Source organism: Macrobrachium rosenbergii, chromosome 6, assembly GCF_040412425.1.
Source record: "Macrobrachium rosenbergii isolate ZJJX-2024 chromosome 6, ASM4041242v1, whole genome shotgun sequence".
Classification (NCBI taxonomy): Eukaryota; Metazoa; Arthropoda; class Malacostraca; order Decapoda; family Palaemonidae; genus Macrobrachium; species Macrobrachium rosenbergii.
The window spans coordinates 20442206-20514294 of NC_089746.1; the positions used below are offsets into that span (position 1 = coordinate 20442206).

The 72089-nt window shown below is 39.5% G+C and overlaps 3 protein-coding genes and 1 long non-coding RNA gene across 5 annotated transcripts; 3 read left to right on the plus strand and 1 right to left on the minus strand.

Annotated features, from left to right (window-relative positions):
• Window positions 1–13483: 13483 nt before the first annotated feature.
• Window positions 13484–43438, minus strand: LOC136839286 (moesin/ezrin/radixin homolog 1-like). 2 transcript variants are annotated; one of them, XM_067105098.1, is made up of 10 exons: window positions 42937–43438; window positions 27277–27328; window positions 23003–23182; window positions 22542–22649; window positions 21625–21878; window positions 20526–20672; window positions 19633–19893; window positions 16601–16958; window positions 15354–15770; window positions 13484–14902 (listed from the first exon to the last, which is right to left on the minus strand). In XM_067105098.1, the coding sequence occupies exons 2-10, from the start codon at window positions 27289–27291 to the stop codon at window positions 14738–14740; spliced, it is 1905 nt and encodes a 634-aa protein (XP_066961199.1). In that variant the 5' UTR covers window positions 27292–27328; window positions 42937–43438; the 3' UTR covers window positions 13484–14737. The 2 variants fall into 2 exon arrangements, with proteins under 2 accessions (XP_066961199.1, XP_066961200.1); XM_067105099.1 differs by lacking the exon at window positions 42937–43438 and adding an exon at window positions 28260–28400.
• Window positions 29282–46237, plus strand: LOC136839287 (uncharacterized). Its single transcript, XR_010853288.1, has 3 exons — window positions 29282–29419; window positions 45758–45828; window positions 46098–46237. It is a non-coding gene; the product is annotated as an uncharacterized lncRNA (long non-coding RNA).
• Window positions 46238–50058: 3821 nt separating this feature from the next.
• LOC136839809 (uncharacterized) lies at window positions 50059–52034 on the plus strand. The gene is made up of 3 exons (XM_067106139.1): window positions 50059–50316; window positions 50485–51409; window positions 51841–52034. Exons 1-3 carry the CDS (start codon window positions 50059–50061, stop codon window positions 52032–52034), a joined length of 1377 nt encoding a protein of 458 aa, XP_066962240.1.
• A 528-nt stretch (window positions 52035–52562) lies between these two features.
• Window positions 52563–57625, plus strand: LOC136839810 (uncharacterized). The gene is made up of 2 exons (XM_067106140.1): window positions 52563–53801; window positions 57482–57625. The coding sequence occupies exons 1-2, from the start codon at window positions 52563–52565 to the stop codon at window positions 57623–57625; spliced, it is 1383 nt and encodes a 460-aa protein (XP_066962241.1).
• The last annotated feature ends 14464 nt before the right edge of the window (window positions 57626–72089 follow it).

The following is a 72089-nucleotide window of genomic DNA, read 5'->3' on the forward strand; positions in this document are numbered from 1 at the left end:
GGAGAAGAGTAATATACATTTCTTGACTTATAGTGGGTTCTCAATCCGAGTTTTCTTTTCTCTTGTCCTGAATTTGTGTAGCAAGTCAGAATCTCTGCTAAAGATGCAATTACTTGCAAAGTTGGTAAAGGCCGGTACTTCAGATCCTGCTTGAAAAATATTGCCCGCATCAAGATGACATCAAGTTTTTAAAATAATGAAAATAATCAGTATACACTTTTCCTCATCTACGACGAGAGTTGGAAAATTAAAGAGGGTTAGAAAAACTAAAATGAAAAATCAATATTTCTTAAAAGAAATCTAAAAACATTAGGGGCTTGATATTTTTTTACGAACTGACAGAAAATTTCATTATAAAAGGAAAAGCAATTTTAGAAAAAGAAAAAGCAACCCTGGTAAGATATACTGATATGTGGCTGTTTCCCTGTGGAAATGAGATGGCAAGGAAGGAAGGAAGTGATTGAGGAAAAAAAAAAAGATTATGTGGGAATTATTCTCTTTTAGTCGAAAGAAACCTGAGGATTAATTAATTTCCCTTTTCTTTACTCACCAAAGTAGTAAGCCCCAACACTTATCTAAGCGAGGCTTAATATGTAATAAGTTGTTTGATGAAGTTAAGACTGGAGTTTAAGAGCGCTGGAAGTGAATCTTAAAGATTCCTGAGAGAGAGAGAGAGAGAGAGAGAGAGAGAGAGAGAGAGAGAGAGAGAGAGAGAAAGCTTTAAAGTACACTGATAAGAAGAAGAAGAAGAAGAAGAAGGGGAAGAAAAAGAAAAGAGAGAGAGAGAGAGAGAGAGAGAGAGAGAGAGAGAGAGAGAGGACAGTTTGGAAACGGGTTATGAAACAGTTAGCGATAGTAAGGCGTCTTAAAAAGAAAAAAAAAATGCTCAACTTTGAACTGCTTTAAAAAAAGTAACTTAAACGAAAAAGACAAAACTTGAACCTTTGCACTTTCACGGCTGTCTTCCACGTCAGACCACAAAAACTTGACACCCTAGCAAAAAAGAAGATATCTTTCCCGTATAAAAAAATAAATTATAAAAATAGAAATAAATGGAAAAGTGTAATTACGTTTAGGGTTCAGTGTAGTAACTCCACGTAAGTACAAGCCATAAAACAAATGAAGTACTATTAGCTACTTAATTTGGTCATAAAATAATAATGAGTCAGGAGAATGCCTATGGCGTAGTAAGTGCTCTACGTAGACATACTCCTTGACGGCTATATTCCATATTGGTAATAAGCACTGAACTTCTAAGATAAGAAATGAGTTACTGTAAATGAGAGAGTTCTTTACTTAAACGTACGTGCGGAACGACACTCACCTACTCACCTACTGAATATGCATAAGAAAATCAGAATGGAACTCTTCCGTATTGTAAAAATAAAAGGAAAAGTAGGTATTTTCATACCAAGATTTTGTATCTCCATTATCTGGTATGATTTCTTTTATATTTCTAATTCAGTATACCTAAATTTCCTATTACCTTCTCTTACTTATTTCGAAAGAGTACCATTATATTCTTTGGAAGCTTGAATTTCAAGTCAGTGGCCCCTGCGGGCTTGTTTCATATGAATAGGCTTCGTCTTCTTAATAATATTAATAATAATAATGATAAATTCTAAATGACAATTTGAAAAACGATCATCAGTTACAATTATTACATATATACCTCTGTGTTGCATGTGCGTACATAAAGGAAATCCGCAAGTCTGCGTATTGTTCATAGTACTGAATGTTCTTAAGAATGAAATAATTGAATACATTTAATGATACAAGACAGAGCCAGTCTCCCAGGAAACGAAAAAGAAAATAAAAAAATTGGCACGGTAGAGATGAAAATTGCTGGCCAGACATATTTGCTCTTTAGCGATCGCTTATTACCCATTTATTGATCAAATCTCTCTCTCTCTCTCTCTCTCTCTCTCTCTCTCTCTCTCTCTCTCTCTCTCTCTCTCTCTCTCTCTCTCCTTGGTTATCAAAAGCTCATGCCAACGTTACTCAGTAACCTGAATCTTAAAATATCATTTGACCTGTTACCATTTTAAACAGTTTTATGATGTCACGAAAGATCGTGCCCCGCAGTTTGATGACCTCATAACTTAAGGTTATATGCTTATGAGGTCAAGATTATTGTATTAGTTTTCTCGTTTCTTGGCCTCTTTCGTGCAAGCAAACTTGAAAGAAGTAACTGAACTTTGCTAAGCGTTCATTTAGTTACTAGCTCTCTCTCTCTCTCTCTCTCTCTCTCTCTCTCTCTCTCTCTCTCTCTCTCTCTCTCTCTCTCTCTCCGCTGCTTTACCTTTTCATTGGTTTTCAACACATTCTTGTTCAGACTCTCGTTTCCATAATTTTTTGTTTTATTTTACATTCTCTCTCCCTCCTCCCACTCTCTCTCTCTCTCTCTCTCTCTCTCTCTCTCTCTCTCTCTCTCTCTCTCTCTCTCTCTCTCTCTTTATCGTTGAACTCTATTTTCTGTTACATTCCTTAACCCCCACTTTCCCTCTTTATATATATCTTTATCTTCCCTTGTCTTTAGTATTTTATTCTATACTATATCATTACTATCTTATAAAGATTCACTCTCACTGCACTGCTTGTTATCAATTCTCTCTCTCACTCTCTCTTTATTCTATGCTATTACCTCCCAGCCCATTGTGACTCATTGCTGTTTGCATCAGACTTCTAAGGCTTGCTGCAATTTGCAGTAACACTTATTGCATTGCAATGCAAGGGTGTTACCTTACTAACAACCACGGGAGGCACCCCCCCCTCTTTCCCCTCTTCAAGTCTTTTACCTGGATTGGGACGGACTTGAGTGCATGAACCTCCGTGGCAAGATTTGGTGCAACTTTTTTTTCTTTTTGACTCGGAACTTTTTGTGCAAACTTTTAAAAAAAAAAATCAGGTGTTCGCTACTCTTTTAACAATTTCTTCATTGTTCTCTCCCTCTGTCTTTCTCTCATCCTTACGTTTATTGTTTATGCAATACTCTCTCCCTTACGCTTTCATTTTTATCACTTTTCTTTAAATCATAATTTATTTTTCATATTTCTTTGTCTCACAGTCTAATGAAATAATGTAGATTTCTACCTAAAACTTTCCTTTATTTAGAGGCAAAAGGACAATGTACTAAAACACACACACACACATACACACAAACACACAAACAAACACACACACACACACACACACACACACACACACACACATATATATATATATATATATATATATATATATATATATATATATATATATAGTATGTATGAATACATATCCATCTACATATATATGAGTATATATATCTATACATAATATATAATATATAATATATATATAATATATAATATATAATACACTTTGTTCAGATATAACTGAACAAAGTGTATATATATTTACATACACTTTGTTCAGTTATATCTGACTTTGGAATGTATCTGGCTCCTCTTATTTCCACATTTGCATAAGGTCCGAAGTTGCACATTCTGTTGCACATCTCTCTTGCAAAATATGATTCCTTTCTGACTTTTCTTAACCCTGGTGCAAGCACGAACGGAGGTTACCAGATAGCATCTAAACTACCACCCTAATGTTTTCGTAGTTTCTGAGGTAATGTTGAGATTCGTGATTGGTAAGTCTCCAGTACTTGAAATTTCTAAGTTCCTTTGCCACTTTTCGAAGCCAGTACCATAATTGGTGCATTCAGTATGTACGTTTGTTATTACTGAAGATACGTGGTATTCACACACATATATACATATATATACATATATATATATATATATATATATATATATATATATATATATATATATATATATATATATGTACTTATATTTATATACATGTAAATATATATATATATATATATATATATATATATATATATATATATATATATATATATATATATATATATAAATATATATATTTATATATGTACTTAAATTTATAATCATGTATATATATACATATATATGTACATATGTATATTTATATATATATATGTATATATAAATATATATATATATATATATATATATATATATATATTATATATATATTTATATATGTATATATATAAATTTGAAATGTACTCTTCTCCGTAAACATTGACGAACGAAGCACACGTCTTTTCTTTCCTAATCTGAAAACGTTTAACCCCAGGTGAAACGCCTACGCAATGAAGAAATCAATATTGTATGCAGTAATTAGAACACTTAGGCAACCCCTTCAATGCCACGTACACGAAGCAGTTACTGTCCGTTGTAATTATGTATATCTGGAAGATAGTATTCGGTGCATTTTTTATATGGAAGGCTCTCCTTCTAGGAATTCCCTTTTATTTTCTTTCTAGAACCTTCAGCCTATTAATCGCTCCGAAACAACTTTATCTCGTAGTGCTTGATCCACCCTCGCGTCCATTTTTTCACAATCGTCAGCTGTTTACCGCCTTTTCTCAACTATTATTATTATTATTATTTCAGTAGATGAAACCTATTCACATGGAACAAGCCCCTAGAGGCCATTGACTTGAAATTCAAGCTTCCAAAGAATGATGGTTTTAACCTCCCACTACAGACCCCACACTGAAGCAGTAACTGATCATGATACAGAGCCAGTGATTTCTCATCGCCCTGGGGAAGACGCGAACCTGCGACATCTGAGTGGCATTCCACGACACTAACCACTATACCAGCGGACTAGCAAGACAGGTAGGTTCACACAAAAGGGACTAATTTATAGAATAATAAAACGGCGATAGATGTCTGATATATTCTTTGATATAAGATTGACGGTTGCATCCTTGTACAAAAAACTATATCTAATTTCACAGCCGCTTCATAATCGCAGCATGCACTGCTTATTAGTTTATCTCAAGCTGCCAGGCACTCACTTTTTTCAAATATCAAATTTGTTTCTTTACACCCTCTCTCTCTCTCTCTCTCTCTCTCTCTCTCTCTCTCTCTCTCTCTCTCTCTCTCTTTATACACACACACATATACATATTTACATATACTGTATATACTGTACATATTAACATACATATACATATATGTGTGTGTATGTATGTGTGATACACCTCAACAAATAGTAGCCATTTCTTCACCTATGCTAACTCTTTTTACAGGAGCTTTTCAATCTGACACCCCAACCCCTAAATCTCCACCCCAGCAAAAAAAAAAAAATCCTCGCTGGCCATATGCCTCACATACAATTCCATTCAACCAGCCGTAGTTCTAATGAGGGGGAGGAAAATGCCTTGAAGTTTACAGAATGCAACAGAGTTCAAGGAACGAGGCAGATGAAATATCATCACCCATGATATTTGCAGCCATGAAGCAGATCAGGACAAGGGAAGCCGCCTTGCGGAATACCTTCGAGGTCAAGTACCCTTTTCCTTTTCCACATGAAAGTAAGAGACCTTGACAACTGCTTTCCCCTACAAGGGTGCACCGACATACCTTTCGAAATATCTAGTTTTTTTCCTACTTGTGTTGAAATTATTTTTTTTTTCATTGATCCGGACGAGAATTAATCTACCCGATTTATCAAAGAAAATCATAATTACTTTATGTCATAATTCTGTCATATTTCAACAGATAGAGTCAATCTTAACTAAAAAAATAAGCCCTAAAGAATGTAAGGTCAAAAGTGAGCCGAGGACTTCTTTTATTCACTTGTCTACTTAGTTAGTTGGTTGGTTATCTCTTACAAACAGGAATAATGACAGTTCCTGAGCCATTCAGTTGTTAATATAAGAAAGAGTATTAATGTCCTCTCGAAACGAGGATTTAAGTAGCATATGAAACTACCAAATTATTATTATTATTATTATTATTATTATTATTATTATTATTATTATTATTATTATTATTATTATTATTATTATGACAACCAGCAAATGAAGTTTGAAAAACTGTTCATTTTATTTTAATCTTCAGTCCAACCTCTCAGAGTTGATTACCGTCACAGCATCAGTGACTACCAGTTAGTGAAAGACAGACAGACAGACAGACGACAGACAAAAAAGACAGAGAACGGCATTCACCAGAACTTGACGAGACTCGAAAAGCGAAAGGTCAAGAGCTGGAAGCTAATCATGAGTCACGACTGATAGACGAGATACTCGTACCTTCATAGCTCCCACTGGTCGAATACCCTGGGATTAAGAGACAGCACTGGATTAGAAACTCAACTGGGCATCCTTTGGTGCAATTTGGGTCTTGATGCCCGGATAATTGGCTCCGTTGAACTCTTGACCCCCTTTTTTGGGAGTTTTATTTTTGTACCCCGCGCTGGGTGTGTCCATAATGCACTGGGTGAGTCCTTGACACTGTCTCTCAGCTTTCCTTTATTCTTTTTTATTGTGAGTCTTTCGTTTTCTCTTCCGAGATAAGCTGTGTCTTACGTTTCAGATCTACATTTGTAAGGATTATGGTCAAGGTGATAATAATAATAATAATAATAATAATAATAATAATAATAATAATAATAATAATAATAATATAATAATAATGTTATTCACTATTAGATGAATTATTATGATAATAATTAGATGAATTACTACTTAATTAAAGGAATAATAATAATAATAATAATAATAATAACAACAACAAGCCCCCAATTACGGTATAATTCTCTCATTACTGAAAGAAACTGACCTTATAACAATGCCAGCCAAGAAAGTAAATGCCACGAAAATTAACAAGATTCTAATTTCCAACCACACAATTAGGCACCTGGAATCTTACTAGACTTCTTGCGTGTTACAAACGAAACGAGCTTGCTTAATCACCTTGAGCCTTACTTAGGAAAGTATTTTCTCCGAGAATTTTTGGGGCGGAAGGATGAAAATCTTGTGTCCTGAAACTTTCATGTCCTGAGTTTTACTGATTATGTTTGCATGCTTGACTTCCTAGATTCTGGAGATAAAAGGAATGAGGCTTAAAAATAATGGATTTGGTAGCTCGAATATGCATATTATTATTATTATTATTATTATTATTATTATTATTATTATTATTATTATTATTATTATTATTATTATTATTATTATTATTATTTTATTATTATTATTATCATTATTTTCACTGAAGAAGACCCTCTCTCCAACAAAATTCTACATTGCAGTTTATCAATCTCTCAAATGAGAGACTGAGAAGCTGTAATAATAATAATAACAATAACAACAACAACAATAATAATAATAATAATAATAATAATAATAATAATAATAATAATAATAATAATAGAGCCAAGCTTTAACTTATCAAACTTAACAACTACTCTAGAATCAACAATATGCTCTTTGAATTTAAAGTCCTTATCAGATCGTCACAAATTTCATGACAGACCCTCAACTAAGATTATTGAATTTCAAAGATGACAAGTCTCCATATTTAATCATCCCGAATCTCATTACTGAATTATGTGAGGTCCAGCTTCCTGGTTCATGGGGAGATCTAGTGGCTCAAATGTCATGGGCTTTAATCCTGTTATGTATACAACTGGGCGTTCTGGGCAGCACAAATATTTTTATTTTTGAATACTTCTACTTCTTTATTAAAGTCCACATGTTCATATGATCCGGGACTCGTAGATGGAGTCCGTAAGAGTTTGGGGAATTATTCAAATGAGAGTCCGCTTTTCTGTGCAGAAAAGGATACGTTTTAGTTTTCTGAAAAGGAAACTATTTTGCCGGCGTTGTCTGTCCGTCCGCACTTTTTCTGTCCGCCCTCAGATCTTAAAAACTACTGACGCCAGAGGGCTGTAAATTAATATGTTGATCATCCACTCTCAAATCATCAAACATACCAAATTGCAACCCTCTAGCCTCAGTAGTTTTTATTTTATTTAAACCTAAAGTTAGCCATAATTGTGTGTCTGGCAACGATATAGACCAGGCCACCACCGGGCCGTGGTTAAAGTTTCATGGGCCGCGGCTCATACAGCATTATACAGAGACCACAGAAAGATAGATCTATTTTCGGTGGCCCTGATTATACGATGCACAGACAACTCGACAGCGCCGAAGAAAAAACTTCGGCGCAATTTTCACTTGTTTAAGTATTAGATCTAAAATTATATATTAGATTTCGTTTAATGTTTTAGGTCATATTGCTGAAGTAGTGAGCTCAAAAGCTTCCTTGGTCTGGCCTGTAAAAGTTCACGTATTGGGAGGGTTCGAATGCCATTGCCACTCTGGACCCAGTGCATGTTAAGTCTAGAGACTTTTTCCAAGTCCTTGACTATTTTATTGCTAAAGAAAAGGAAGAAGTTTCATATTCTTTTTTCGGGCAGGTGAAGATTTATTATTATTATTATTATTATTATTATTATTATTATTATTATTATTATTATTATTATTATTATTATTATTATTAATTTTCAAAATGAACAGACAACCCTAGGAATAAGCCTAAAAGACCACTTACCTACAACGCAAGGCACACAGAAAAGAGTACTCACATGTGAATAACAGAATAAGGTGGGGAGAAAATAACGCATGAACAAGTATACAAACGCACCTATGCATAGAAGAAATAGCGGATGGAACTTCAAAGTGCTATTTCATCCACTCATGTACTTGGGAGTCCCACCGTCCACACTGAAGGAAAATAACTAAATTATCATTGTACGACAGAAGGGCAGAAATTGGAGCTCAGAGTTCTCAGCAGCTCCTCTGGGATGAGCTTGCTAACCCCATACCCCTCCCCACACAATTGCTGCGACCCAACACAGTCGACTAATGACAAGGTCCCTAATTCTCTGTTTAAGGCAACAGAGGCACAATAGACTCTGCAGTAAGCTTGCCTAACGCAAATCTCCATCACCCGCCAGGGAATGATCTCATGAACGACGTTGATGCTGTAGAACGTTCCCTGTCAACTCTCCGAGATCTCATTAGAGGGCACTGAAGCAGGAGAAAGGTGCAGCATTCGGTCGGACCAAACTTCCCTGACACAGAAACTTTTGTCGCTCGCAAGAAATAAAACCGTAAAAATATGGAAAGCAAAAAATAAAAAGGCGCACACCCCGTAAGTCACTTTTTAAAAGGTCAAGACACCATTTCGACACCTGGCCGACCGGTTCTTTGTGACTTTATCTTTGCGCATTCTGGACTGCTCTTAAAGGCCTCCCCCGGAGAGCTTTTGTCTCCTTTATTGTCACGCTTCGGCTGACGATGCCGTGATCTTTATGCGGCCTCATTCCGGCCCGAGTTCGTTAGACTTTGCTTTTAAAGGTGGTTGACACACACGCACACATACGCTCGCGCGCTCACACACACATTTATATTTATATATAAATATATATACATATATATATACAGTATATATATATATACATACATATATATACATTATATATATATATATATATATATATATATATATATATATAGAGAGAGAGAGAGAGAGAGAGAGAGAGAGAGAGAGAGAGAGAGACAGACAGACAGACAGACAGACAGACAGACAGACATACACACACAGAGCGAGACAGAGAGAGAGAGAGAGTTATTACGTCAGACCATTTCAAGCTTCAAATAAAAGAAGAAATTAGATATCCATTATGCTTATTTAATTTCAGGTCATGAGTCAAGCAAAAGTGTTTGCCGATGAGAAAGCATTTAGCTTTTGTGGGACTCCTGTTCATGAGCAAAAATGTGTTAAATAAAGGTATCTAAAAGGTTACTATTCTCTTTATGTGAGGCCGTGTAATAAAAGCAAAAAGTTCTAAAAAAAAAAAAAAAGAGAGAGAGAGAGGATTACTGGCAACGTTAATATAAAATCTGTTGAACGATTAAATTGATTAAATTTGCCTTCACTGAATATTTGGAGCTGTCGAGTGAAGATACTGTGAGACAACGGAAAATTCAGATAAATATAATTCATTCAATAATTTCTTTACTGCGACACTGTTTAAATAAAAGAGAAACAGGACTCTATAGATTCAATTGAGCTACTATGCATTCCAGGAAGCTGAGTCATCGTTTTCTGCCAATAATGACGTCAAGGAAGAGTAGGGAGAAGTTCAATGGAGGAGTCGAAGAGGAAAGTTGGGAGAAGTGAGGAATTGACTAAAGGAAGACACTCAGGACAAGTTCAGTAGTACCCAATCTCGTATGCCCGAAAGCGTTAATCAGTTTGCTGGCTACCCCATTAAATTCAAGATAAAGCGCCTGAAAAAGCTGAATTTGGAACTTGAATTTATTACCAAAAATTAGGGGAGGTGTGAAACACTGTTGCAAAGTACCACACAGATCCTTCAATTAATTTGAAAGATATTGGCAAAAAAGATGACTCAAACTTACTGAAACACATAATATATCCATCACAGAACAATAAATTAGTCAGTTTCGTTTAAACGATTTATTTCAACTGTCGTACGTAAACAAATATTAAATCTCTCACTAAAACGAGGATTCAGTACGATTAAGACGGAACGAAATATATTATTTTTCACATCACATGTGCCCACCTGCTGTCTGTCACCTTGTTGCCTAGTTGAGACGTGCCTCGTCGGGTCACTGAGAAAATTGGTGATAATCTAAATCAGACCAACTGTTATCCGGTCCATTCTAGCCCCAACTGTGATCGTGTCAGTGAAAACTAGTTCTTTAGATTATATGGCTATTGTTAGCCGACCCCGGGACAGAAGTTGTTGGTCCACGTTATAGAACTAAAGTAATGGTAAGGGGAATATGAACAAGATAAACATTTGACTTTTGAACGTCTGCTTTACAGTTACACGGCGGAGCAAGTGGCTCATTTGTATTGAACCTTGATGTACTTATTTATCATAAACTGTAATTTTTTTCATATGCCAGACAATTCTGGCAAGCTAGTGTTTCTGGAGAAAGAGAGTCTCAGAGATGGTTGTGATATGGTGTAGAGAGATGCATCAGAGGCGTCTTAGATGCCATTAGCAGAAAAACTCGATGACACCATCTATGCAGAAAGGTAAATTCTACTTAACTTTATCAAAATTTTAACTGTTCAACAATTGCGTTGAATTCTGCCGTATTGCAATTTTGCGTTGTGTGGCCATAATCAGTTCTCTGTTAACAGGTGACCTATGGAAAGCGATAAAAACATCCCGTTGATAAAGGTCACTTGAATAATCTATGGAGATTAGAGCACGATAATACCTGTACATATAAATGTTATATAACAGACTCCGAGAGTACTCGGTTTTAAATGAAGTGATTATACGTCGTTACAATGTATCATGAAATGTTTTAGAAATTTGTGAAACTCTAGAAATTCTGATACAAAAATATGAAAATAAGAAAAAATTGCAAGCCTCTTAGAATTTTTCCATAAGTAAAAAGTGACAAAGAACAGAAGGATAACGTTTTCATAACATATATTCGACTATGTTATTACACAGTTTTCGCCACTCATCGACTGCAACCACTTTACTAAACACCCGTCTTCGCCTTCGCAGCTCCTGCGCGTTCAAGCAAGCACTCAACAATGTTAACCCAGATTAATTTGCTTTCGTGTGTCCGCGTGTGGACCCTTTATCAGTTTATTATATATTTTTTTCTGTCTTTACATCCTTGCTTAATCGTCGAGGACATCAGAAAAGAACCGCTTAATTGTCTTTCAATCAAAAGCTAAATGTCAATGAGTGTGAATTTACCTTCACTCTCTTTATAGAATAGTTCTATGATTTCAAGGAAATTGTTAGCTACAGTATTCGCCTCATTTTGCAAAGCAGAAACGTTTGATGATATTCACTTGAGAGAGAGAGAGAGAGAGAGAGAGAGAGAGAGAGGGCAGGGTGACCAGACGTCCCGTATTTGACGGGATTGTCCCATATTTATGACATTTGTCCCGTGTCCCGTATCGACCCTCCCCGGGACCCCTTTTGTCCCGTATTCTCAATATTTGAAAAGAAATACAATATACTAGTGAAATTTTGTAAAATACGGGGTAAAGGCGGCCGCTCAAAATTGGCAACAGTGCAGTGGGCCGGCAAGTCACTTTAGTTATAATATCCTTTAAAGCGGCAAAACATGCTTGATTGCAGCATTGTAATGCTTTGAAACATGTAATGAACAGCTGTTTGTAACAAAACTACAATTAACGCACTTTAAAACAAAAGAGAATTCAATGAAGTACTGTAGGTCCTGGACAATCTGGACCCAGCTGAGAATGACTTTAGCGCTGCGTCACTGCGTGCGTAACTTCCCGTATTGTTCAGCTACCTCTCCAATTTAGGTGTCCCTTATCTCAATTTTCAAAATCTGGTCACCCTGAGAGAGAGAGAGAGAGAGAGAGAGAAACACCTCCTTTAAAGCATGCAGTCAGATGTTCCCTTTCCTTACTTACCAATTTTTTATTTGTAAGTAGATTATGTTTTTAGAGAAATACTTTCAACGGAGGAACACTGTTGTAAATAAAACATATCAGCGCTGGAAAGCCTCAGAAAATAGAAAAAAACTATCAGATAGACAGTGCTGTGTAAAAAAAATAACTGAACTGAACGTCAGTTCAGTTTAGTAAAAAAAATAATTCTCAACGAGGCAGTTTCATTCAAAATTATAAAGGGAAAAAAATCAACACAGGACCAGCATTGTATAAAAAAAAAAAACAAGTTGTACACCGGATGAAAGGGAAAGTTTGCGCCGAAAAAAAACTGACAGAAGTTTCGAGATGGTGCCTTCTGATGGGGAAGACCCAGGGGAATTTATCCCGAGCTCCCAAAAGGGCAGGTGAGACAGGTATGCCCGTGATATTTCTAAAATGCAACCCGGCAAAAAGATGTTCGGACTTGTGACTCACGGAGCTGGACTGGATACGTTCGCTCGCTCTGGCGAAGCGGCATGATATGTTAATCTCTCGCTCTCTCTCTCTCTCTCTCTCTCTCTCTCTCTCTCTCTCTCTCTCTACCTACCTATCTATCTATCTATCTATCTATCTATCTATCTATCTATCTATCTATCTACCTGTTTGTCTACCTATCTAGCTATATGTCTATCTGTCATGCACATGAGAAAAATATATTTTAGTATGTATGCTTTTATAGATGCGTAGATGAGTGCATAAAACAGGGTTTTGCATGAAGGCATACAAGATTATATATAATAATAATTTTTACACGATTCATTGTGACCTTGTATGCATAGCCAATTGTCATTACTGTATTCCTGTTTTTACTGATGAATAATACTGGTTTAAAATCTCCTCCAGAACTTCTCTCAGCGTCTCTAAACTCGCAGTCGAGAAGAGCTCGCACCATGAAATTAAAATCTCACTTTGAGCAGCTCCAATTTCATAATTATGTAATCTCGTGCTTCCTTTCACTGCTTGGTTCTAGTAACAGGTTTTATTTCTTTGTATCCTAATTGGTTCGTTGGTTCATAAGGTCTTTGGTTCATTGGTGCTGTTTCAGCCCATTTGCTCAAGAGATGCATAAACTCTGCATACTTTTAAACGCTTAACCTGAAGGTAATAGAAAAGGGTTAGAAAATAGTATATCCTCATTTATTGTTAAATTACAATAATACTCGCCCCTTTCTACAACCGCGATACATGTCAATAGATAACGATGAAATCAACAAAGTACAACATATAAAAAGAAAATAAACATTACTTAAAATTACTTATTAACATCAAGCTTTGAATTAGCTGATAATAAGAAAAGATAGCGATGAATCATGAACTTTATTTATGATTGTTTAAAATCTTTATTTATGACTGTTTAAAATCTTCCACCTGGAATTGATAATGGTCTTAGTTCATTACATGTTAGTTTATATACATGATTTTCTTTTAAATTTGTGTCTTGGATTACCTTTAAATATCTAAATCTACGGAAGGTGTAATATAGAAATGATTGTAAAAACTATCATATGGAAAAAGCTGAAGAAATTAATATAAATCAAAAGAGAATATGCTTTTAATTTTATAGAAATTCTCAGACCACCTCAAGTGAAAGCATTTGAACATGATTTATTAAGATGAAGAGGGAAAGTTATGATGGAGGAACTGTTTTAAAGTGGTGCCAATTTTTAAAATACGGCCTGGAAAAATATTGACATAAACTCTGAGCAATGTAAACAAATGATTGCTTATCATTTCATAGATCAGGCTTTGTTTTCGGTTTAACTATAACCTAAAGAATTTGAATTGTTCACCGATTAAGTCTTTCAAAATCACTTAGGCAACCCTGGACCAAAAACATAGTATAATACTTGAAAAGCAGTATGAGGTCCATTATATCTATCATTTGACCCCCAATAGATTCTATCGCGTAGGACTATGCCATTGGAACGACGACATCGTCTGTTTGGAAATATTACATGATAATTACCAATAACCAACAGAAAAAGGATTAGATACAAAGATCTCGTAAAATTACATTTTTGAATTAAGATAAATTCCGATAGTCATGTCCCTATAGTAAACACATTAAAATGGCACGCCATGACATCTTGTGTTTTTATTCATCAAATCATAGTCAGTTTTTTCCTTGAAAACGGGACACTTTTCTTGGAAAGAACAAAAATCAGAGGTCTGTGTTAAAATGATGAACTTAAAGATGACAATATATACGAGTATATGATACTTCCTGCACAAGAGAATGATGCCATAAGCCTTTTGACGCACGCAGAAGTAGGCGAGATGTCTCCATGACAGGAGATTCACACCTAACTTTCAAACTGTTTAACATCGGCCTTCGTTTCCCTTCCGTCATTTTTCTCAGCATCTCTCAGGGTCTACTACATGTTTTCGAACTGGTCCACCCGTCGTTTCGTATTCCCTTTCCTCACTTCTCTCAGTGTCTTGTATTTAGTTTTTCCTTCTTTGATGTTCTGGCTGTGAATGACGTCCATTTGGGTCTCGGAACCTTGCTTGCGCTCGGCGGCCAAAGAAAGTTTCACTTCCTGTTGGGAAATCAGAGGAGTTAAGCCTACGTCATCTCCCTCGTGCCTAATCGAACGTTTCTTGCTCTACTGGCTTTTAGAGATTTCGTTTTCGTAATTTTGGTGCGCTAACGGTTAATTTGTATTCAACAGAATTACGCCGTTGTTAAAGTTTGGATAAGAGAAACGCTAATACAAACTGTAAACTATAATAAATAAAAAAGGCCCACCTGATGGACCAACTGGGGGGCCGATAGTGTGGCCTCCAAAAATAACCTAGGATAATGATAACCACAGTCTACGTGATGACAAACCGACTGTACACAGAAACGGACATGATAATGATCAGTGGCTGTTGTTGTGACAAGATTATGGAAACTGAAGAGTCAGAAAGACGTCAAGGACCATGGGTTGACTTTAATTTCCTGGTATGATGCAAAAGGATACAGATAAAGAATAGTAAGTTTCCTACCTCTAGCAATTTCATTCTTCTAGTAGAGGCCGAGTCTTGCTTGGGCTCGTGAATCTCCAGCATCTCCGGGGTGGGCGTAACCTCGGGCATCTGGTAACTGCCGCCAAACATGGAAGCCCGGTCGTTTGTTGCTGTCCTATCACTGGCACTACTACTGGTGCTCGATTTCCTACTGATGGAATGACGGTCTATCGTCTCGGCTGCCTCGAAGCCGCCGTACATGTCACCGTTGTAGGCACGTTGCTGTAGACCTACTTCCACTCTCTCGGAAGGGAAAAAGTCTGGCTTGATGACGTGCTTCATCTTCTCTTCTTCGCTGGAGGAAGAAGAAGACGTGGAGGCTTTGCGAACCAACGAGGCAGTAGCCAAGGCCTGAGTTGCCTCCTCTTCCCTTCGACGGGCCTCTGCAACCTCTTCCTAAAGGGTGACATGTATAAACCGTCATAAACCATATGCTATCACAGATACAACTATAGAGGTAAATCTACTGCACAATGTTTGCCTGTTGTCTACAGCAAATAGTGGTTTGTTAAATGAGTTTTCTATACCAGAGTGAAAATGATGATGATGAAGTAAGGTGCTAATTTTAGCTTACCTCGTCTTGAAGAACTGGTAGTAGAAAACATTCGTCTATTTTTATTAGCACAGTTTTTGATTATCCAGTATCGATCAGTCGCCCAGTATTTTGGACTTACTATGTAAAAACTACAAAAATTAACTAAAAACTATTACCAAAAAATAACTCCCCCTTGAAAAATAAATATTTTATTTGTGACCAAGGCCCAGTTGACTTGACCATTTGCATGACCAATATATCTGTGATGATAATAATAATCTCAAATATTTGTGTCGCCAAATTAAGTTCACGATGTGGTAGGTGAGGCTACATACTGTGAAAAATCATGGTTTTCAAGAAGCCCATAAAGTGTTAGTCTTTGAGGTTTACAAACTGTTTAATTTATCCTGTGATATCCCTGACAAATGAGGCTTTAGAAAGAAATAATGTAGAGCAATATAGACGAGGTTTTCCTTTTTCATACAGTTAGCATTTTGCTCGTGATATCTCTGATCTCGCATTTAATTTATTCTTCTACTCAGTAGCAGAGATAACTAACATCAACGATCATGTAAATTTGTACAAATCTGCTCATTTATTGTAAACTTAAGTTGGGGTAAATTCTCATTATTCTACAAACTCTGCAGAAGTGCCCGGAGATGACGGTATCTCAGAGATGATGGTATCTCACCTGCAGCCTTCTCGTCTCCTCGTCTTTGTACTGCACTTCGTCTCGAATCCGCTCGACCTCGTCCCTCTTGGATCGAATCTCCTCCTCTAACCTGGCCCTCTCTTCGGCCTCCATCTCTTTGGCCTCCTCGAGGCGCACCATCATGGTCCGCAGTTCATCCTGTTTGTTCTCAAGTTCCTCCTTGGCGCGCTGCAAATCCCTGAGTTGCTCCTCCAGTGCCCTGATGGTCTCCTGAGCGTGGTGGAGGTCACTCTGGCGCTGTTCCATCTCGCGGTTCATCAGCACTAGGCGTTCCTCGAATTCTCTCTGGCGCTTTTCCGCCTCCTCTCGCAAAGCAATTTCACGATCGAGTTTTTCCCTGTTGAAAGGTATTTGTCGTTAGTGATCCTCATTGTCTAGTCGTATACGATAAAGGGTATGGTTTTAAAATATGTATACCAGTATCACTATTCGCATGATCTTTTGAAGATAGCTTCCTAGATATTCACTAAATAAAATATACAACACCTGCGACTTTCATGTGAAAAAGATAAACTAAAGGGATAATGAGTTTCTTGGTAGTTTTTTTTTTAATTTAAGGAATCCAATTGAGCTGTAATCAAATTAAGAGAAAGCTTTGGTTATTTATTTACTTCCACAGTTGCAAGTCCCCATTCAAAAATTTACTCCTTCAGATTCTTTGTAATAGTTTGCTTTAAGAAATCACATCCTTTCGCAAATTTTTTGCCATAGATAAGTATCTGGCCTAACATATTTAAATAAACTGTGAATTTTAGCATGTATTATTTACACGTTTTTTATGGAAAGATATTGATATATACAATTACATTTAAGACCTTTATAATTTTGTTTTTATCAAAAATATCAAATTCACTCATCCTAATTTTATTTAAATGTCAATATACAGTCCATATTTCAAATGATAAATGCTTTACAGCTGGGTTTACTAAGAGTATTACAATGATATGTCTTATGATATGTATGTTTTCTGTGAAATTAATATGTTATTGTAATGTTGGTATATTTTCTCTTGTATTTGTCATATGTTGTGTTGTGTGTTGACAGATCAGGCCTCAGACTAAAAGGGTTGGTTGGCTGTGTGATAAAATAAGATACATCTTCCTGTAGGCTTTTGTGTACACAGCTGAATGTTTGTTCAGGTTGGTGACCACTAGAAATCCTTTATGCAAGAGAGGCTAAAAGCACTTAAGTTATCAGCCAAAAGGGAGAAGGGATGACAGACAAGGATATTGTTGGTTCGCCTCTGTGTTTGTACAAGTGTTCAAACTGGAAAACCCTTGTCAATCATACAGATAAGAGGCAGGCCTATATAGCTCTCTGAGCTAGAGAATAAATTATCTGTTTATCCCTGTTGGAAAGGGAGAAATTCTGTTTATTCCTGTTGGAGAAGAAGAAACTTTGTTTATTCCCGTTTCTTCCAGGGTGACCACTTTCTAAAAATGCCTAACTGGCAACACAGGTTTAACCTCATAAAGGATTTTGGTAAAACTATTCAGCTCAGACAGAGACCTGGTAAAGATAGGTTGCTCTCTCTCTCTCTCTCTCTCTCTCTCTCTCTCTCTCTCTCTCTCTCTTTCTCTCTCTCTCTCTGTCATCCCCCTTCATGTAGAAGAGTGTAAGATTTGTGGTCACTCTCCAAACATATAAGTTTTGGAAACTGTTAATAATATCTAATGCTCCCTTGGTAGGATCTGATATAAGATAAGAATGTTAACAGTAACAGTCCTTAAGTAAAAGTGTATATTGCTGCAGCAAGAAGAAAGAAAAAAGGAATTGTGTAAAAGTGTTCAGAAACTTGTATAAGGTAAAGTGGGTTTTTACTTATTTTTTACCATGGTAAAAGGTAGATATAATCTTTAAATAGATTTTGCCTTAATGAAATTATTGTTGTTAAACTTTTTGTGCATTTTTATATGTTCTTGTTTTTACATTTCTTTTGTATGTTCTTGTGTTTACAATTTCATAGTTTTACCCAAATTTTTGTGTTGTTGATTTAACATTCATTTGGGTAGCACTTTATATGTGTTGATACTTCAACATTGCATACTTGTTTTGATTTTCATTTGTTAAATTTCTTTTTCAAATTTGGAGTAAATCTTAATAGTTTGAATTTTGCTCAGTTAACATAATTTCTTGATAAATTAGTTTTGTGAATTAATTTTGTTTAAGAATTAATTAAATCTTATGTTTGTTTTCAAGTAATAGTAAATTTTTTCAGATTGTGAATTCTAATTATAACTTTTGAAGTTAGAAATAAATTTGTGTATTCAAAAGTTTAAAAGCACAGTGTTTCATTTTGACCATCAGTGAATAGGGTTATTTGTGTATGCACAAAGTAAGTGATAGACATGTTTTGTTCACCTCTCCTTTGTGGAAGTGAATGAAGACCAGGGAACAATTATAGTTGTTTGATGGAGTGATGCCCTTTCCCTCTAGTATATTTATTGCTTAACAGTTATTACCTCACTCATAACTTGAATTTTTTCAAGTGATAAGCAAGTTTTAAGGGATCACTGTTACCTTTAGAGTGTTCAGTCGTAATATTATTGTTATGAAGGTTCAAGTATCTGGCTGAAGTGAGGTAAATTTTTAAATTTAATAGTTGTGTAATAACCAGATACTTGGTCACTTCGTGACAGTTTGCTAATATTCAATTTTTAAAATTTGATATATTATCATCGACATTGATCCGCTTGCCTGATTTATCCCAGTGCCTGTTGTTTATGTATATATATATATATATATATATATATATATATATATATATATATATATATATATATATATATATATATATATATATATTTGTTAAGACTTTTTCATTTATTTGTTTTATTCATTTCTGTTTTACATCACATTTACCATTTCACATTTTCTGTGGAAGCTTCAGTGGCAGATTAATGGTCATTGTTAGTTTGCCCCATATACGTATCCATTTTGAATCGCAGCGGCCAAGTTATAGCACTGATTACATCCTATGGAACCCTAACATATCAAAGGATTTGACTTACCTGGCAACCTTCTTAGCCGTTCTTTCCTCACGTGCCTGAATTTTCATCTGCTGGACCTCGATGGTGTCAGCCATGCGCCTCTTGACGCTGAGGTCGTGATTTCCCATACAGAGCGTCAGGATGGTCTTGTTGACCCTGACGTGGGGTGCCGTGAAAATGAAGTCCTTGGCTGTCTTGTCCACGGGCTTGATGATGAACTTCCTTTTGTTGAAGGTGATGTTGCGGATCTCCACCCAAGGAAAGCCAATCTTTGGTGTGAGCCTGTGATCAAAAATGAATAACTCAGTTAGTCAGTAATTAATTAACAGATAAATAACTGAGGACTATGTATCATAAGGTAGACCTTAAGCTGATTTACATAGGCTGAAAAGTAATGGTTCTACTTTCCTTTTTTTATGGAAAGAGTCAGTATTTTTGGTGCCCTAGCAAAGTTCAGTAGGTAACAGAAAAACTCCTAACATACCACATCTCAAGAAGGGAAAACAGTGTATGTATCCAGTATTTAGCTCTGGTAAACACCTAACGATAAGAATCCCTGTAGAAGGGTAATGCCGTTAATGCACCTCATGCGGTGCACTGTAGGCATTACTTAAGGTTCTTTGCAGCGTCCCTTCTGCCTCTAGCAGTAACCCCTTTAATTCCTTTTACTGTACTTTCGCTCATATTCTCTTTCTTCCATCTTACTTTCCACCCTCTCCTAACGATTGTTTCTTAGCGCAACTGCGAGGTTTTCCTCCTATTACACCTTTAAACCCTTTCTACTCTCAGTTTCCCTTTCAGTGCTGGAAGACCTCATAGGCCCCAGCGCTTGGCCTTTGGCCAAAATACTATATTCTATATTTTAAAAATAAAAACTCACATTTTCTGTAACAAAGAAATGACATCAAGCTTACTTATCATTCTTTTCGTAGACATTGATGCCGAGAGCGTCAACGCCCAAGTACACCTCTGTGCCCCTCTTGTTCTCGATCTCAAAGTAGTTGACGCCGTACATCTCGAGATCCTGCGCCAGCTTCAGGTACTCCATCATGGCTTCCTCCCTGCAGTGAGTAACAGTGAAATGAGGTCTCTTAAACCACAGAGTTTCAGACATGCCTGCTTCTTCTGAAACGAATAGGAAGTAGAAGAACCCAAAAAATTCTCCTCTTCTTTCCACTGTAAAGAGTGATACAACTTATGGCATGCTCGTGGCACACTGTAGATGGTACTAAAGATTCTTTGCAGAGTTCCTTCTGCCTCTGCTGCATCAGTTCTGACTTTTACTTTCGTCTGAACCTTTTAATTTCTTACCACACCCCTCTTCAACTTCTTTTAACGATACTCTACTCACCGTTTCACATTTCATTCCAGAACAAATTCTGAGTGAGAACCCCATGCATCTAGATACGCTAATCACTGGCCTCGTCACACTAAGTGATACTACTGCTAATAATCTTTATTTCTCGTCTTCCTCCACACACACACATATATGCGAATTTGTACATAGTTACTTCAAAGAAGTATGAATTTTTATCTTCTTATGTAAACACACGAACGAATAATTTTGAGAATATGCCTGTATATATATATATATATATATATATATATATATATATATATATATATATATATATATATATATATATATATATATATATATATATCTGCATATGTATATACAGTATATACAACTATAAATATACATGTATGTGTATGTATATATATATATATATATATATATATATATATATATATATATATATATATATATATATATATACATACATACAGGCATACGCTCAAAATTATTTGCTCGTGTGTTTACATAAGAAGATAAAATTTCATACTTCTTTGAAGTAACTATGTACAAATTCACATTAGTGTAAAAGAAAAATTTGGGTTAGAATAAATTAACTTTGTGCTTGTACAAGCTCTTGCCACAAGTCTGTGTTGGTTTGTCAGAGTCTAGAGGGCCACATCAGGCCTCTGCATAAACCAACCAAGATCCCGTACCTGAGAAGTCCTCGGTGCTCCTTATGCCAAACAGTGATTTTGTCTTCCCACTGATCTCTCGTGAGTTTATGCTGGTCCATGACGCGCTGGGGGAGCAGACGATCGTTGGCCAGGAACCCTGGCTTGTGATATTCAGGGATGTAGTCTCCATACTTGGCCTGAACTGCGTAAGACGACAGGAGGGTCGCAGTTTCTGCCGGGCAATAGATCTCGTCGCTCAGAATGGAGCTCTTCACTTGCAGGTAGAACATGCGCTGTTGGGAGACAGACTCACAATTAAAAAGAAGAAAAATGACACTAAAATACGTCGATGAAGAATAGTACCACAAGTGGATTCAGGCATTTCATTGTTCATTGTTTATCACAAGGGATTATAGGAAAGATGGTTGGAGATGCCTGTGTTTTATAGTTCACTTTGCTCCTCTTGTTGACCTTCATTGCCCTGAACCTTTCCTTCACTTCGGCTCCTCCCCGCTCCGTTCCCGAACTCATCTCCCTTCATCTTTCCCCACTTTGATTCACTTTAGAACCACTTTCGTCATGATCTCCCCGCCCTTATTCTCCTACTTTCCCCTTATCCCCATCAACAACTATTCTTCCATCAACGTCTTTTCCAAGCCTTTTTTTTTTTCAGGCCTTTTCCATCTTCCAGTTTCCCATACTTATTCCTGATGGGTTTTCCTCTTCTTTCTCACTTCCTTTCTCTCTCCCGTGTCCGTAAAATTTCTTTTGCCTTTTCTTTCAGTTCCAATGTTTTGGAAGATTAATATAAATTACAATTACCTAAAACTATTTCTGCAGCAATTTCGGAGATCGACTAAAGCTCGACAAAACCTCTTGAATTAAGGACAATATTGTTATCTCAACTGAGATAATATCAACTGAGATTAGGATAATTCTGCAACTATTCTACTTACCAGCGTGATCTCTTGAATAATTTCCTCTCCTACGTCCTCCGGGTAGAATTTTGCGCGAAACCTGAACTGCAGAGGATTTTCGTGTTTTTTGTCCACTTGATCAAGTACCTGTAAAGGAAGTTTCAATTACTCTCTCTCTCTCTCTCTCTCTCTCTCTCTCTCTCTCTCTCTCTCTCTCTCTCTCTCTCTCTCTCTCTCTATGTCTTTATACGTTTCTTAGAATATTCCTTGACTGCCACCTATTCCATTTAAATTATCTTAAACTTATTAGCTCTCATCTTTTGAATGTGAAGATATCTATATCTAGCCAGATATCTTCTTAAACCTTATTCCGTAAGTATTTACGCATCTTCCAGTGCATTCACTAGAAGAAGGAATTACTCCGCAAACAAATTCATCTGTCATGAATGCACACAAGTTAGAACCTATTATATTTTACTTGACATTCTTCTTCTTCTCACCTTCTTAGTGAGGACGAGCCAAGTGGTATAACCTTTGTTATCGACGAACTGTAGGCCGAAGAACCAGACCTCTCGGAGGCCTATGGTTCGGACGACCTGATCGAAGAGCATCTTTCCCGTCGTCGAGGGCTTGATGGAGAACTCCAGTTCTGCGTCCATCGTCGTGATGCGCACGTTCACCTGAAAAAAAAATATATATATATATATATATCGTAACTAGATTTGGAAAATGATGTGATCGTGAAGGAAAATGGGAGAAGCAAGAATAAAAAAAAATGAAAAAAGCAGGATGATCATTAGATCGAGAGCGAGTAGGCTTGTTAAGACACAAGGAAGGCTACTGCCTACGTACGTAAAAAGTTTGATGTAATATTAATCCCTGGGACTTTCCTAAAGAGTGCAGCTGACATCAATAGATACCAGATACAATTCAACTTGTATTTTAATGTTTTACTTACATTTTTGTTTATCTATTAATTTAATTTATCTATTTTTCTAATAATTGATCTCTTTCTGTATTTCCCATTTTTACCTTCTGTTACCTCTTTCGAATGAATACCATATTCTTTGGAAGCTTGAATTTCAAGTCAATGGCCGCTGTGGACTTGTTCCATATGAACAGGGTTCATCTCCTGAATAATAATAATAATAATAATAATAATAATAATAATAATAATAATAATAATAATAATAATAATAATAATAATAATAATAATAATAATAATTTCTTTTAACAGGAATATTGGTAAAATAATTCTCACTGATAAAGAGGTGACCAAGCTGCAAGTCTGGCAGATTCCCTTCCTTTTTGGCAACTTTTTTAAAATGACCTTACTGAAAGGATTTAAGAGAAATTCTCCGCACGCACTGCGTCACTTAGACTGCAAAGGGGATACAGTACAGGGGTCACCATTTGTGCTTGAGCCATTGCCAACTTTAACACTTGTCTTCATCCAATTATTTGACAATAATCAGGGTAATGCATTCAAAATAAGGAGGGAGGGGTTTGGTATAAGGTGTAACCTTCAAAAGCCCACAATTTTCTTTTACAAAGACTAGAATAAGTTCTCACATAAACCTCAGGCTCAGAACTTACTGAAAAGAGAGGCTGTTCTTTAACGCTGACCCCTACCCTTCCAAGGCGCCTTCTCCCTGGACCTCAATATAGACTTTAGGCGAAACTAGGGATTCCATAGCTTTCATTCCACTGCCAGTTCCCTATCTGACCTGGTTTGACACTAATGTCCCTTGTCCAGGTAAAACAGCTCATTTCAGAGGCTCACTAGACAGCATATTTAGACTGAATGCAGTATGCAGGAAGGTCAAAGTCAACCCATTTCCTCAAAAGCGTAGGTTTTTTCGCTTTTGCAGTTAGAGTACCAAGTTCTAATTCCTTCGCCTTGTAAGAATAATGCCTTGGCCTTTTTCACTGAGGTTAACAAATTTATAACTGTTGTGATGACCCTAAAAATTATTATCATTCTTCTTATTTTATTTCGCACTTCTATAAATGCTGTTTTCTTGTACTGTCATGGTAACATAATCAATAGTATCACTGTCATCAAAACTTTTTATCATTTGTATTATTGTTAATACTATCAGTTCTATCTGTTATCATTTTTATCATTGCTGCCGTTAAAGTTACGTCACGCTGGAAGCATACTCCCACTGTTATGCCCATCCCATTACGGAATGATTAGTTATAATTATTACTCCCTCCTCATCTCGGGTTTCGTAACACTCGTCAGACCATCTCTTCCCTTAAATTTATACTGTGGAATCAGCAGATTCCCTTGACTGCTTTAGGTATCTCACCCTGCATTCGTTTATTTCTGGCTGTCATAACCCGCCATCGTTAAGATGATTTATAGCTTCCTTCAGATTTTATTCTTGTATCTTTTTCTCCTGTTTAAAAAATCTAACTGTAGCTTTGTTACCTGAAGGATGCCCCGTGTCTCTTTCTCGAAAAAAAACCTCCATCTTTGTTAGCTGTACCTCTTAAAAAAAAAACCATAGCACATAAACCAAGTGACCACATGGAACTTCCATAATCGTTTGCTGAGAGGACAAAGTGAAGGAAAATCGACGTGGAAAATGTTCTGTAATCTCAAATATTCGTCGGAGAAACTTATGACATCACAGCATTCTTCAAGATGACGTAATAATCTACACTTGAAGATAGCGCACAGCACAATCGCGCGTTGACGAAAGGTCTCGAAATGCGTTCTAGATACCAGTGTGAACGTATCTCAAGACATTTAAGATGAAAACTGAGGGCAGCCATGATCTTTACTGACAAGTCAAAGCAACTTCCATTCTTCAGACAGCTCCCCCCCCACCCCCCCGCCCAAGGCCCCACAACACTACAAGCAAATCTCTTGCTAGCAGATGGGGAAGATTTGAAGGCGGTTAGTTGACATTTAAGAGTACATCAATGTATATCAAAGATACTCGTTTAGTTTAACAGGAACTGCTTCACATTCATAGGTATTTGGGTGAATATGAAAGATAAGATATGGATTTGACATCAGGTGGATCAATTTAATCATTGCATTATTTGAGTACCAAAAGAGTCGCCGAAACTTGTTGAGGAATCTAGTTAGATTTTTAATATATCTAATCAATAAACAAAGGTATCAATCTGATTGTACCATCCAGTTCGGATATGTAAACATTTATTGTTTAACAATGTTATCAACTAAGTTATTAAATGTATCCAGCTGGATATCACATATGAGTAGCTAGATATTATGTATCTGGACGGATATCCACTTTAACATGAATTCGCATTTATTTATTACAACTTAATTGCTAATTATATATATATATATATATATATATATATATATATATATATATATATATATATATATATATATATATATACATATATACATATACATATATATATATGTATGTATATATATATACATACATATATATATATATATATATATATATATATATATATATATATATATATATATATATATATATATATATATATATAGTTAGTCCCATGCAAACAATTCATATTAAGAAATATGATAGGTGACTAATCCAAACATTATTTTTTCATAATACGGCCGATATCATGGGAAATTAATGGAGATTGCCACATGGTACCGATTATCAACAAATTTAAGGTACAGTGAATCATGCATGATTCAGAACCGGGAATTTGAGGGCAATATTCCAATCTAGCAAGGCAGTCGCTTTACGATTCACAATTTATATATATATATATATATATATATATATATATATATATATATATATATATATATATATATAAACTTGTCCCACTAAACTGACCTTACGTCTTTTGCTTTCGTGCAAATCCGCCTTAATCATCAGAAGTTTTATTATTGTAAAGTCGGTTTAAAAAACAGAACATAAAATCTTAAATAATGAGTGTGGTGATGATTGCATTGGTGGGAATGATGTTCTTTTTTTATTAATCATAATCATTATATGGAGAACAATTTCTTTAGCAGGGTTTGGATGTTAGAGAGAGAGAGAGAGAGAGAGAGAGAGAGAGAGAGAGAGAGAGAGAGAGAGAGAGAGAGAGAGAGCGTGTGTGTGTCCCCAAAGTAGTTGCTTACTGAAATTCAGTAATCATAAGCCCATCTTTAGCATCAATATTACCAGAACACAAGTGCACTAGTTAAATGTATGATATCCAATATGAATCCATAACTAAGACGAGGAAATGCATTGAGTCAGACCAACAACCAAGCTACCATTCGAATGTCAAAGAAAACAAACGTACTTTCAGCTGAAAAAACATACTTAAAGAATAAGTACTGTGTACTGTAGATTTGCAAACAAAGAGACACTAAAAGAATACATCTTCTGGTATCAATGTCCATTGATTGTCCTTTCAAATGGAGACACTTTTCATAGTAATTCCTACTTATTTCGAACAAAGCATCGCAGAAGGTAAAACCATATGACGTGGGTAATCAGGTTATTTTGTCAGAGGAAGGACCTCCCAGGGTTCAGGAACTTCCGGTATTGCCACTTACAGTCTTATCTTACTTAGTTTATCTCTGAAATATTTCTTAGAAGCATCATTTTAATACCTTTTGAGCAGACTGATAGTCCTCTGAAAGGGGGTTGGATTTAGACAAAAATCTAGACAGCTTTTATCGTCATTGTGTACTTTCATGTATATGATGGCGTACTATGCTATAATTTTTAAAATAATAAGGTGTTTTCTTTTATGGGAAAACAGAAACAGTACAAAAAGTACTCTGTTGTTTGTTACTTACCTGTTTCTTCGGCATGATTGCGTTCCGTTAGTGAGATAATTATACCAGCAACCTGTGGGGAGAAAAATATAGAAATCAAAAATTGTTCAAACAACACAGGAAAATTTTTTTTTTTCGAGAGGTGTCTTGTAGAGAGACAAAAACTGAAAATGTATCTCAGATTCTAACTTCATCGTTGCATGACAATTAAATAAGTAGGTATATGGAATCGCTTCGCACCTGGTTAAACCTGACAAAAATTTCTTCTGCTAGATTATATGCAATTTACATAACGACACTTGAACGGTTTTTGCGATCGACCGAGCAAACCCCTGGCATATTTGCAACAACACTTCATAACTTGCTGGGTCAGAATTCGTTAAGTTCCGTAATTCTTAACAAAACTTGTATGACTTTTCCTCACGATGCCTTGTTTTTTTTTTTTTTTTTTTTTTTTGCTTTTTATAGACATTTGAGTAAGCGTTATAATGAGACTGAATGTAAATACCTTTCAAACGTTTAAACTAAAAAAGAAAAAACTTGAAACTCTGATTGCATTTAAGCAATGGGAACTTGAGTAAAATCATGATGAAATTGAATATGAACTCCCATCATATAATCCTTTGTGCATAAAAAATGGTTTAGCATATTCATGTCAAGAGCCTAAATACCTTTTGTTCAAACAAATTGTCTATATTAGAGATGTACTGTACAAGGGATTCATACAAGTTTTTTTTTTCCCCTTTAGTTTCTTCTAGGACCGCGAGCCACCGGAGTGAGTGAGTGAGTTTCTTCTTCTTGCAAGTTTTTAATGCAAGATGTCGTTATTAGTTCTCTGCCAATCCTAGAACCAGTTTTGAGAGTCTGTTAACATGTACACTATAGGCATAATCTTAAACAATAATGTTCATTAGATTAAGCGTGTGTGTTTATATCATTTCCACCCAAATAATTCCAAGTGAATGTTAGTCAGTGATTAGAGAAGAGAGATTGATCACACTTACAGGATGACCCAAGTAGTAAATCCAACTCCTGAAGTCCAATTTGTCCGAGAACCGTGGATTCGCCCTGGATGATAAATGAATGTTATGTCCACTGCGACGTGAGTATAAACTACCAGACGGAGGGAACGCATATAAAAGACTGACTTGCATGCCAATGATATCGTTTTGAACTGACTCATTCGGTATATTGACTGATCAGTACAAGCTAGTTCATAAAATACAAATACACAAATAAGATTACGCATATATTCGTCATGTGTTACACTAATCTGTAGGAACTATCATGCGTATCCACAAAAACAAATTACATTATCGCGAAAGTTATTACATTATTGCAAATGTTATATTTTTATTTAGCAGTAAAGAATGAATCACTTACATTTTATGTTTGTCATTTCAAAATTTATTTATGTTTTCATAGCATTGTCACTTGACATAAGTGGGACATAAAACTTAATAACTGGGGTGAAGCTTGTTTTGCAATAATACAGCATTCATTAACTTATTTACTTGAAAATGTATGCTTCATCCATTTAACCGTTTCTGTTTGTGAAGATACGTCAGTTCAACTTCATAGTTCATCACGGCAAGAAGAATGTTGAGAAACAATGTGTACCCTGGGTAATACATCTTTCGGATTTTTAAAGCGGTGATGAAGTCATTAAAGTATTGATATTGTTGCAATTACAGTCCAATTTTGATAGAATAATTTATGATAGCTATTATAAAATAGCCAATTCTATTTTAAACAATAATATCAATATCCTGTAAATGAGAAGTGGAATTTTTTCGGATACTTCGGATAGTATTAACGAAAGTCGTTCCACCTATTACATCGTTACACCCAGTACTTTTGGTTAAATTTTTTTGGTTAACAAGGGGCTTTTTTTCATTCCTAACAGTGTAACGTGTAAATTCAGAAGGTAATCAAAGCTGTTTTCATCAATTTAACACTTTTCAAACCGAATTTGCATCAAAACTTAGTTAATTGCCATTAATATTTCCTAATTAGTAACTCATTCAGAATTTCAGATAGTCCGTGATCATCCGTGATGGCTAAAGATAGAGTCCGGGCAACTTGCATTAGAAGACCTCTTCTCTTATCAATAATTTGACGAGATTTTTGCATAGCAAACTGAAAATTCTGTTTCATAGCAAAGGTAAGGACTTAAATTAATCTCATAATATCCGCATATTTTCGTTCCCCATAAGGTTAAAAATCTGTGACTGCTTACCCTAGGCGACTGTTAGGCAAGTTGCAGCACTCGCTTTAGTATAGGCTAGAGTACCGAGAATAAAACAGGCCCTAAAGGAGTGCTTAAACTGACGCAAGTTTTGAACAAAAAAACTCTGTAAATGGTATTCGACGAATTTACCGGGCGATTTTGACGATTCGAATTTTCTGTTTCCCAAGAATGTGACACTGGACATTCAGATTTAGGCTAATGTATATTTAGGCCTAAGCCAGAATGCTAGGAAAAGTAGGTCTATTTTCCGATAAACTCTTGGAGGTTACTCCAGCCGCTTCCTACATTGTAATTTTTATTTTGCTTCGGTAAAACACATAAAAAAAAATTCGTCTCAATACATGACCTTCACAAATGCCAAATAACAGAGAAAAACAATTAATCAAATCACGACTTATAAGGTGTGACAGTACCAGCCCCCCACCCCCTCCATAGCCAATACGGCAAAATTGTAACCAGTAAACACCCCTAGGTTATCAGATTTGTATTTTTAGGTTCTTTTAGTGCCCTATAATTTCCTAGCTATTTTTGTATGTAAAACCCAAAATGGTTTTTCATGCAAAAATGGCTAGCTGGACCCTTTTGAAATGGCTGGCTGGAGTCTTCCGAAAAATTACCGTTTTGGAATTAAAATCTTTGCGAACCGTGACATATTTTTAGTTACGCTGGTGTTCTTCATCGTAATATATTAATAATTGGGCTTTTAGTGTTGATAGTCACAGATGTCTAGCCTAACTCTTATTTTGCTACATTTTAAGCCCATTAAATTCACAAGGCCTAATTAGCCTAAGCCAGACTCCATGAAACTAGCTTTTCCTGTAGTGAACTGATGGTAATTCATTCATATTAAACAACACAGGTGGCTACTAGGACATCTTAAATAGCCCTAATTTGGCTAGTACAACAAATTGGTCACTTTTTTGCAATATCGATTAAAGAAACATCGTTTCAAGCTGTGATAAACTACTTTTCGCTTACTAGTTATGTGCTGAATATGGTATTTAACTCTAATACGATAACTCAAAAGTGGAGTTTTTATGCCTTGCTTTTAAATTTTCCTAATATGCTTAATATGAAAATGTGTTAAAATCTATTGCAAATGTACTTTTACTGCAATATTTATTCCTGGATATTGTTACCTGCTGGGGCTTTTTCTTTGTTCTTTATGTATTCTAACATTCTCATGTACTTAGCCTATTAACCTCTGATAAAGTTCATTGCAGGTATGTCAGTTGACATCACACACAAGCTAAAGACCTGCTAACCTTAGGCATGTTAACGGTAGGCCAAGTGAAAACCTGGCACCTTAGGGTAGTTTAGGTTAGGTTAGGTAATAACCCTAATTATATATTTAATAATTTACAGTGCCTTAGGGTAGATATGGGGTCTCATATCTAGCCTAAGGCACTGTAAATTATTAGATACATAATGAGGCACTGTAAATTATTAAATATATAATTAGGGTGGTGAAGCCCCCTCCAGCTAGTTGAAGACATAGTACCCCACATTAGGTGAGGTGGGGCAGCCAGGAACCCCCTGGCCAGGTAAGGCTTGACCCCTAGGTTAGGTTAGTTATGTTTGGTTAAATCCATCCTTGTATTTCACTCATTTTGTTTTCCCCCACCCAAGAACCCCACTTTCCCATTGTGGTCCCTTGAATTGTAGTAGATAACTACTCATTTGCTAATGACATGAGCCTCGGAAATGTTTAAAGAATGCATTAAAACGTAGGAAAATCATATTTGTAACTTTGGAATGCAGTAGCCATTTAAAGTAAAAATTTACCAAGTCAGTGGACCAACTTTACTTGCAAGCTATATATTAAGTAATTTTTAAGGGAATTCTGCCTTTTTTTTTTACTTGGTTTTCAAATGGTAAAACATTTTAGTTTTCAAATGGTAAAACATTTTATGATCCTTGATACACCATTCGAAGTGTGAACTACATTTTTAATGCTGGGTGTAAAACAGTTAACTTGTCTCATTGATGCCATTTTTACTGAAGTACAGTATGCACACCTTAATTTCACTAAATTTTCATTTCAACACCAGGTTCACTTGTAATAACGCTTTGTTTTGTACCAGCCCCATGTGTATGGAAGTTGAAACATGAATATGGTAAATATTTGGGAATCAGGAAATTTGTGAAATTTTGTAGTATGCTTTTCATATTATATAATAAGGAGACCTGAGAACAAAGCAATAAACCTTCAATATCGAGAACTGCTGTTAGAGTAAAATAATAATTTCAGATGACAGTACTGTAATTGGATAAAGAAGGATACATTCGCTTGGGCAACTTTTACTGGCAGGTGACTGGTTTTGAACGAAATACATGTTAACTGGCACCATCTCGAAAGTGCCTACGTCATACAACCTGCAACCTGTGAACTCTCTTTAGGTTATTATTTGACAAGATGAATGTTTTGAGATGTACAAAACATAGGTAACCCACGTGCTTGATTAGTTAACATTCAAAAGTTTGCATGGGCATAGTGACCAGAAATACGGTATTTGGCAACCAGTTCACATAATGGTCAGGCTTCAGGAGTCAATCAAACTTGGACTAAAACTGGTGTTTGCGAGTGAAATCAGCACAACTTTCAAGGGTCTTAGCTACTCCACCAAACTACATGAAAGAGGTAGGCTTAATTACACTTTAATCACTCGTCTTGTTATCGCTTACTTGAATAACACTTAGTCTCGGCTACGTTGTAAAGAGATTGCGGTATACAGTACTTCCACCATATTGAATTATCTGAGGCCTATTATCCGACAATCTCGTGATAAGCCATAATCAGTGCGGTTGGGAGTTTGAGAGGCATTGTTTTTGTGCGACAAAAATCATTTTACATTTTAATTATTTTTCGATACATGTCTTTTTCCCAGAATTTGCTGTTGTGAAATAGATAATGATTTTTGTGTACAGTACTGTATATTGGGTAAAGTATTGCAGTTTGGCAATTAGTGTTATCAGTCTACTTCATCGTTGGATAACTCCCTCTACACGCTCTACCAATTTAGGAACACTAAAACCTCTGTCCGATTATCTGTTGAGCAGCTGTAAAATGTTTTATACACTTATATTACCAAGAAAGTAGTTTTTAGTTGTGTATTTATTTCAGTGTAATTGACATGAAATTTTGTAGGCTTATTTTTTATAGGAAAGTGTGGAATACAAGTTTTAGAATGAGTAGGGGTGTTTTTTTTTATTATTTTTATTGTTTCCGTTAACTTTTTTCTCTTTAAAGATATTTTATATTTCCCTTGAAAATATTCTATATATAATTTAACCTTCTTATTTATTTCTCATGCCTTTTAGATGTACTGTATATCTTGGTGTTTTTATATTTGTTAGAGATGTTCACAAAGTTATCGCGTCTTTTCATTGTTTCGTCCCATACCCGGAGGAAATATTAGATTGTGTTCATTGGTAATTAGGAAACGTGATAAAAGTTATCGCCGGGAATGTCTGCTCTGAAATTGATAGGAAGCATGAAAATTTTGTTTGAAAATAATCACAAGTTTGGCTGGGAAGAAAAGTTCAAGTACATTAGATATTATCGTTAAACGGTTACGAAAACTAGCTAATCGTCAATATCAGAAGGGATGGAATGAAGCCACGCTGCTTGACGTGTATTTTAGTCCTCGAAATAGAACTTTTGGCTTGTGAATGATCAAGAGAATCAGGTCAAAGGCAAGGAAGGAACGAAGATAGCAGAGTTCAGAAAGGTACAAACTAATGACAACTAAAAGAAATTTCCGATTATAAAGCATAATAGGGCAGGATTCATGATTCACAAGCCACACCATGAGTGCACAGATATTACAATTGAAGAAAGAACTCATGATTGGAGTATGAGCGAGAATACAGATTACAGTGGAAGGTTTGAAGGAACGGCAATCAAATTACCACCTTTGTAGATCCCAAGCCAAAGAGAGAAAAAAAAGAGCGAAAGGTAAAAGAATGAAATTTAACAAGAGGTGGTGACTGGCCCACTTCCTGAATGAGGAATAATGTAAGAATTTGAGATAACAGGACGAAGAATTCCGAAGTCGAGAGAGATATGGAAAAGGTCACTTAGCTTACTGATAAGGAGAGCTTGCTTCAGTGAGTAGAACACCGCTCAATAGGTACCATACAGTGGCCTCAGACCCGTATTCGTAGTCAGCAATGTAGTGACTTAGATTGGCCACGCATATATGAAATAAACGATAGGGGTTATACTGGCGTGCAATTCTTTGAAAAAGAGCTGATGAAGGGAGCAATTAAACACAAAGAACTTACCACTTGCAAAGGGGGAGGGGGAAAAAGAGCTTAAAAAGTCTGCAACTACAGTACCAGCAAGCTTTATAAAACATTAGAATTGAGGTTTGGGAAACAGGAATTATCTGATACATACAGAAATAGCTTTGAATAGGGTTTGAGGTAAGAAAGTCATCCAGAACAGAGAGGTCAAGAAGAACTATGGTTATCATTCCTGACGATTTTGTTGATAAGGGGCCAGAAAGTATTTTGATAATGCAGTCACAATGTTTGATTATACTTGTATGCCTGCAGTCTAGGATACTTGTGCTTAAATTAGCATGATTGGCAGCAGGAAACGAGGCCACACTAAACTGAATTGCCTGCTTCCTGGATTATTTACCCAAGGAGCCAGGAAGATCAAACTAAGGTGTACACCGGAATGTCAGTTTTAAGAGAGAACGGGAATCAACGTATGTTTCAGACGTTGAAGTGCCATCGAATCAAGGTTACAGATGATGAAGCCTTTTTTTTTTCCAAGAAAATTCATAAATTCTTAACTATTGGTTAGTCAGGCCGCCACCTTTGTATTAATAAAAATACTCACCAGGTAGAAAAAGCTGAGGACGTGTGAAGGAAAAAATATAGGTAACAGAGTGATAACCAAAACATATAGGAGAACATTTTGTTTGAAAATAATTACAATATTGGCTGGGAAGAAAAGATCAAGTACATTAGATGTTACCGTGAAACGGTCACAAAAACTCATTAGGCGTATGGTAATTGACACTTACATCGAGAGTGACAGAGGAGGACAGAGCTAATCGTCAATATCAGAAGGGATGGAATGAAGCCACGCTGCATGGCGTGTATTTTAGTCCTCGAAATAGAACTTCAGGCTTGCGAATGAGTAAGAGAATCAGGTCAAAGGCAAGGAAGGAACGAAGATAGTCGAGTTCAGAAAGGTACAAACTAATGACAACCAACAGAAATTTCCGATTACAAAGCATAATAGGGCAGGATTCATGATTCACAAGCCACACCATGAGTGCACAGATATTACAGTTGAAGAAAGAACTCATGATTGGAGTATGAGCGAGAGTACAGATTACAGTGAGAGGTTTGAGCTTGTAATTTCTTGATATGAAATGTTTCTTTCACCGCCCCTTAATCACAGACAAGCTTGGTAGAATTTTATATGCAGAGGAAACAGATGGGGTTCCCCCTCAGGGTAAACCACAGCAGTAGGTGTGGAGACATTACCCGGAAATATATCTTTGCACTTGCTTTAGTTTTATATCTAAAGAAGAAAACATGTACTCCAGCTGACAGTGAAACTGGAATGCTTTTCAGAATGTCTTGTGCTTTGACTTGATTATTTCAAATCAATGAAAGACAGCATTTCACAAGAACAGTGGTTTGTTGTGTACAATTTTCAACCATGGACAAATCTGAGTATCTCGTGAGGGATTTGGCCCAAGAATGAAGAATACCTTTGGAAGGTTAAAGAACATATAAGATTAAAAAAAAAGCCATCACCAATAATGACTGTCAGTTCCAATATTTAACACTTGTTCCTGTCCAAATGTGTTTTTACCTGACCTTTAACAAAAGCTTCCACTTGAATGGACCGTCATAAGAGCGAAAAATACAGACGGAGATTATCAAGACTTTCTTCCTCCATCATATGGATTGAAGATAAAGGCATTCTTCAAGGAAAACGTAATTTTCATGGTTTGATAACTCTTATAAGCTCACGATATTAGCCTTATCAGTAGTACATCCGGCCGTTTGTCTCGTATTTACGCCACTTCTGTTATTTGATTTTTTGTCAGGTCAGATGTTTCACAGATTTTCAGATTGCTTTATAACATTTTGGTCGCTCTGTCAATCTAATAAGGTATTTCATTGGCTCTTTTCCGTTGTTCCATAACTAACGGTTCAAGGACTGTTTTTGAAACCTGTTTTTACCACTTCCTTTTATATGACCTTTTGCACGCTCGGTCTCTCATATTTCATAATATTAATAAAATGGCCTTGTATCATTTCAATACCCACATCTTTAACATTTTTATTTACATAATGTTGCCTAGAGAGTTAATGTCAGAGACACTTCTCTTACGTTCTAGCAGTTTGTGAAAACCAACAGCGGCACTTCTTGTCTTTATCCCCAGACCATTCAACTCTATCCATAATTATTCCTGAATGCCTCTGCGAGTCGTCCACCTTCATTTCTTTTGCAACTCGGTTTTCCTCTTACTGGAATGTTTACTGCCGGTTTTCTCTCCCTGACAGCACTTTCGTATCATTTCCATACCCTAAGAAATTTCAGGTTAACTTGGTCAGAACTGCATCTCAGGCATACATAGGCTTCGTAAACATTCCATAATTTACTAATCCATTCGCCAGAATCACATTGGTCATAGGGACTTAATGCAACCTCTCCTCTCAAGTAATTCTTATTTGTAGCACCTCTGCAATTGTAAAAGCAGACTTCTTGATTCAGGCCCATATATACACTATATAGTAGCTTATCTGGTTGATTGTCTCTTGTTAATGTCACTTTCAAATTTCTCACACAATATTATTTTTTTTTTTTTTTTTCAATAAACCCATACTGCTATTGTCATTCAGTCTAATGTTTTATCGTTAGAAATCATACTATACTCGTATAGCTTCAGAGTAATGCAAAGAAATGCCACGCCCATATGAGATAGTCACCCTCCCACTTTTTCCCCTTATACAACGAAACAGCTATTCCCTTCATCTGCTCCTCTAGAACCCTCCCCATATACAGGCTGCGCACCATGGGCAAGTCACCAGTTATATACAGTGTATATATTGTAGTTCACTTTGTTTCACTTTATTTGGTTTTATGTACAGCCCTCCACAGGGATAATTCCCCCTCTGGCGGGCCCTTGTGCGTTTTCAAAATAAGGTGCTGCTTATATTTTATAATTGTCTTTCAGTGTTCTTTCGTCAGTATCGTAGCTCCTGCAGAATAGTTGAGTCTTTAGTTCTTTTTTAGATTTGCTTTCTTCTGTATTAAATTGAAATTGAAGATTATTAGTCAAAGCCATGGTCCGTATTATTTTTTTACCTTTGACACATATATTCCTTATATACTGTGCACTTATTGCCTTCATATGTTTTGTTTAGTATCACTAGGGCCTCTCTTTACACAATTTTTACACTCGAAGATGTTGCTAGCACATTCATTTGATTTGTGATTTTCACCACATCTAGGGCAAGCTTGGTCATTTCTACAATTTGTTGCGCTGTGACCAAATTCCTGGCATTTATAGCATTGATAGGACTTGTAACAGTGGTATACTTTGCAGTGGCTATACAATGTACACAATTTGTCACCTCTATCATAGATAGCCTTTCGTATTTGTGGTGTGCATCTGATGATATAGTGTTTATATTTGTCATCTTTGGCTATCATTTCCTTTACAATTTTCAGGTCGTCATTTTCAGAAATGAGGTTACCTATCCATGGATTTTTTTCTACAATGTTATCAACAATGTCATCTTTATCCTTCGGGACATAGACTCTTTTTATTTTTGGTTTAAGTTTACCCTTCTCATTTACTGATAAATTGCTGATTTTCTGAATCTCCGTTTTCGCCTTTTCTAAGTTTTTCCTGTCTGGAAATCTTACAAATAAGTGTCCATCTCCTGTTGTTTTAACCTGTTCAACTGGCGCCGTTATTTTACTCATAATTTGTCTCTTCATTTGCTGCTGTGCTCTCTCTTCGTTTGTAGATTTGATCAGAAGCACTTTTTTTGTCTTTAGTGATTCAGCTAAAGTTTTGTCCATGTTTGTCATGGTCTTTACATCTTTATCAGCATTTATCAATTTTGTTTTGGATTTCATCTATATTGATCATTACGTCACTAGTTTTCTGAGCTGAATCCTGAATCAACTTTGTTAATATCTCTGTGTTTTCTTTTATTTCTTCAAGTTCATCTTCAGTGAGTTTTTTTGTGTTCTTTGTTCAGGTCTCTTGCAGTTATTACAGATATACAATATGTTATCACTAAGAAGGATGGGTGTGTAGGCTATTTGACCTCGATACCTGAACATTCATAATGAAACCATGTGTCACACATTTCACAGCAAGTTCCTTCATCATCAACTTCCCAAGAGCAATGTCCGCAGGTTGCTGACTCTTTCGATTTGGGTTGACTCATCCTTCTCCAGTATTTTCTTTAGTGTTCCATCTTTTCGTGCTGCTCCGATAATTATGAGGTAATGTTTGTGTGATAGCTTGATCTTCCCTTTACTTGACTTAATTTCTACAGTATTTGTTTTCTCTTTTTCCTTCCTCTTCTTCGTATTCACTTTGAACATTGCACAAGTCAGGCACTTTTCACAGAGCACTTCACAAACACATCCTACCTGCACAAAAGTTACCCCCAAAGTTGAGTCGACAGTTCATCCGTGACTTTTATATACTCCCAAATATGAAACCATAGATACATGTTAATATGGAGTTCACTTCTTTGAAAATAAATTATCTTCAGCTGCTTCATACATGTAGCTCATCAGCAGCTACATTAACTTCTTGCACATACTCCTGGACCTCTTAGGTAGCAAGACCATTCCTTTCCAATGTCCCTTTCATGCCGTCTATCCAGCTCATGCCTAGTTCTCCCTCTCTCATGATATTTCCAGATTATACTCACTTTTCACCAACCTGTCTTCCACCATTCCATTCACAAGAACAAATCACCTAAAAAAAAAAAAATCCATTTCTTACAACACACTCATCTCAATAGCTTCATTACATTTTCCTTCATTCTCATTCTACATTACCACCTCAAGTTTGTAGAGTTAACTCTATAATCTCTCCATACAATCCCACCCTGGCTTCCATAGACGCTCCAAATCTCTGACCAATCATTTGCACACTGCCTGCTACCTTCCTTCTTTCCTTCACGTGTTCGCTCACTTGCCTCTTATCGTATTCTACAATCATCCATATTTATACCCTAATACCTATACGGAGCAGCCTCTCCCATTCTTCCACCATCCAAAATAATACTCTGCTCCATCTTCATGGCCATGGTCTAAGAGAGAGAAGGTCTGTTCACGCCCAGGTAGGCAGAGCTACACCTACGTCAAGCGGCGAGGTGGGTAGAGAAGAACGCAGAAGGGAATGTATATAAACCAAAAGATTTTAATTTTAACGGGATTTACCCAAACTTTTGTAAAAATGTGTTTAAGCAAAATGCAATAGTTTGTTTTAAGGTAATGGAAGGGCAATAAAAGATTTATTTCATTCATAGAATATTTAACTTTACAATAACATAAAGAATATAATTAAGAAACAACTCCCGGCTGGTAGAGACGTAATTTCCTATAATATTTACAAATTTAGTACAAAAGAAACAAAAAGAATTATAACTGGTGACTTACATTCAACTGAAAAAAATTGATCATTACCTGTATTGTTAGGCCTAGTCTTATAAATTGGTGGTATCTGGTCAACTGTAATTATATTATTTACTGGGCAAAGAACAGTGGAAATATTGCCGAGGTATTATAAAAAGATTAAGTAGGTCAACCATTTATTCTCCAAAGGAAACTTTGGTATTTTAATTCCCTGACCTCTGTTTAAAAAATTTTGACATCCGGTCAACTGCAGTTATATTTAATGGCAGAGAAACAGACGAAATACTGCTCAGGTACTATGAAAAGATTAACTAGGTGAAACATCTATTCGCCAAAGGAAATTTTCAATTCCTTGACCCAAAGTCCATAATTGGTGGCATATAGTCAACTTAAATTGTGCTATTTACTTGGCAAAGGAATAAGAAACTGTGCGCAGGTATTGCAAAAAGATTATCTAGGTCAACAATTTATTCACCAAATGGAATATTGGTATTTTAATTCCCCGACCCAAAGTTCTAGTCTAGCAATTATCTTCTAAGTTTGAAAACAGAAAAATTTCCCAAACCACATTGATGATGATTGTTAGCTTTACAGGAAATCAGCTGGAATGTTCAGATGTTTAATGTTATCTTTACAGGAAATCAGCTGGAATGTTCAGATGTTTAATGTTAGCTTTACAGGAAATCAGCTGGAATGTTCAGATGTTTACTGTTAGCTTTACAGGAAATCAGCTGGAATGTTCAGACGTTTAATGTTAGCTTAATAGGAAATCAGCTGTAATGTTCAGACGTTTAATTGTATAGAAAATTAATATGAAAAACTTATTTACATCTCCTCTTTCCCTGTACACCACCCAAACTCTAAAGTGAAACATTTGATTATCAATGGTAATAGTAAGCACAGTAAATGTTAAGTGACAAATATATGTCATACTGTAAATATTGTCAACTATAAACTGATTTATTATGGACAGTTAACTTTACTCGGATAGAATACCACTGCATGTACTCTGTCCTTGCACACCACCGAAAATCCAAATAGGGGAATCGTGGCATCTAATCATTTGCAGTATTCGGTTATAAATGGTAATAGAAAACATAGTAACTATTTAGTAGCAAATATTTGTCGCATTGTAATATATTAACAATATAAACTTATTCATTAGGAATCATCGACTTCATTTCAAAAGAATGCCAAATTCTAAACTTGTCCTCTGATGCTGGCAGATGCATTGTTGGTATTGCATCAATCTGTAATTTTACAAGATGTCTTGGTATTGAGATTCCAAGTAATTCATATATAAGGTTCCTTGCATAATCAGTTGATTTAAAATGTGAACTTCAAATCCTCGAAGAATCCGCATTAAATTTGTCTGTTGCGCAGATGAATCCGTTTCTTTTGGAGTTTTTCATTAATAGGAAATTTATGAAAAAGTAAGGTCAGTATTTCGATCTGAACTGGAGTTACATCCATAGTGCACAAATATTCGTCATAGTTCTACAATGACGATGACCAAATACACGTGAATACACTATCAAATCACGATCGCATTTACTCCTCCTCCTCCTTTCTGCTCTACCTCCTTCGACTGGCTGACAGGTAAATAAGCCCATCCACTCGCCCCGTGACGTCATGCGCGAAGTTGGTCGAATTTTGGGTCAGTTGTGAACAGGCCTTCTCTTTCCTAGACCATATTCATGGCTTTCATTTCCCGCTCTAACCTTACTGTTGCTCACGTTTACTCGCAACTGTGTTGGAAACACTCAAACTTCGCTAGTTTCTAAAGCATCTATTCACTATTTCTTATCAATATTGAATCATCTAACATTAGACGTACCATGTGAATAATTTTCTTGGCCCTAAACTCTTCACCCCCCTCCCTATTGTCTACCGTCTTTACATTGGCATCTCGTACAAACCCACTCAGATATTATATATGGGCATGTGTGTATTTATGTATGACAGAGGGAGAGTTTGGGGGGGAGGCTTATTAAGGGAAGTAAGTTATCTGAAAACTTACATATCAGGATTCTTACTAGGTGTAATAAAACCTGCCATATCGAGCCGTTTTCAGAAGTACGACTGAAAGCATCCAGTAGCCTGTAATAAAAAGCGAATTGTCAACTGAGAATAAAAGACCTAAATAATATTGTGGAGAACGTAGCACCCCTACAATTCACGCCCTCAGGCCAAAGTTTACATATTAATTTTCTTGGTGTATCAATGATAGTTTTGGAAATTAAGTTAATATACAGATGGACTTCGCTGCTAACATTTGTCATACCGTATGAAATTTTGTTAAAATTAATTAATGTCAGTGGAAAGAAAATATAACCGTGAATACATGTTTTGCCATCAGCTGATTTCGTGAAGGGAAGACGTCAAGGAAAAAGGAAACATCCTGTCATTAAAACACCATAATGGGTTTATTTGTTTAAGCAATTCGTCGTCACAGTGAATATGGTCATTCACTGACTCCGTGACACACCGTAAAGAAAGGTGGTCGGGACTCTTATCGGACGACCTTTGTGGAGATTTAGGTCTTATCACAGGAATTTGTGGTCTTAGATGCAAGTTCCTCCCCTCCCCTTCCCTTTTCACGAAGACGAAATGTTGAAGTTTGGGGAGTGAGTTGGCTTTTATAAAACACACATTCAGAATTTTCTTTCTGTTTTTCGAGTTTTTTTATCGACCTTTTTTTTTCTAGTGTTAAGCCACTTGTACAGTATATGGAAGAATAAATGGGCAAAGCACTTACATATACACGAAAACATTTTTATATCGTAAAATCTCTCTCTCTCTCTCTCTCTCTCTCTCTCTCTCTCTCTCTCTCTCTCTCTCTCTCTCTCTCTCTCGATCTGGATCAGGGTTTTCGTATGTCATCATTTCAATATAAGTTTCGTGACAGAGCATATTTTATATACATACATGTGTGTGTGTATTGCCTAACTACTCTCCTGTTTTACATTATATATATATTATATATATTATATATATATATATATATATATATATATATATATATATATATATATATATATATGGTCTGGTTAAACTAAGGTATACTTAACTTTATATATATATTAGGTAGAATATGGATTAAGAGTAATTTTCCTCCCAGTGTTGCGCTTTCGACAGTTTTTTTATTATTTCTTTAAACAGGAATATTTCGTGGTCATCTCCCAAACATAGGAGGAGAGACTCCTTTACGCTTGACTGGTTCTTAGACTCCTTATCTTGAGAGTCTTCGTGTACAGGTCTATTCCAATATCCTGGTCTCTCGTGTAGTGTCATAATATTAAGTAATAGCCATAGAATGCTCTCAGGAAAGATTGAAGTGCGAAACCAGAATGATTCTTAAATGCTTAATGATCGAGCACGAGTGGTAAGCGTACCAAAATGGCGTCAAGACATTGAGTAACAGTTTTACTTAAGCGATAATGCAATCAGTCGTAATTATGAAGTGCAAGTCGTATGGTCTCAGAAGCAAGGTGGCGTTTTAAAAGCTGCATTTGACTAAAAAATAGGAGTTTTGTTGAATGCAAGTCTTTTTTGCTCGCATATTAATCCATATTAACGTTTATGCGCTACTTCTTAGGTTACGTTTAAAGTATTTGAAACTAGGTTTGTATAAATATCAGGTACTGAACATATGATTTTCGCCATTACGGTATGTAGAGACCATTCATTTTTATCACTATTTAACTTAAATTTATCTTGATCAACATGGACATCAACGACAACCATACCTTACACAGTTAATCTTACATAAAATCATTCTTACCTTCAAATGTGTCCTCGCTACCAGTAATTACGATTGTTACTAGTCACGGTCTTGAATAATATTTTTTTCTTCCCTTTTTTCTTTTCACCAGTCTCTACAAGATTTATTATGCAGAGGCAAATCCAGTGAATAGTCTTCCTGTTATAGATTGTGTATAGTTTATTCACGGCTGTTTATAAATGCATTTCCTTAGGCCTACACACAGCAATTCCATCACTAGACGAACACTTTTTTGAGTTTCTAGAAAAATGGTCGAAGTTTGTCTTCCACCACCGACAGTTGACGGTTGAGTGGTGATTTTGTCGTTCGTCCGCCCTACTGATAAGATTTCGCTTTTTATCCTAATCCTGATAAGACGAGGACCTAACCTAATTTAGCTAGTTACCGATGGTCTGATTCAGGTTAATTTCTTTGCGTTTTTTCAGTTTGCATGTTGATTTGTTATGCATGTTTACGAAACGTCTGCCATTGCAGCATTTGCAATCTTCGTGTATTTCCCTGTAGCTTCCTTTTTCAGAACCGAATACCGTAAGAAAAAAAAAGTCATTCATGATAAAGCGATAAGATAACTTCTACTTATAATCGGTGGCCTACAATGACGAATAAAACTGTGGACTTAATTTTGTGGGCGTTACATATATGAACGTTTAGAATTTTAAAGTGTATTTTGTACATATTTGACTGAATACATGCGTATACATACACTCACAAATGCTTTTATATATATATATATATATATATATATATATATATATATATATATATATATATATATATATATATATATATATATATATATATATATATATATATATATATATATATATATATATATTACGTCAGGACCAGTCATATAGCCTTTGCCTCAAGGTGATGGATTAATAAATAATTATTCCGAAACCCGCAAGGGGAAATAAGTTTCAAGAAATCGCTTTTATAGTTTCGTTTTCGTGATTATCATGTGATCCGCCTCGAAAGTTAGCGCTCTCTCTCTCTCTCTCTCTCTCTCTCTCTCTCTCTCTCTCTCTCTCTCTCTCTCTCTCTCTCTCTCTCTCCCTGATCTCAAAGCTTCCCCTCTTTTTTTCTCATAAGTTCTTATATTCAGCAGCACTGTCATGAAGTGATCGCACCTGGCACCGACCCACACCTAGCAAACGTGCGTGATAAATGGTGCTATTTCATGGTGCCCTCACACTTATCAGTCCCTTCCTCTAGGCGCAACCTGTTACATTTGAGTTCTTGAAAGTTCCCATTAACAATTGCAACCTTCCTGTTCTGCTTACTGGCAGCGAATTGCCTTTACGCAAGTCCACAAACTAATATTCCTTGCATTTTACTTATGCAATTGGATTGAGCACACATCTACAGTGACATCAATGCACACAAGTTCTTATTTATTTTTAGGATCATGGACTCGGTGGTGAATGCCAGTAGCCATGTTTTCATGACACTTAATCCCTTGTATGGCACATTTTACGAAGTACCACAGGATTTTATGATATCCCTTTGGCCTCCTCCAGCCGAGCTGTCAGATTTCTTTTACTTTGCCTTGTATCAGTTTCCACACCACATTTAACTCAAGTCAGACCCCAGTGTTTTTTCCCAGCTCTGTAACACTAGAAATGTTACAAAGTGGTTTTGTTTAGCAACTTAAGAATAATTTTGCAATTCTAGTTACTCCACTCTCACAGTTTTTATGTAAATCTAAGGGAAACTTAACCACGGTTTCGTCTTGATTCTTTTGATTGAACATTATGAAAATAATATAACTAAATTATTGGACATGGAAGTCTCATGACCCCGATGCATTACAACTTAGCTCGAAGAGCGCTGAAAGAAATGTTAAAAGACATTCAACTCAGGGTCTTTGTGATACTGGAGTCTGGACAACTTTACTTGGGAGTTGCTGCAGTGGTATACTGTATATGGTGCTATACTATACTTAGTTCTTATCTTATCATATTGTTCTACCTAGAAATTTAAATTATATGAAGTCTCCTCGTTGATGACATCATCGTGTCTGGGGAGAGGAAATGTTTAGATCAGGTAGTCAGATATCTAAAATTTACATCCCTCTGAAGACTGATCCTCTTGAAGTTTGGTCACTGTGTTGATGTCACAGATGTAGATCATCTCCATGTCTGAATATGTGTAAATTGTAATCTAAATGTAGGCATTCATTCCTGAGTCATTCAAGGAGAGGAAGAATGTGAGAGGTTGTACATTTTGTCTCTCTCAATAATAATGTAAATATCCCTACTGTTTCCACCTTCGGTAAGAGATTTGCTGGTTTTGTGAGACCTTCATGGACAGATTTGCTTTAAAGATGTATCCTTTTACTTCTGCTTTTTTTTCCTTAGCCTTACTTCTTTCATTTCTCCCCTTATGCCTTTATATAATGCTTTACAGCCTTCTCTTATGACTGCATTCTCTGAGATTTTTCCTTATAGCATTTTCCCGTGGGTGCTTTTAGTGTGAATTTTTTGCCTTTGACTCAAACACTTTCAGTCATAACATTAGACAAATAGTTTCTGTCAGAGCAGATCTCATAAAAAAATATAACTGCTTTCCCTTTATCATTGTAAAGAGCAGGTATTCCTCCCTTTTCCTACCAGGAATACTGCTCGTTCCACCAGGATAATCACTCTCGCACAAACTTTAATGAGAAACCTCCAAGGGATTGATACCACAGAGCAGGAAATAAAGGTATATCTTGCCACTGAGAAAAACCATGATCTTTCGTCACTTGTTAAGTTTTGGCACAATTCTTAATCTTGTTCAGCAGAAATTGATTCCTCATACCGTCATCCTTTCTTTACAGAACTCTTCATGAGGTGTGAAGAAAATGCAGAAAGCCACGAAATCGCCAAACGTACCGGAAGATAAGCAGTAGTAGGTCCATGTATGGTCATTATACCAGTATTCTCAAACAGCATTCTGGAAGCCCAATTGACACTCTAGTAGTAGTATTGGTAAAAAATTAAGTACATATAAAATGAATTAAGAAAGCCTGGGTGTTTGTTTCAAAATAAATAATCTAGAAAATAAGTCAGGCAAGTGAAATATGAAACTAATTATGTTTTTGTAAAAACCTTTATCTTTTAAAAAAAACTGGTTTAGTATGTGAATGTCTTCCTGTACATCATTTCCTAAAATTTCAGATGAAGATTTTTAATCAAGGTTGGATCTGTCACCAGTCACTATACTGAGAGCAGTGCACCAAAGTATGCTGAGCTGATAGCAACTCATCACAGCAAACAGAGTGGAGCACTGTTACCTTCTAAAATATACCAATGGGATAAGTAAGTATGCCCAACCCTTAGCCGACTTGAAAAATTGTTTTCCTCTTGTGTTGAAGGAAAATGACCCATAACTTATACCAGTTTGTATCCTTTTATATTTCTTATTGTTGGGTAGGAGAGTGGAAGACCATCTCTTTCCTTAAAATACATGATCATATTGGTTATTTCATGTCCAGGTGGGAAACATGATTTATATACCACTGAGAGCGGCATTTTTCACATACTTATCAACCTCCTCATTTACATAAATCCTAACAAGGCTGGGACGTAGCAGAAACATATCCAGTAGATTTTTTCCAACAAAATATGCTGAAAAGCCACTGAGCCTTACAAATAAATGGATGCTGTTAATTACAGTTATTTATGAAGTCCGTTGCTCTCCTAGTATCCTAATACAATATGAACTCTGTGTTTTGAACGGTATACTATAAATGTCATCTCTGCTTTATACACTGATGCACCATTAAGTAGTTAAGCCTCATATAGGACACTTCATCTCCAAATACAGCGGCTCAGCCAGCTCCATCTTCTGATTTAGAGCCATCTGTTTAGATATTCTTCAGGGAATTTAATTTTTCATCATGTTATAAAAAATAAATCTGCTCTGATCACCTCCTGACTGTTGCTTTTTATTTTCTTTGAGCAATATGAGATTTCTGGTATGATGCTTGTTTGGACAGATGTTGATCTCATTTTGCCAATTTTTTGAAGGTGAATTGTTGCAACATGAAGTATCTTAGTCATATTCGTAAATACCTCCCCCAAGAATCTTGAAGGTTAAATTTGGAGGGGAGCTTTCTACTTGTACAGTAAAGCACAGTACAAGTTCCTCTCTTTTAAGCTCTTAAGGAAGTTGATTACAGTCAACATAGAGGCTTTCAATAATTGGCAGAGTTCTAAAAGCTACAAAGCATATTTGATGACCCATGGTGTATACTGTACTGCATCCGATTCTTTCAGTTTGGACTGGCATTGTTGATTTTATCTAATGGCCATAGTCCAGTTTAGACCTGCATAAATCATTTTTATATAAGTAACTTACCATGTAATTACATTGCTATTAGTTCCTACTTTTGCGGCAGCTAAAGTTTTAAAAATTTCGTGGTAGCGCTCATATTGTTTTGGTGTAGGCAACAGACCCCACCCACTTTCAGGGAAGAATAGTTACAATCGGTTCAGGTATTCAATTCGTTCCTGCTGATCGTTGACTGAACATCGGTCGCTGGGTAGCTTTTGTTTTAATTTGTTTTCAGTCAAGAGTGGATGAGCCGGTTGTTTGGGGACATTGCCAAATTTGGTGAAGTACATTGTAGTTTTTGGTACCGCCAATCGGCTTTTTCCTTAATTTTGACTGGATATGTCAGACTCGATTGCTCATAGTATTAGGTATTGCAGCAAGGGCTGCAAGACAAGACTAACATCTGCTAAGTATGACACTCATACTATCTGCACCTCTTGTAGAGGGCAAAATTGTTCTCCTGACATTAACTGTGATGAGGGTAAGGAGTGGTATCATGGGAAATGGAAGACTTTAAATTCTCATTTAGCGAGACTTCAAAGAGACAGAGAGAGAAAGGCAGCTGCTAAAGCCGAGGTTAGGTTGCAGCATTCTCCAGAGGTGTCTGTCCTTTCAACTCCTATGACAGCTTTTCCCCTATTCCAAGTCCTCTATCTTTACCTGTAACTCCTTTACCTGGCTCCCTACCTCCCAAGCCCAGTGCCTTAGCCAGCCTTGAAGCCCGAGTAGGTAAGAAGTTTAGCGTTACGGTAGATACCGTAACCCAATTGGGCGCTTCTGTTAAGATCTTGATGAATGAATTGAGTGCAAAAAGTGTTAGTGAAAGTGTTGTGTCAGTGGAGGAGGTGGCTACTCGTCCTGCCGATGCTCCTAGACCTAGGTCCTTGTAAAACTCCCCTGAATCTGGGAGGAGGCAAACCGAACTTCCAAGGGAGGTCAGTGGGGTTTGCCCACGGGTAGTTGCCCCTTCAGTTGAGCCTGTTGCAGGTCCCATGTATCAACAGACAGCCACTGGAAAGAAGTCTTACAGATCTCCTAAACTCGGTCCCTGTCAGACTCCCCTAAACCTGGGAGGAGGCATACAGTCGGTCCATGGGAGTCCTCAGGGGCTTTTGCTCCGGATAGTTACTCCTCTCGATCCTGCTGTCGGCAGTTTTCAATGGACAGCCATTGATAAGGCTTAAGAGTATATGTGCATGCTGTATCACCGAGGGACCCCGATTCCGATGTGGGCAGGAGGCGCAGTCATAACGTAAAAGTCAGCAGCTCCCGAGTGCAATCCTCTGCTTAAGTGTAAGCGTTCCAGAGATCTAGGACAGATTTCTGAACCTTCTAGCAGCTTCTGGGACCAGGAAGAGGCCCTGATGTCCCCCGAGTTGCTTGTACCCCAACTCTCGTTGAGGAAGAGCACCAATCGGCCAGTACCAGCTGAGCTCCCAGAGGGGGTGCGTTCAGCGTCGGCCGAGCGCCCAGTGAGGGGAGGCAGTATTATGGCTGATTGCATGTCTGGCGCCAGGTGTTCGGCTGGCTGCAAGCTGCCAGTTGGTGATACAGCCATACATTTCAAATGTTCGATAGCAGTTGAATGCCCGGTGACGTATGTTGATGCAGTGGATTACAAGAGCCTGAGTGGAGGTGAACGTGCTTTCCATGGTGAACACTTCAACCACTGTTTGGCTCCCAATTGTCTTATGCGGGCGATTGCTCGTCTGGCACCCGGCGGTCGGCTGGCAACAAGCAGCCAGTGGGTGGTATTACAGTAAATTTTAACGTTCGGTAGCACTCAAATGCCCAGTGACATACTTTGGTGCAGTGGATTACGAGCACACGAGTGGAGGAGAACGCACTGTCTGAGCCAAATGCTCCAGCTATCATTTGGTGCTGATCGTCCTACATCAGTTCGCCCTACTAAACGACCTCTTACCAGGAAGCGTTCTGTACCAAATCAGACTTAATCAAGTGTTCTCAGGACTTTGATGGTTTGTTGGTTTTGGCGAATTCTTCTGTGATGTCTCGCCAGACTCAGTTGCCACTCCCTCCGCTGTTCTATCCCAGACAGTAGGAGGGAAAGTCGCCTACATGTCCTCCTGTCTGAGCCGAGATCTTCACGTGGATTTTTAAAATATTGTCTACCGTGAAAATTACTCGCCTGACATTGCTAGGTACCTAGTGAAAAAACTACAGACATCTATCCGACAACACCAGTCCATATGGAAGATATGGCTAGATTATATCCAAACCGAGTACCTAGTTGAGATTTTTATGGAAACATTTTCAAATTTTTTCATACAGTAAAGCCCCCATTTTCACTTATACAACTTACCCGGTAGTCACATATAGCTGTCGTCTTTGACATCACGGCAGTATTTCAAATTTCGCGCTAGCGCTAGCGTTACGACAGGTGATCCCCCTACCCCCGCCCTCTATCGGGGTATCGGGAACCATTCCAAGAACATGTCATTTAGTTTTTGCCGTGCCGAACCGGTAACACAGTTCCGCTGCTGGTGGTATTTCTCAACAATTCGAACTTGTAGCTCCTTTTTTGGTGAAGTACTCTGTTTGTTGTTCTTTGCTGGCGCTAGTTATTGCTTTAGCGTTGTTCTTAGTTAGACTATTATGTCTGATTCAGGTTCTAGTGGTATCCGGTTTTGCAGCAAAGGCTGCAAAACCAGGCTTGTTAAGCTTAGTTTAGACCCACACACTTCTTGTTTTTCATGCAGGGGGCAAAAATGTTCTGCTGACTTGACTTGTAACGAGTGTGAACTACTAACTTTGTCTGACTGGAGTGCTTTGGGGAAGTACATGAAGAAGTTAGAGAAAGATAGGATAAGGAAGGCCTCTTCTAGGTCTTCGAGGTCAGGAGGTAGTCAAGAGGTTTTCGTAAGCCCTATTAACCCTGCTCCCCCTGTAGTTCCTGTAGTTTTACCTGCCCCGGACACCGTTTCTCCCAATCCTGATACCGTGTCAGTCCTTAATGCTTTTATGTCTACCATGCAGAAAATGGGAGACAATTTGCAGCGGTTAGTAGAACGCAGTGATAGTGAAAGTGTTGTGCCTTGTGTAAGTGTTGTGGAGGAGGTAGCTTCTCGGCCCATTCACGCTCCCAGGTCTAGGCCCCTGTCAGGCTCCCAGGTTCCAGGGAGAAGGCATGCCGAAAGCCGAAAGGAGGTGAATGGGACCTGCTCCTGAGCAGTTGCCCCCTCAAGCAGTCCTGTTGCCGCTTCCCAGGCTGCTGGCCCTCACCACCGAAAAGGTGAGGAGCAGATAGTGTCGAGTGGATCCAGTTGGAGTTCCTCTCCTCCTAGAGGATGGCGTTTTCGCGACGCTTCCAGACCTTTGAAGAGGTCTCGTCAGCTGTCACCTTCGAAGATTCCTAAGAAGAAGGCGCTTCTGGAGGATCCTACCCCTTCCTGTAGCTTTTGGGCAGAACCGGAGAGGCTTTCTTCGTCGGACTCGTCTCATTCGTTTTCGGCCGAGCCTCCTTGTAAGACAGTTGCAGCTGAGAGGTCTGCTTCGTTGGCGCCAGCGACTCCTGTGGCTCTCCCTTCAGCTGTTCCAGTTTCTGTGACTCCTGTTCCTGTGGCGCCTGCTCCAGCATTCGAGGGACCACAACAGCAAGTGATTGACGGAATCAACGCCTGTCTGGACTCGATTTTACAGCTTTTGTCAAAAAGTCAAGTCTCTTCTTTGGCTCCTCCTACGATGCCAGCGGCGCCCACCTCGACTCCTCTTTCAGTCGCCCCGGTAGCGCCACCGCTTGCGCCTCCATTGGCGCCACCTTTGGTTGTTGTACCGACTGCGCCTCCTTTGGCGCCTCCTGTGATGCCAGCGGCGCCCGCCTCGACTTCTCTTTCAGCCGCTCCGGTAGCGCCGCCGCTTGCGCCTCCATTGGCGCCACCTGTCGTGGTGGTACCGACTGCTCCTCCTTTGGTGCCACCTTTGGCTGCTGTACCAACTGCGCCTCCTTTGGCTCCTCCGATGGCTCCTCAACAGGCTCAAGCTCTTTCGGTGACACAGCAAGAGTATGTCACGAGCCTCCCAGTCCCCGTTCGTGTAACTCAGGCTTCAGTTCAGGGGGACTTGGATGAAGACGTAGTCCAACTGGACTTGTCCCCAGTATCTGACGAACACCTCTCGGGCTTAGAGGAGCAGTGTAAGGAGGAGAAGTCTCCCCAACTCTCTTCTTACAAGAAGCTCTTGAAGTTCTTCATTGAGAACTTCCTGATTCGTTCTCGCCCTGCGGCTCCTCCGTCTCCTGGGTCCCAGTACAAGAGGGACAAGGCTTCTTTTTTTTTTCTTCCGACTTTAAGAAAGGCCTTAAGAAGATGGATGCTGGCTGGCCGAGAAGAGGGAACTTGGGAAGAAAGTTTTCTGTCTTCCTCCTTCTCATCGTTCCTTCCGAATCGGAGTTGGTAGTGCGAGACTGGGAAATGTTTTCCCTGGGTGTGGCTGCCTCCGCACAGGGGACTTCTCCAGTCTCGTGGATGCCAGTAGGAGGACCGCACTTAATTTCTGCGAAGGTTTTCTTTACGTCCTCCGAACTGGATCAAGTTTTCAAGAGCGTGTTTCGGACTCTTGAAATAGTGAGCTTCCTGGACTGGGCAATTGCGGCCTTAGCCAGGAAGATGAAGGATTTTGATCTTCCTTCTGAGCTTTTGGATGATGTGGTAGGAGTAGTGGACTGCATTGATAGGGGTATCTGCGACGGTGCAGTAGAACTTGCCTCTTTATTTACGGCAGGAGTTCTTAAAAGAGGCAACTTTGGTGCTCCTTTTTAGCAAAAGGTATTTCTTCAAACCAGAAGTCGGCTCTCCTGTTTTCTCCTTTGAACAAGGCACATCTGTTTCCACAGGAGTTGGTGGCTGTAATTTCCCAGGCGTTAGCTCAGAAGTCAACCCAGGATCTTTTGTCGCAGTCTGCCAAGAAGGCGAAAAGACCTGTGCTTTCTACCGCTTCTGTGCGCGGTGTTTCGTCTCCTGCTGTCACGTTTGGTCAGTATAAAGGGAGATCCTCTAGACGTGTTTTTGGCAGGGCCAGAGGAAAAGGCAAAGCCACGCCTAGATCCTCGACGGTCCCCGAGAAGAAATGAACCTGTTGTCCTCCATTCAGCAGTAGGAGCCAGACTGCAAAGGTTCTGGCAAGAGTGGCAACGGATCTCGGCAGACCCTTGGACGATCCAAGTTTTAAAGGAAGGATATGCCATCCCCTTCCTTTCCAAACCTCCTTTAGTGGAGGCTCCAGTTTCTTTACAGGCGTACTTGCACAACTCCGCGAAACTAGACGCCCTTCGCTCAGAAGTCCGAACCATGCTGGAGAAGGAAGCGATAGAACTGCTTCATGCCCCTCTATCTCCAGGATTCTACAATCGTCTGTTCCTGGTTACGAAAGCCTCAGGGGGATGGAGACCCGTACTGGACGTGAGTGCATTGAATGTCTTCGTTCAGAAGACGAAATTCTCCATGGAAACAAAGCAGTCGGTCTTGGCGTCTTTACATCAGGGGGATTGGATGGTTTCTATAGACCTCCAAGACGCTTACTTTCACGTTCCAATACACCCAGATTCAAGGAAGTTCCTGAGGTTCGTTTTCGAGGGACAGGTGTATCAGTTCCATGCCCTCTGCTTCGGTCTGTCGACGGCCCCGCAAGTTTTCAAGGGTCCTGTTATCAGTAGCCAGACACCTTCACCTGGAAGGAATTCGGGTATCTATGTACCTCGACGATTGGCTGCTCAAAGCGGCGTCGAGGGAGAGCTGTATGGAGGACCTATCAAAGACTCTTCAATTGGCAAAGTCTCTAGGCCTCATTGTCAACGAGAAGAAGTCTTGCCTTACTCCCAGTCAGCAGATTGTCTATTTGGGAGTGAGTCTGGACTCTCAGACTTTTCAGGCTTTTCTGTCCAGTCAACGGATAGCCTCGTGGGAACCTTAGCTTCAGTGGAGAAGTTTGTAAGACTGGGGCGCTTGAACCTGAGGCCACTGCAGTTTTACCTGCAGGAGAAGTGGCCCAGGAAACAGTTCCCGGACTCCTTCACCTTCGCCATTTCGGAAAAGATAAAGGAGTGCCTCCGTTGGTGGAGGTCAGAAGGAAGACTGACACAAGGGCTTCCTCTTCAGCTTCCGAACCCAGACCTAACTTTGTTTTCCGACGCCTCGGACAAGGGCTGGGGAGCGACTTTGGAGACAAGAGAAGTTTTGGGCCAGTGGCAAAGAGAAGAGAGAAGCTGGCATATAAATCGAAAGGAACTAAAAGTGGTTCACTTAGCTCTGTTGGCTTTTCAACAAGAAGTTGAAGGCAAATGTGTCTTGGTCCAGGCGGACAACACGACCGCTCTGGCATACATTCGAAAACAGGGGGGCACTCACTCGTGGTCCCTCTACGAGACCGCGAGGGAGCTACTAGTTTGGGCGGAGGAGATCGGGACCAGACTAGTAACGAGATTCATTCAAGGGGAGAGAAATGTAGCGGCGGACCTTCTCAGCAGAAAGAACCAGGTCCTGTCCAACGAGTGGACTTTACATCCCCTAGTTTGCGAGGAGCTATGGAAGGTATGGGGACGGCCGCTCATAGATCTCTTCGCAACCGACAAAACGACTCGGCTGCCCCTTTACTGCTCTCCGGTTCCGGACAGCAAAGCGATTTTCGTGGACGCAATGTTCATGAATTGGTCGGACCTGGATCTTTATGCTTTTCCCCCGTTCAAGATCCTGCGGCAAGTCATCTCGAAGTTCTCAAGCCATCGGAACGTAAGGATGACTCTGGTGGCTCCATTCTGGCCGTCCAGGGAGTGGTTCCCAGACCTTCTAAACCTCCTGTCAGACTTTCCGAGACTTCTGCTAGAGAGACCAGATTTACTCAGACAGCCGCACTTTCAGAGGTACCACCAAAACTTGTCCGCTCTTCATCTTGTCGCCTGCAGACTGTCAGGAGACTCGTCAGAAAGAGAGGCTTTTTCAAGAGAGGCCGGAAGCTATCGCTGAAGCCCAGAAGAGAATCCTCTGACAATGTTTACCAGGCGAAGTGGACACAGTTTAGGTCCTGGTGCCGAAGAGAAGGCGTGTCTTCTTCTTCGACATCTATAGCCCAGATGGCCGATTGTCTCTTGTTCCTCCACAGAGAGAAAAAGCTTGCTGTGCCTACTATTAAAGGGTGTAGAGCCATGTTGGCTTCAGTCTTTCGACATAGGGGTCTTGAAGTGTCTTTGAATCAAGACCTTTCAGATCTGATTAGATCGTTTAATACGTCAAAGAGAGACCAGAAGAGACCAGTGGCGTGGAATCCTGACGTAGTGCTGAGATGGTTACGGTCGCAATCCTTTGAACCGATGGCGAACATCTCCTTAAAGGATCTCACGAAGAAGACTCTTTTTTTGGTAGCTCTGGCTACGGCCAGGAGAGTAAGTGAGCTACATGCAATAGATAAAAGAGTAGGCTTTGCTAAGGGGAAGGCAGTATGTATGTCTACTCTTGGTTTCTTAGCCAAGAACGAAGACCCGTCAAGACCTTGGCCAAGAGAGTTTGAAATTAAGGACGTTTCCCAATTGGTCGGTCCCGAAGAACCCGAGAGGTAGCTCTGCCCTGTGAGAACTCTCAAGTTCTATGTTCAGAGAACGAAGAAGCTCAGAGTTCCCAGTGACCACCTCTGGTGCTCGGTTAGAGATCCTTCGAGGCCTCTCTCTAGGAATGCCCTTTCCTTCTTTTTGAGAAGCCTGATAAAAGAAGCTCATGAGCATTGTGTTGACTCGGAGATGAGTATTCTTAAAGTAAAGGCGCACGAGATAAGAGCAGTTTCGACTTCTGTAGCCTTTAGCAGAAACTTATCTGTGAAAGACTTGGTTAAGTCCACCTTTTGGAGATGCAAGTCGGTGTTTGCATCGCATTACTTAGTGGACGTGCAAACTGTTTTCGAAAAGTGCAGTACGCTGGGGCCCTTTATTGCGACTGACACGGTGTTGGGGAGGGTGAAAAGGAGTCCGCTCCTTAACTAACATTTTCACCTTGGTGTTGGGGTTGTTGTTTTTTAAGGTTGTCTGGAGATACATGGTGTGGTAGTATCTTCCAGTTTTAATCTTTGGTATTTGGTTTTATGGTAATGTTAGGTGATCCCTCGTTTTGTTGTTCGTCGTACTGCGCCCTGATCAAGGGCATCAGACTTGTCCGTACACAGCCATGTTCTCTACGGCAGGTACTGTTTTTTATTGTGTCCGACACACGGATCCCTTATATCCTCTCGGCACAATATAAAGGCCAGCAGACTACAGAGGCAGTAACCACTGAGTCAGCTACCTTTAAAGGTAAGGAACCTATGTCTAACTTGTTGCAAGTAGATAATTCCAAGAATGATTTTATTAGTTGCCAGTGTCCCACCTCCTCAAGGTGCCAATCAACTATATGTAACTACCGGGTAAGTTGTATAAGTGAAAATGACATTTTATGATAAAATAACGTTTCACTTATACTTACCCTGTAGTTACATAATCATAACCCACCCTCCTCCCTCACCTGGGCAGTTGGGCAAAAACTTATGACGTGTTCTTGAATGGTTCCCGATACCCGATAGAGGGCGGGGTTAGGGGATCACCTGTAAATGAACGCTTAACGCTAGCGAAATTTGAAATACTGCCGTGACGTCAAAGACGACAGCTATATGTAACTACCGGGTAAGTATAAGTGAAACGTTATTTTATCATAAAAATGTCATATTCGTGGTCTCGCGATTTGCGGACTCACCTATTTGCGGATTTCTCTATGGAACATATATACGCATTATTTGCTGAAAATTTGCCCATTTGCAGTAATTTTCACTGAGAAATATTCACTAATTACTGTTGTAAGGGACCGCATGGTGGTCCTAGGGCACACCTGCGTGTGAGTCAGCCAACAGACAAAGCATCCTGCTCTCTCTCCATGCTGTGCATCAGCGGCGATCGCTCGAAGGAACGCAACTTCTCCCATACGACATTCCTGTATATTTCTCTTAACCTGTGAGAGAGGTACGAAATAATGAGCAGGAAGACAAGTACTGCTAGTTTATTGATGAAGCAATCCGCTTATAAAGCGGTGTGCGGACGTCTGCGTACTTCGCAGAGACCCCCGGTACAAAGATTTACAGGTGACCTGAGGTCAAACTGTTTCTCTACAAAAACAGGACAGGTACATACAGAAAACATAATGATTAGTAATGTCTGATGTGTTACAAAAATGCTCTGTTACATATACATAATGCATGGTCACTTGAACAGACAATAAAATATACAATTCACAATAATGATAATATGTGTTTGGTCGACCCTAGGTCGAATGTGAAGGCACCGCAGAAAACGGGATGTTCATTACAGAGAACGCGTTGAGCGGGGACTTTACAATACTCCCCCCCCAAGACGTAGGTAACGTCTGATCAAAGTAGGTATCTGCTGGGGTGACGGAGGGGCCCTCGCTTTCCCAATGTCAACTGGAGGGGTTGGTCGCCTTCCCCGGCGCCCTCTGGAGCGGTGTGTTGGGGTGCCTCCCTGCCTGGTTTCGGGTTTTTCCGGGGACGCCCGCGTCGTTTTTCTGTGCATGGGGCTGGCTGGGGGGTTGCTATATCCTGCGGGAAGCTTTGGGAATCGCCCCCAACGTCCTCCTCCAGGAATGTGGGCTTGAGGCAGTCTACCGATATCCAGTCTTCCCTTCTGTGGACGGCTACCCTGAATGCCTTTTTGTCCCTTTCGAGCACAAGGAAAGGTCTTCTGTAGGGCGTGGTTAAGGGTGGCCGCACGGCGTCGTCCCTAATGAAGACGTGGGTGGTGGAGGACAGACTGGGAGGCATGAAGGGGGATGTCCTGTCGGTGTATGAACTCTGGCAAGGGGCGAACTTCCCAACCCTGTCACGGAGCCTCTGCATTGCTGTCATCCCTGTCCTCTGTGATGGGTTCCCCGGGACTACCAGGGTCTCCCCGTAGACTTTTTCTGCTGAGGAGGGGTCGCCGTTGGCTCTGGGGGCGGTTCTCAATCCGAGGAGGACCCAGGGCAGCTGGTACTTTCAATTCTTGGAGGTGCAACAAGCCATGAGGGACACCTTCAGGGACCTGTGGAACCTTTCCACCATTCCGTTGGCAGTGGGGTTGTAGGCAGTGGTGCTGTGATGAGTGGTCCCCAGCAGGCGTGCCAGGGCAGTCCACAGCTCGGATAGGAAAGCGGGACCTCTGTCTGTTGTTATGTGGTCCAGGATACTGAACCGGCTGATCCAGCTGGAGAGGAGGGCTTCTGCACATGCACTAGAGGTGGCTTCTTCCATGGGCGTAGCTTCGGGACACCTGGTGGAGCGGTCGACGACTGTTAGAAGGTATCTTGCTCCTCCTGATGGGGGAAGAGGACCCACCACGTCGACGTAGGTGTGCCCGAAGCGTCTCTTCGGCTGGGGAAACTCACCCACCCCAAACTCGGTGTGCCGCCCTGCTTTGCTGGCCTGGCACTGCATGCATTGCCTTGCCCAGGCTGTTGCGTCCTTCCATATGCAGTGCCAGACGAGCTTCTCTGTCAGTAGCTTGGCCGTCGTCCTTCGGGAGGGGTGGGATAGGCCGTGGAATACGTCAAAGACCAGCCGACGTCTGGAGGCGGGCACCAGTGGGCGGGGGCGGCCAGTGCTCACGTCGCTCAGCAGTGTTGACCCTCCAGGGCTGAGGGGCACGTCCTCCCACTTCAGCAACGTGACGGCTGTGCGGTAGGCTGGGGTCTCTGGGTCAGTGGGCGAGGTCCTCATAGTCGATCCCAAGCTGCACTGTGTCGATCTCGATCCTCCAGAGGGCGTCGGCTATTGGGTTCTTGCTGCTGGGCAGGTATTTGATGGTGCAGGTGAACTCCACGAGGTGCCGCTGCTGCCTAGAGGACCATGCGCCCCCCAGCTTCGTGAAGGCGTGGACCAGCGGCTAGTGGTCAGTCCAAATCGTGAAGGGCATACCCTCCAGGAGGAACCTGAAGTGACGTACCGCCTGGTATACTGCGAAGAGTTCCCTGTCGAAGGTGCTGTAGTGGGACTCGGTGGGGCTGAGTTTCCTGCTGAAGAAGGCGATGGGTTGAGGGGTCCCGCTGATGACTTGTTCCAGGACGGCTCTGGAGGTGACATTGCTGGCGTCTGTCGTCAGCTGGAGGGGGCACTGGTGTCCTGGTGGGCCAAAGACGTTGCCTTGGCGAGGGCGACCTTCGTCAGTGAGAAGGCTGTCTGCTGGTCGGGGCCCAACACTAAGGTCTTTGGACGACCCTTGAGGACCTCCGTCAGGGGGGCCATGGTGTGCACGATCCCCGGGATGAATCTCCTGTAGTAGTTGACCATTCCGAGGAGTTCTTGTACGGCCCTGATGAAGGTAGGGTTGGGGAACCTCTTGACAGCCTCGACCTTCGACGACATTGGGTGGACGCCCCCTGGGGATATCTCTTGGCCCAGGAATAACACCTCGACGCCAAAGGTGTACTTGTCAAACCTGACGACGAGGCCACTCTCCTGCAGGCACTGCAGGACCTTCCGGATGTGCCGTAGGTGTTCCTTTTGGGATCTGAAAAAAAATTAGGATATCATCGACGTAGCAGACGCAGAAGTCCAGGTCCCCCAGGATGCTGTCCGTCAGCCTCTGGAAGGTCGCGCCCGCGTTCCTCAGGCCGAAGGTGGAGAAGGCAAAGACGTAGGACCCAAAGGGCGTGACGATGGCGGTGTTGGGGATGTCTTCTGGTGCTACTGGTACCTGAAAATATGATTGTAAGAGATCTAACTTTGAGAATATTTTGGCCCCGTGGAAGGGGGCAGTTAGGTCCTGCATGTTTGGCAGAGGGTAGTGGTCAGGTTCTGTAGCGAGGTTGAGCCGCCTGTGGTCACCGCAGGGCCTCCAGGTGCCGTCCGCTTTCTGTACCATGTGAAGGGGGGAGGCCCATGGGCTGGGAGCATTTCTGCATATGCCCATCCTTTCCATCGCAGCGAAGGCCTTCTTGGCCTCCTGAAGGCGCTGTGGGGAAGCTGTCAGAACTTCGTCTGCATCAGGGGGCCCCTTTGTTTTGATGTGATGATATACAGTAAACCCCCCATATTCGCGTTCTCATGATTCGCGGACTCACGCATTCGTGGGTTTCTCTGTGGAACATATCTAGCCATCATTCACGGAATATTCGCCCATTCGCGGTATTTTTCACTGAGAAATATTCACTAATTACTGTATTTTCATATAATTTTCATGAATAAATGCACTTTTTGTGATAAAACTATTAAAAACTCAGGTATATGCATTTTTACAGGGTTTTTCTGTGTTTAAACTATCAAAATGGGCAGTTCTAAGTGTTTTTAGAGGGGTTGTAAGTATTCACGGATTTTAGCTATTTGCGGGGGGGGGATGTACCCCCCGCAAATATGGGGGGTTCACTGTATCCCGTGTTTGGCAGGGGCCCCGGGCACCTGGCGAAGCTTGGGTTTGAAGACTTCCAGGAATTCCTTCAGGAGGGAACCATACTGGTGGGGCGCGATGGAACAGACGGCGGGCTCCCTGGGGCCCGGTGACAAGGGCAGGGACTGGCAGGACTGGGTGTTCAGCAGGCGTTTGCGGCCGACGTCAACTGCCAGTCCGAAGTGGCGAGGAAGTCTGCACCCAGGAGCAGGGTCCTAACGTCCACGGCAATGAATTTCCACCTGTACCTCCAGCCAAGGATGGAGATCGACAGGAGCTTGGTGCCGTAGGAGAGGATGGGGGACCCATTGGCGGCCGTCAGGGAGGCAGTCGGGTCCGGCAGGTGTCTGCGGTCCTTTCTTGAAGGCGGGAACACTGACCGCATGGCTCCAGTGTCAATCAACATCATCCTGCTGGAGATGGTGTCACGGACGTAAAAGCCTACTGGGGCGGGGCCCCTGGGTGTTTCAGTTGCTGCTGCCATGGCAGCCTGTGTGGGTGGCCACCGCCTCCCCCATTTTTTGGAGGGAAGAAGAGGCAGGGGGCTTCGCATCTCCGGGCAGCTTTCCCGAACCTCTGGTGGTAATAGCAAAGCCATGGCCTCTCCTTGTGCTGGTGGGATGGCTCTTCTGGGCAATGACGTTGACGGCCTCCATGGTGGGGTCCTCCAGCTGGAGGCAGTTGATGGGGTGTGTGGGCGTGAACACTCGCTTTGCCGCCTTTGTGGAGTCCATCAGCTGCTGCACCACCCTGATCAGGTCCTAGATCAGCAGGGTGTATGCCTCTGTGATCTGCTCACGGACCTCCAGCAGTAGCTGCCGCAGGAAGATCTCCCTTGACAGGCTGATTTTGCGCCTGCCGCTGCTGTCAGTCTTAGGGGGGAGGAGGAGGAGGAGGTCCTGGAGGGCACGCCACGTCTCCAAGAGGTTTCCCTCCTGCTGGGGGTTGAGGGCGAGGTCAAGGGCACGGGCAGCTCTCTTGGAGACCGGCAGGGAGCAGGTCCTGACGAGAGTGGCTTTTAACTCCTGGAAGGTGGCGGGCTCGACATCGTCATTAACCACAGGGCGATTTTCTTGTATATCTCCTCCGGGAGGGCGTTGATGGCGATGTCCTCCTTCAACACCTTGTCAGTGAGGCCTGCTACCCTGAATTGCCCCTTGACCCTGTAGAACCTGGACGCTGCGTTTTGATGGGTGAATGGCGGCAGTCTTATGCTGAGGGCCGGCTTTGTTTGGTCTGTCGGGGGGTTCATCACGCGGGGTGCAGGTACCGGCGTGGAGGAGTGCGCAGGAGGGGGTTGCGCGAGGAAGATGTCTGCCTCCGAGAAGTTCACAGTAATTTGTATGTGTTTGGGAATGTCTGCGTCCATGCTCATTCCGAGCTCTCACTTGGAATGTGAGGGAACACTCGCGTCAATACACGCTTGGGAGCGTGCCGAGTGGGTCCGCTAATGACGCTGGTGACTGTCGACGAGGGTTGGTAACGCCCCAGCGCTTTGTTGGAGCCCTGTAGTTAGTCCGTTAGGGGCGTGGGTTGGTTCATCGGGCCAAGACTTAGTCACCGTTTGGGTCCGTTAATGGCTTCCGGGAACCACTCCGGTGTCACCTCTGTGAGAGAGGTGCGAAATAATGCGCAGGAAGGCAAGTACTGCTAGTTTATTGATGAAGCAATCCGCTTATAAAGCGGCTTGCGGACATCTGCGTACTTCGCAGAGACTGCGGATACAAAGATTTACAGGTGACCTGAGGTCAAACCATTTCTCTACAAAAACAGGACAGGTATATGCAGGAGACTAATGATTAATAATGTCTGATGTGTTACAAAAATACTCTGTTACATATACATAATGCATGGTCACTTGAACAGACAATAAAATATACAATTCACAATATAATGATAATAATGTGTTCGGTCGACCCCAGGTCGAATGTGAAGGCACCGCAGAAAACGGGATGTTCATTACAGAGAACGCGTTGAGCGGGGACTTTACAAACCATTGTTGTCTCGATTCATTTACAGTCACCACTACTTGCATTGCTGTGCAAACATTCCGATCATGTACTCATAATGTTCCACCGAATCTTCTGTATCAAACTGTATGTATGTTCCTGTCTGTGAAGACGCCAAACATCTCGCCATTTTACATACAGTATATTACGCTACTGCATTGTATTCATTAATTTGTCTTGAGTCTCATGCAAATGTCCATATGTGGAATTTCCTGGCCTTTCCATGGATACATGTTTTATCATTGTACGTTTATTGTCTCTCACAATCGCCATCTGTTTGTTTGTCGACAAGCACAGATGTCTGAAACATAATCTCTGTCTTGTCTTGTCTGTAACAACCTCAAAGATTCTGTACATTCATTCAGTAAGGAACCGGCAATAAACTAGAGAACACCCTGCCAGCATGTCACTCAATACCTTCCTTACACTCGTGACCCCGGAGTGACCCGAAGGAGCCAATGGTAGACATCCGACCCACGATGACAACCCACGTGCCAATGAATCCTTCGCCGCCGCCTCCACTCAGCCTCCCGCAATTCCTGAGCCTACAGTAGATGTTCGACCCTCCGAAATGACCCACCCACTCCCACTCTCTCTCCCTCCCGTGCGTCAGCAGTGATTACTCGAAGGAACGCAACTTCTTCCATACAACATTCCTGTATATTTCTCTTAACCATTGTTGTCTCGATTCATTTACAATCACCACTACTTGCATTGCCATGCAAACATTCCAATTATGTACTCATAATGTTCCACCGAATCTTCTGTATCAAACTATGTATGTTCCTGTTTGTGAAGACTCCAAACATCTCGCCATTTCACATATATTACGCTACTGCATTGTATTCATTATTCTGTCTCGAATCTCATGCAAATGTCCATATGTGGAATATCCAGGCCTTTCCATTGGTATATGTTTTATCATTGTACGTGTATCATGTTTCTCACAATCGCCATCTGTTGTCTGTCGACAAGCACAGATGTCCGAAACATAATCTCTGTCTTGTCTTGTCTGTGTGTAGAAACTACATTGTGGCTCGCAACAGCCAGTAACAACCTCGAAGATTCTGTACATTCATTCAGTAAGGAACCAGCAATAAACTAGACAACACCCAGCCAGTATGTCACTCAGTAGCTTCCTTACACTGTATTTTCATGTCAGTTTCATGACTAAATGCACTTTTTGTGATACCGTAAAACTATTAAAATACTCAGGTACCCAGGTAGTGCTCGAGTTACAATAATTCGCCTTATGGTAATTCAATGGGGTAAGCAATTTTAATACTGATATCACAATATTTAGAAAATATTTTTAAATTTCCTGTGGACACAGGCAGCAGCGTACAATCAGGCAGCGCGGGAGACCAAAGTGCAATAGACCTCCTCCTTTTCCTCCATCTCTTTATCCCATCTTCTAGTTAAAAAGGTAAAAGAGAATGATAAAGGTATTGTTAGTAACATTATACTCTTGCGTAAATGCGTACAGCCATAAACAACCGAACAAGAAACTGTTCTTTTGCTTTTAACCAGATCGGATAACAACAGCTGTTTTGCTTCTATTTCAACCATCGTATGGTAATAAACAATTACCATAGTTATAATACAAATGAAGTTAAGCAGAATAAGACTGATATATTTTTACATTATACCCATATTCGGTATGGATAAAACTCGGCAAGGAAATATACTGGTAAATTTAAACTGCAAGTTGTAGCTGAAGCTGACTATAAATTATGATGCATCGGCAACATGGATGAAACTCGACCATAATTAAAATTGGAGAGGAAGTATTTTAATCAAAACTGCTGGGCATGAAAGAACACATATTACTGCTATTTTTACGCCGTTAAATGATAAATACGTAAAGCTCACATTATGATGAAATCAAGTGAAAATAGAGACCAGAATCTTGATTTTTTTTTACACAAAACAAACATGCCCCAAACGGCTAACGTCATCTATTAACGAAAAAATAGCTAAATTAATTTCACAATGAGACATATTTAAGGCCCCTTATAAATAAAGTATCTAGAGATTCATTTACGCTAACTAGAAGCAAGAAAAGAGCTCTGAACTGAGTTAAACATGGCGAAATAAACTTACCACGTAATCGATTTCCAAACCAAAACATTGATCGCAAAGTATAATACAAAAGCAATATAATATATACAATATTATTGGATACAGTGAATTAAAGCATAACATTTTAAAAGATCCATGGAAAAGATGCATATTCGTTATGCTGATGTTTGTATAAAACAATATGTGAATATAGAGTACAGTATAATGCAGGCTGGGCTACCGTATATGTATACAATATACCATAGTGTAGGCTAAGCTAATTCTTGTTTGTTATTCAATATCTCTTTGTATTGAATTATCGTACATCACTCTGCATGAACCTCCAGAATTAGCTGGTATTAATAATTACTATACTGTGTATGTATAGAGTATACTTTATAGTGTAGGCTAGGCTACCATATTTGTATACATGGTACTGAATACCATAGTGTAGGCTAGGCTATATTCGAGATACGGTTTTTCCAACAAACGATGGGTTTTTTTGGAACCTAACCCCATCATAAGTAGAATAATACCTGTATAAATATTTTTAGAGTTTTTTTGTGTTTAAACTATCAAAATAGGCAGTTCTAAGTGTTTTTAGAAGGGTTCTAAGTATTCGCGGATTTTAGCTATGCGTGGGGGGGGTGTGTGGTATGCATCCCCCACGAATACGGGGGGGTTACTGTATACTGTACTCTACCTTTTTGAAGACAAAGGCCTTGCTGTTACAACTGTCATGGCATACAAGGCAGTAGTAACGGAACCCTTGCTTTTTGGATTCGGTATTGACTCTAGTATAGAAATTGTGACTTCTCTTCTCCGGTCTTTTGCACTACAAAGACCCACTCACGAAAGGCTTCCAGTTACTTGGTCCTTGAGTAAGGTGGTTAGACTTCTGTCAACCCCTCAATTCAACGGACCCAATGCAACCACAACTCAATGCTGCAAAAGGCGATCTTCTTGAATGAGTTAACTTCAGGAGCTCGTATTAGTGAACTGGGCTCTCTTAGGCAGGTATGATACATCATGCAAACAGCTGACCATCAATTATTATTGTTCCCTGGTCCATCTTTCCTAGACAAAAATAAGAATCCTTTAAGAAGGAAGTCTCCTATTTTGATAAGAAAACTCAGTTTATTAGACAAGACATTATGCCTGGTTCAAGCACTTAAAGGTTACCTAGAAGTCACAGCAGACATCCCAGAGGGTCCAATTTTCCTACACCCTAGCACAAATAAACCACTCTCTGTACAAAGGCTGAGAATAATTTTGGTGTCCCTCATTAAAAAAGCAAATCCATACTCCTTTCCTAGGTCACATGATATTAGGAAAGTAGGCATGTCGTTGGCCTTCTTCAGAAATGTCTCTTTTGAAGAAGTCTCCGAATGTACAGGATGGTCATCAGAGATAGTAGTCGAACCCTGGTATTCGTGGGGGATAGGGACCATAACCCCCCATGAATAACTAAAATCTGTGAATACTTGACACCCCCTCATATAGCTATTCTTTCATATCTTCATCAGCAAGAGAAGTACTCCTGCTTCAGAAAGCAGTGGTCTCTTCAGTTAAGAAAAATGCAATAGAACAGATGTTAATAAATTCACCGGGGTTTTACAATTGACTTTTTCTGGTGCCAAAGGTGTTTGGTGGCTGGTGCCCAGTTCTAGTTGTATGAAGACTCAATAACTCCATTTGTTTCTTGCCATTCTCCATGGAATCATCCAGCACGGTGCTAGCAGCTATCCAGGAGAAAAACTGGATGGTATTAGTGGATGTGCAAGATGCATACTTCCACATACCGATAAAACCTCAGTCACAAAAGTTCCTTTGATTTGCTTCCACAGGAAAGCTATTCCAGTTCAAGGCTCTTTGTTTCAGCCTATGTACAGTGCTTCAAGTTCACGAGGATTTTGGCACCAATAGGGGGATGGTGTCATTTTTTATGGGCAAGAATTCTTCTCTTCTTATCCTACTGGCTAATGTTGGCCAGTTCTTTCGATAGGATTCTAAGGGCCACGGATATCTTGCTGGGCGTTATGATAAATTTTCAGAAGTCTGCCCGGGCTCCTAATCAGTCCATTCTCTATCTGGGGATAAGATAGACTCACAATTTTTGGGCTTTTCCAGCTTTTCCATCAAGAGAGGTGAGCAGACAACTTCTTATAGTTTCTCAGATAATTTTAGCCATTAAGCAAACTTCCTGCGAGGCAATGGCTTTCTTTGTTGGGAAAAATGGCCTCTGAAGAATTTGTCAAACTAGCAAGGCTCAGGATGCCACTAGTTCGGTTTTATTTGAAAGACTTGGGATAGGAGCTCTCTTGATTGATTATGAAGTTAGGTCTTGAAGACCAAGTGCCGGAACCCATCAGGATTATTCAGCGCCATAATAAAGGTGAAATATATAAATTAATGATATGATTGATAATGAATAAGTGAATGATGACACACTAGTAAAATTCATTAGTAAAATATGAACGTAAAAAATGAAGAATGATATTGGATAGAACCAGCAAAAAATAAATATATATTAAACTTATATATTCAAAATATATACTTAGTATATAAAATAAATATGACTAAAATCTTTATTAAATATACTAAGATCATATCATTAAAATAACCAGATTCTTTCAGATAACCCTTAAGGTTATCTCCTCCACGTGATCATTTAAAATTTTCAAAATAGTCTTCCTCCCAATTAGTAAGTACTTTGCCCTAAGGCAATTAAATTTAGGACTGCACCAGCATGTGCTCAACGGATAGCTGACCACCACAGTGAGCCCAAAATGGGGCATTGGTTCCCTCTAAAATATAGCTATGAGTGAAACAGGTGTGCCAGTCCTAAGCCGTGTTAGGATGATCTCAAAACTCCTGTTACGATTAAAACCCGAACTTCAAAAATCGATACCTCTTTTAATGTTTCTGTACTTCCTATTTGTGGATGAAATGGGGGAAGTAACCTCTGCTGCCATTTTGTACGATCCATTTTGTACGAATGTATCATCTGATAACTGGACACATATCCAAATGTGGCACCTTATTAGTTAAGAAATCACATCTTGTGGCGTCGTTTGCTTTACTATCAGCCAGTTCATTCCCTTCTAGACCAGTGTGCCCAGGAATCCAACAGAACTCTACTGATTTGTGGCAAACGGAAAGATAAAAAGCCATTCCTGAGCCTTTTAAATTAAGGGACAGGTAGGGTTAAACTTCCTTAGGGCTTGTAAAACACTCCTTGGTCACTGTATATTACTGTGGATTTAAATTTCTTATCAGATGCAAGATTTAAAGCATCAACTATGGCTGTTGCTTCAGCAGTGAATATGGATGAGGTGTCTGATAACTTTTTTATATATGATTCCCCCTCACACACCACTGCACATCCTACTCCATCTTCCAATTTTGATCCATCAGTATAGATTTTCCTGTCATTTACATGCCTCTCATCATGCTCCAAAAACTAGTTTCTGACTTCTTCTTCCAAACAATCTTTCTTCTTTGTCTCTTTAATGCAGACATCTATTGCTGGAATAAACCAAGGAGGGATAGCAGGATGTTTAACTTTTAGGATCTTGTGCATTTTTATGCTTTCATCCTCCAGTTCACCCAGCTGTCTGATTTGAAATGGTATTGAAGATCTAGATCCAAAAAGCCTTGAGTCACACTGTTTTAAGATCTCAAAAGAAGGATTCTCCTTTGAGCTTTTCAGTCACATGGTGTATCTCAGACCTAGTTCATACCTCCTTAAGTTCAGTGGTAGCTGATGGGAGTCTACATAAATACTTTCAATGGGTGAAGTTCTAAAAGCTCCAGTGCAGATCCTTAGCCCCATATTATGCACAGCATCCAATTCCTGAAGTTTAGTCTTTGAAGCAGAAGAGTATACTTGGCAGCCATAGTCTAACTTAGATAAACATACTGCATTATAAAGCCTTAACAACGATTTCTTATCAGCACCCCAATTAAAAGTAGATTCTACTTTCAAAATATTTAGTGATCTCTTCACTTTCACTTTTAACTGGTCATTATGATTATTCCAAGTGAGCCTTTCATCAAATATCATTCCTAAAAATTTTACTTCAGTAGAGTAAGGTAAAATAATTCCATTTAAGGTAAGAGTTGGAATTGTTTCCTTAGTTCGGCATCTGCAGAACCGAACAGCAACAGTTTTAGATTCTGAAAATCAAAACCCTTGCTCATTAGCCCACTTGCTTACTTTATGGATGGCTCTTTGCATGAACCTGTTAGTAGGTGCTGCATCATATCCTGTGCACTACAGAGCCAAATCATCTACAAATAAAGAGCCTTTTACTGGTGGTGATATCTTTTCTAATACTCCATTAATGGCAATAGCAAAGAGTGACACTAAGGACACTACCCTGAGGAACTCCCTCTTCTTGTAAGAAAGGTTGTGGTACATGATTCCCAACTCTTACCTTTATATATCTTTTTGATAGAAACGAATTGATGAATGTGATGATTTTTCCTTTAATGCCCATCTTATACAACTTTTTTTATAATACCACAACACCATGTGGTGTCACATGCCTTTTCCAAATCAAAGAAAACTCCTATTGTTTAGCTCTTTTTAGCAAAACCTTGTTGTATTTGGTTTGAGAGCCTGAGCAAGGGATCTAGAGTAGATCTACTTTTCCTAAGGCCAAACTGGAATGGAGAAAGCAATTTATTTGTTTCTAAGTGCCATACAAGTCTGGTGTTAATCATCTTTTCCATCAGCTTACAAACACAACAGGTGAGAGCTATTGGTCGGTAGCTGCCGGGTAAAACAGGATCCTTGTTTGGTTCTTCATAGGGAGGATTAATGATAATTTCCAGCTCTTAGGAATAATACCAGTTTCCCAGATTTCATTTATTATATCTAAAAGAAATTTCTTTTACTTTTCAAGGAGATGCTTCAGCACTCCATAAAGTATTTTATCTCCACCAGGGGCTGATGGTTGGTATTATGCAAGGCATCTTTGAGTTCCTGCAGTGTAAATTTTGCATTATATGGTTCAAAATTGTTTTCACTTGAATCAATAGAAATCACAGCAGGCTTGGGCAGTTCCACTCCTCATACTTTTTGTAGCTTTTCTAGTGATCTTTCTCATACTACTGCAGGTTTTGTTCCACCAAGGAACTGCTGGTCTAGAGGACTTCCCTTTTTTGTTGTTGGAAAAGGGGCAATTGCACTGTTGATGGTGATGGCATTGAAGTAATTATATGCGTCTGAGATGGATGGAAATGATTTTACATTCTTGTCCATGAGAACAGACTCATTAAATTTCTTCCAGTCTGCTTCGTCTACCTTCCATTTGAGAGGTGACTAAGAGGGCTGATTTTTAACTGTTTTTATATGAATTGGGAATTGGTCACTCTCATTTGGATATTCATTTACTGACCATTCATAATCAATGTGAACACTAGATGAGCAAAAGCTCAGATTGATAGCCGAATAAGTATTGGAGTAGATGTTATGGTAAGTCATGGCTCCATTATTGAGTATAGTGATATTATGATCATCCATAATATCCTCCAACATCCCACCCATGGCATCTGTCGTGTTCCTACCCCATATGGGGTTGTGAGCATTAAAGTCACCAAGGAGGAGGAAATGAGTATTAAGCTGATTGATCAGTAAATGAATATCATTATAAGTGAAATCCAAATGAGGAGGAAGATAGAGGGAGCAAACTGTAATTTGCTTGTCAAAAATGAAGGTTGCTGCTACAGCTTGGAGATGAGTATTATTTGATAGCAAGAAGTGTTGCAACGACTTATGCGCGATAATTGCTGCACCTCCCTTGGCTTTATCTCCGATTGGTGGTGGAGAATTGTATATTCTGTAATTAAACCCAGGATTATATTGTGTGCTTCCAAGCTTAGTTTCCTGGAGACATACAATACCTGGGCTATGGTCATGGAGCAGTACCTTCAGCTCATACAATACCTGGGCTATGGTCATGGAGCAGTACCTTCAGCTCTTCATTTCAAGCCCTAAGACCTCAATAGTTCCATTGCAGTATTGATGTGAAAACTACTTTTTAGGCTTGGTAGAAGGCCCGTTGGATGGAGTCTTCTCATCTACTCTTTTGTTTATGAGTATTATCAAGAGATGATTTGGAGAGGACTGGTCTTGACAGGTTTGGTTTATTATCTGTTGATTTACTGTTGTCATTTTGTTTCCCTTTCTTGTCAGTTTGTTTAAATTCAGGCTGGGGTTCTTGCATCGAGCTTAGTACTTCGTGTCGATTACTAAGTGATGCATGTTTAATTGAAGGAGAGGATGATGGGGAGTGTCTCCTCTTTTGGTGCTTTTGCTCCTCAGTCTCCATTAAATCAGGCAGAGACTCTGCCTGAGACAATTCCAAGGTGGTTGGGTTAAGTGCCATCTTATCCTCCTTGGAGGCTTGTGCTCTAGCCTCAACAGACTGAGCACCTGACCCAGATGCCTGGACCACTACCACAGGGGTTGATGCACCTGCTACATTAGAGGGTGCTGCCACTGCACCCCTAATGGTAGATAGGGGTAGTGGCTTAAGAACTTCAGCATAGCTCCTAGGGTTGTTGACCTGATTGTCTTTTTGCAGAACAGATACTTATATGCTCTGCATTGCCTTTATTAAATGCAGACAGTTCAAATTTGTAAAAATCACAATTTTTGTTATTGGATTCATGTTCCAGTTGACAATTAACACATTTTGCTTTTCTGTTGCATTCATCATCATGTTGGACACCAGAGTAGTTTATACAAATTTTTGCATTTTTGCAGTTTTTTGATGGGTGGCCAAACTTAAAGCAATGATAGCACTGCATTGGTCTTTGCTGGAAACAACGTACTCGTACCTTTTCATTTTCAAATATGACATGAGAAGGTACTTCAAAGTCTACAAAGGTTAAAATAAGCATGTTGGCAATAGCTGCCTTTTTCACTCTCCAAACTGAAGTGGGACTCATTTCTAGAATTTCTTCTTCTGTCATGTCATAAAGGTTTTTATCAAATAGTACTCCTCTCCCATAACTAAAGCTTAAGTGGGGCTTGATCTTCATAATCATTTCATCATTTTTTATGTCTAAGTGTCAGCATATATGCTTGGGTTTTTGGATTTCTGAAGACACCTGCAAAATTTTTAGTAGTTATAATTTTCCTCCTTGGCTGAAGCTACCACCCACATAGGAGGTTTAAGAGTCCTTATTTCTGCATTCTGGTTTCTCTCTGGCTTATCCAAGCCCATTTAGATGGCACGTAAACGTCTATGTCTTTGGGAACTTTGTATGTTAAGGCTCCTCATACTGTAGCTTGACCTATTTGTATGGCACTTATCATACTACTGTACTAGCCTTTAGAGCCTCATCATGCCTACTAAGGGTAACCCACGCTTCCCATTTAGATTCAATATCAATAAAGTTCATGCTGATTTCTACAACAGTTCCAAATGATTTCAGAGCTGTCAAGATCATTTCATAATCACAACAGACTGGTAAGTCTTCGATATGGAGTATTCTCAAATTTTTCACACAACCTGGCTGTGTTGAGGATTTAATTTTGGATGAAGATTTCTTAGAGAAGTCCATGTCCTTGATTGAAGTCGTCATCAATGAAGCATGGCTAGAGGGTCCTGGGGAAGGGAAGTCAGGAGGGGATCAGGATATTTGTTATTACTGCTTTTTGTCAATTTATTTTTCGAGAAGTCGTCAACATTTGGAGAAATTTCAATCTCCAACGTGGATGCAAAGGTCGTCGTCTGTGCCAGAACAGCACCATCAAATCCTTATAAATGCTAGACATAAAGATTTGAGGGGGGTAAAAAAAAAAATAATAATAAACCTGAAAACCTTAAAAAGATATCAGCACCCTTTCATGGGGATTATTCTTCCACCAATGGCACAAGTGAGAACTGACTCCCAAATGTCTGCGTCCCTACCCTACCCCACGGGATGGCACAACATGACTATAGTGGCCCAAGTGTAAGCCAAACCTGCTTGCTAGGACCGAAGGTATTATGAGAATACTATCATCCCAACTCTAATCGTGTTATGGGCAAACCGGATAGAATGCCGAGAGTCTTATCCTCAGAACCAGACCTTCCTGGAATCCATGGTCCAACCATAAAGAATAGTCCGCCTGATATCTCAGGTCCGAACACTATCAGGCAGCTGATGGTCCTACCACAGTTCCCACCATTTAGCTTCGAATATAAACCCAATCCCAGTTATATCTTTTCCTGTTTATCAGGTCCAATAAATTTTAGCAAAAGCGGAAAATTCCACAAAAATTAATTCAAAGAAATATATAATGGTCTATGGGACTCTTGGACTCAAACCTGAGAACAGATCCCTGGGGTTCAAGAGCCCCC

Coding starts and splice junctions, on each gene's coding strand:
- LOC136839286 (XM_067105098.1), bottom strand. Junction 21,879..22,541: donor TTATTCAAGAGATCACGCTG/GTAAGTAGAATA, acceptor GTCTCCCAACAG/CGCATGTTCTACCTGCAAGT. Junction 20,673..21,624: donor GAGCACCGAGGACTTCTCAG/GTACGGGATCTT, acceptor TACTCACTGCAG/GGAGGAAGCCATGATGGAGT.
- LOC136839809 (XM_067106139.1), top strand. CDS start 50,059: ATGAAGAAGTTAGAGAAAGATAGGATAAGGAAGGCCTCTTCTAGGTCT. Junction 50,317..50,484: donor GTGAAAGTGTTGTGCCTTGT/GTAAGTGTTGTG, acceptor GCCGCTTCCCAG/GCTGCTGGCCCTCACCACCG. Junction 51,410..51,840: donor CTCGGGCTTAGAGGAGCAGT/GTAAGGAGGAGA, acceptor CTCTTGAAATAG/TGAGCTTCCTGGACTGGGCA.
- LOC136839810 (XM_067106140.1), top strand. CDS start 52,563: ATGCTGGAGAAGGAAGCGATAGAACTGCTTCATGCCCCTCTATCTCCA. Junction 53,802..57,481: donor TTTGCGAGGAGCTATGGAAG/GTATGGGGACGG, acceptor CGGCTGATCCAG/CTGGAGAGGAGGGCTTCTGC.